The sequence below is a fragment of the Oryx dammah genome, unplaced genomic scaffold (assembly GCF_014754425.2).
Source record: "Oryx dammah isolate SB20612 unplaced genomic scaffold, SCBI_Odam_1.1 HiC_scaffold_19, whole genome shotgun sequence".
Lineage (NCBI taxonomy): Eukaryota > Metazoa > Chordata > Mammalia > Artiodactyla > Bovidae > Oryx > Oryx dammah.
In genome coordinates, this window is record NW_024070203.1 from 24,755,809 (window position 1) to 24,827,897 (window position 72,089).

Here is a 72,089-nt window from a genome sequence, read left to right on the forward strand (position 1 = left end):
GCTCCTCTGTCCATGTGATTCTCCAGGCAAGAGCACTGGAGTGGGTTGCCACTGCCTTCTCCAAGAAAAACCCTAATAAGAACCCAACAGACACTCAGACAAATCATTACATGATGAGGTACTGAGCATAGGCTTTTATTCACTCAGAACAGATGAAAAGTACCTCTTTATGACTTCCATGTACAAGCTGGAACTTCACCACCAGGAGCCACTCAGAACATAGATTCTTTGCAAGTACTTGAAAGCAGTTTTCTTTTCCTCCATGGTTTTCTTTACTCTTGGGAAAAGTCTTTCATTTCCTAAAGCTAGTCTTTATAATTTCTGGATCAATTCTACTCTTACCACACACCACCCACCATACTGGATGCTCACACTTGCACTTGCTCAAATTCATTGATGTCTCTTAGTCAGAGTTGCCAAGAGTACGCTTAGAAGCGATAAGAAAATGTGCAAGATGGTCATCTACTCACTGCATTTCCATTAATTTACGGCATAAATTTATTAATTTATGGCATCACTGTAAATGTTGGACTTTAGTTTTCTAATCACATCTTTGGTTTCTTCCAAAAAATATTTGTTTAGGGCATTTTAAATTGTAGAATCTTTATATTCCATATACCTCCCTTCTGTGTATCTCATAAATAACAGATAAAATTATTAAATACTGTTTAGTCCTCACTCTCCACTTGAGACAATGCTCTCCTGTTACATAGAGCCATTATTAATATTATTCAAGGATAGCCACTCAGATCATTCCACAATTCAACTGCCAATAAGGTCATCCTGGGCAAGACTTGTCAAAACGTCATCCATGGGGACATCAAAAAAGACTTTATTAGAATTGTCTCCAAAGCATGACCCAAATGAAAAGGTATTTGGATTGTATTTCTGGTTGAATTGTCATGTAACAGTCCTATGTTCTTAGAATATAATACTCATAAATCTTGGAGTCTTAGAAAATTATTTTTAGGGATTGGTACATGGAATCATCAAGAAAAATCCTATCCTCAGAGTTAAGGTAGACTAGGTCAAAAGTTCTTAACTCATGGGAATCCATGTGTGGACTTCAAAATTTATAATTCTCCTAGAATGATAGGCAAGGTATTAAATTACGTACATGTGCATTTTTCTTGGAATAAAGTCTCCAGCTCAGAAGAGACCTATACACAAAAATTATCATTGAACAAGATTAAGTTTAATTAAAGATGCCCCAAATTTAAGCCTGTCTCACTGCCCCTATATTTTCTATTCGTGCTCTGTAGTTGCACATGCATGCTATGTATGGTTGCTTCTTTGGTAAGCTCAGTTTGCAAGCATCATTCATCTGGATTTCTCTAAGGATGTCTCTACACTGTGTGTGATACTTTATATGTATACATACTTTTTCAAGAGCTACCCAGATGGCTCATTGGTAAAGAATCCACCTTCCAATGAATGAGATGCTGGTTTGATCCCTGGGTCGGGAAGACACCTTGGAGAATGGAATGGCTACCCACTCCAGTATTCTTGCCTGGAGAATCCCACAGACAGAGGAGTCTGGCGGGCTACAGTTTATGGGGTCTCCAAAGAGTTGGACATGACAGCAACTAAATGACAGCAACATACTTTTTCTAACATGATGGCCCCTAGTACCAACCAATGGCTTTGTCCAACACCCAGTTGAAGAAAATGATTCTGAGGCAACACTGGAGTGAAAACTGGGTGGGCAAGAGCCAATGAAAGCTAATATACTCATTTCTAAAATGGTCTAATCTCTTACTTATTAAGTGCTTTGCAGGGTGATTTTGATTGCATACACAAGTTCATTAGAAACAGTCTTTAGGTTCTGTAGTAGACAGGAAAATGTCCTTCCTCCCCCAACAATACCTAATCCCCAGAATCTTGAGATGGAGAGACTCTTCCAGATGACCTGGGTGTACTCAGTCAAGTCATGCACGTGTTCTTTGTCTGTGTATGATCAGTCATGTCTGACTCTTTGCAACCCCATGGACCAGAGCCCTCCAGGCTCCTCTGTCCATGGAATTCTCCAGGCCAGAATACTGGAGCGGGGACCCCTTCTCCAGGGGATCTTCCCAACCCAGGAATTGAACCCTTGATTCCCACACCTCCTGCACTGCAGGCAGATTCTTTACCGCTGAGCCACCAGGGAAGTCCTACGCCGTTGCAACCCAAGGCAGCAATTGCTATGAAATGATTGAGATGGTCTCTATACATGCTGATATATTAGAGGAAAAATCCACACCAGCTATAAAAAAGAATAAATATAACTTATGGCTACCATGGGAGGTGGGGAGAGGAGGGAAGGATAAATTGGGAGATTGGAATTGACATGTACACACTATTATATATAAAATACATAATAAGTAAGAACCTACTGTATAGCACAGAGAACCTTACTCAACACTCTGTAATGACCTGTATGGGAAAAGAACCTAAAAAAGAGTGGGTACATGTATATGTATAACTGATTCACTTTGCTGTACAGCAGAAGCTAACACAACACTGTAAATCACCTATAACGCAATAAAAATTTTAAAAAAAGAATAAATACAAACTCAGTGGCTTAAGATCCCCTGGAGGAGGAAATGGCAACCCACTCCAGTATTCTTACCTGGAAAGCCCCATGGACAGAGGAGCCTGGTGGGTTACAGTCTATGAGGTCGCAAAGAGTTGGACACTACTAAAGTGACTTAGCACAGCACAGTGGCTTAGCACATAGGCTTATTTCTTACAGTATGTGTCTATGGAGATCTCTGACTCTCCTGAGTAACTCTCTTTAAAAAATGATTCCATGATCCTAGCTCCTCATAACTTACGACTCTACTGTTTTCAATATGTGATTTCCACCATTATCATTACTATAGAATGGGGGTTAGTCAGGAAGTTTTATGGTTTGTTTCATATAGTGTACACCATTTCTGTTCCCATGCCATCGTTTTAAAAGTATGTATATGGCTATACATGCTCAGGAGTGGAATTGCTGGGTCTTATGGTAATTTTTAGTTTTTTGAGGAACCTTCATATTGTTTTCCATTATGGTTACCAGTGGACCATCTCACCAGCAGTGTACAAGCGTTTCTTTTTTTCCATATCCTTGTCAATATTTCCTATGTGGGGTCTTTTTGACAGATGAGACCCTTATTGAAAAGGCAAAGGGCCTCTAGCCCATCCACTATAGATTTGCATTTAAGCTGGAAAAACAAAAGCAAATTATAGTTTTAAACTACTATGACTACAGCAGTGTTTGTTACCACAGCAAATCCTAGCCCATCTTGACTACATGTCCACCCAAAAGAAAGCAACTTTCAGTTAATTAGTAATCCATGACATGTATGGTTTAGGAGGCACCACATGTATAAAATCTTTCATGTTCAAAGGCTATTCAATTTGTCTCACATAGTCCAGGGTCATTGGAAAAGACCCTGATGCTGGGAAAGATCGAAGGCAGGAGGAGAAGGGGACAACAGAGGATGAGATGGTTGGATGGCATCACCAACTCAATAGACATGGGTCTGAGTAAACTCCAGGAGTTGGTGATGGACAGAGAGGCCTGGTGTACTGCGGTCCATGGGGTCGCAAAGAGTTAGACACCAATGAGCAACTGAACTGAACTGAACTGTTTCAATTTAATAAAATGGAAAATAACTCCATTCTCTTTTTTCTAGTATGAGTCTCTTCTATGCAGGTGTCTCTCCACACCCAATGATACTATATCCTAACTGCAAGAAAAGTAGTTAGAGGAGATGTAAATACTATTTTGAGCATAGCTCCACAAACTCAAAGCTGTAAAGTGACCATCAACCATATAGGGGTAATAAAGTTGGTCCCTTCTTTCTATTCAGGGATTTTTGAGAATCAGTTCAGTTCAGTCACTCAGTCATGTTTGACTCTGCCACCCCATGAACTGCAGCACGCCAGCCCTCCCTGTCCATCACCAACTCCCAGAGTCCACCCAAACCCATGTCCATCGAGTCGGTGATGCCATCCAACCATCTCATCCTCTGTCGTCCCCTTCTCCTCCTGTCCTCAGTCTTTCCCAGCATCAGGATCTTTTCAAATGAGTCAGCTCTTAGCATCAGGTGGCCAAAGTACTGGAGTTTCAGCTTCAACATCAGTCCTTCCAATGAACACCCAGGACTAATCTTCTTTAGCATGGCCTGGTTGGATCTCCTTGCAATCCAAGGGACTCTTAAGAGTCTTTTCCAACACAACAGTTCAAAAACATCAATTCTTCAGTGCTCAGCTTTCTTTATAGTCCAACTCTCACATCCATACATGACCACTGGAAAAACCATAGCCTTGACTAGACGGACCTTTGTTGGCAAAGTAATGTCTCTGCTTTTGAATATGCTATCTAGGTTGGTCATAACTTTCCTCCCAAGGAGTAAGTGTCTTCTAATTTCATGGCTGCGATCATCATCTGCAGTGATTTTGGAGCCCAGAAAAATAAAGTCAGCCACTCTTTCCACAGTTTCCCCATCAATTTGCCATGAAGTGATGGGACTGGATGCCATGATCTTCATTTTCTGAAAGTTGAGCTTTAAGCCAACTTTTTCACTCTCCTTTTTCACTTTCATCAAGAGGCTCTTTAGTTCTTCTTCACTTTCTGCCATAAGGGTGGTGTCATCTGCATATCTGAGGTTATTGATATTTCTCCCAGCAATCTTGATTCCAGCTTGTGCTTCCTCCAGCCCAGCATTTCTCATCATGTACTCTGCATAGAAGTTAAATAAGCAGGGTGACAATATACACCCTTGACATACTCATTTTCCTATTTGGAACCAGTCTGTTGTTCCATGTCCAGTTCTAACTGTTGCTTCCTGACCTGCATCCAGATTTCTCAAGAGGCAGGTCAAGTGGTCTGGTATTCCCATCTCTCTCAGAATTTTCCACAGTTTATTGTGATCCACACAGTCAAAAGCTTTGGCATAGTCAATAAAGCAGAAATGGATGTTTTTCTGGAACTCCCTTGCTTTTTCCATGATCCAGCAGATGTTGGCAATTTGATCAGTGGTTCCTCTGCTTTTTCTAAAACCAGCTTGAACATCTGGAAGTTCACGGTTCACGTATTGCTGAAGCATGGCTTGGAGAATTTTGAGCATTACTTTACTAGTGTGTGAGATGCGTGCAATTGTGCAGTAGTTTGAGCATTCTTTGGCATTGCTTTTCTTTGCGATTGGAGTGAAAACTGACCTTTTCCAGTCCTGTGGCCACTGCTGAGTTTTCCAAATTTGCTGGCATATTGAGTGCAACACTTTCACAGCATCATCTTTTAGGATTTGAAATAGCTCAACTGGAATTTCATCAATTCCTTTAGCTTTGTTCGTAGTGATGCTTCCTAAGGCCCACTTGACTTCACATTCCAGGATGTCTGGCTCTAGGTGAGTGATCACACCATCGTCATTATCTCGGTCATGAAGATCTTTTTTGTACAGTTCTTCTATGTATTCTTGCCACCTCTTCTTAATATCTTCTGCTTCTGTTGGGTCCCTACCATCTCTGTCCTTTATCAAGCCCATCTTTGCATGAAATGTTCCCTTGGTATCTCTAATTTTCTTGAAGAGATCTCTAGTCTTTCCCATTCTATTGTTTTCCTCTATTTTTTTGCATTGATTCTTTGCATTTTCCTCTCTCTTCTTGCTATTCTTTGGAACTCTGAATTCAAATGGGTATATCTTTCCTTTTCTCCTTTGTTTTTTGATTCCCTTCTTTTCACAGCTATATGTAAGACCTCCTCAGAGAGCTATTTTGCTCTTTTATATTTCTTTTTCTTGGGGTTGGTCTTGATTCCTGTCTCCTGTACAGTGTCGCAAATCTCCATCCATAGTTCATCAGGCACTCTGTCTACCAGATCTAGTCCCTTAAATTTATTTCTTGCTTCCACTCTATAGTCATAAGGGATTTGATTTAGGTCATTCCTAAATGATCTAGTGGTTTTCTCCACTTTCTTCAATTTCGGTCTGAATTTGGCAATAAGGAGTTCATGATCTGAGCCACAGTCAGCTCCTGGTCTTGTTTTTGCTGATTGTATAGAGCTTCTCCATCTTTGGCTGCAAATAATATAATCAATCTGATTTCACTGTCAATCATCTGGTGATGTTCATGTGTAGAGTCTTCTGTTGTGTTGTTGAAAGAGGATGTTTGCTATGACCAGTGCGTTCTCTTGGCAGAACTCTATTAGCCTCTGCCCTGCTTCATTTTGTACTCCAAGGCCAAATTTGCCTGTTACTCCAGGTGTTTCTTGACTTCCTACTTTTGCATTCCAGTCCCCTATAATGAAAAGGACATCTTTTTTGCGTGTTAGTTCTAAAAGGTCTTGTAAGTCTTCTTAGAACCATTCAACTTCAGCTTCTTTAGTGTTACTGGTCGAGGCATAGACTTGGATTACCGTGATATTGAATGGTTTGCCTTGGAAACAAACAGATCATTCTGTCGTTTTTGAGATTGCATCCAAGTACTGCATTTCAGACTCTTTTGTTGATATGATGGCTACTCCATTTCTTCTAAGGGACTCCTACCCACAGTAGTAGATATAATGGTCACCTGAGTTAAATTCACCCATTATAGTCCATTTTAGCTCACTGATTCCTAGAATGTCGACGTTCACTCTTGCCATCTCCTGTTTAACCACTTCTAATTTGCCTTGATTCATGGACCTAACATTCCAGGTTCCTATGCAATGTTGCTCTTTACAGCACTGAACCTTGCTTCTATCACCAGTCCCATTCACAACTGGATATTGTTTTTGCTTTGGCTTCATCCCTTCATTCTTTCTGGAGCAATTTCTCCACTGATCTCTAGTAGTATATTGGGTACCTACCAGCCTGGGGAATTCATCTTTCAATGTCCTATCTTTTTGCCTTTTCATACTCTTCATGGGGTTCTCAAGGCAAGAATACTGAAGTGGTTTGCCATTCCCTTCTCCAGTGGACCACATTCTGTCAGACCTCTCCACCATGACCCGTCCGTCTTGGGTGGCCCCATACAGCATGACTTAGTTTCATTGAGTTAGACAAGGCTGTGGTTCATGTGATCAGATTGGCTTGTTGTCTGTGATTGTAGTTTCAGTCTGTCTGCCCTCTGATCCCTTCTCTCAGTGCCTACTGTCTTACTTGGGTTTCAGTTACCTTGGACGTGGGGTATCTCTTCACAGCTGCTCCAGCAAAGCACAGCCGCTGCTCCTTACCTCAGATGCAGGGTAGTTCCTCTTGGCTGCCACCCCTGACCTCGGGCGTGGGGTAGCTCCTCTTGGCTGCACTCATGCGCTATCGCAGCTGCCAAGGAATAAATATATGTAAAAACTTTGAACCCTTCAGAAAAAAAGTTGCTGTATAATCCAAGTGATTACTCACACCATTATCCAACACAAACTGAGCCTCCTTTCCTTAGAGACAGTTTCATTGCTAATTTCACTGACAACAGTTGATAAAGTTGACATTTGGTTTTAATGGCACTGGCTAATAAGCTGTCAGAAGGTTTCACAATCTTATCAAGTAATATACTACATTACAAATATTAAAAATTACTTTTGGAATTAATGTAATCTACTTTGAACACTACATTGACTTCATCTGATAGGATATGCCAAGTTTTGTTCTTTTCTTTTTTACCCTAGACTTACATAGTCACTGGATATGAGGAGAAATGTTTATAGAGTCTTATACATTTGCACATGTATATGTTTTCTACATATGTACTTCTGATGATGAATATTCAGTCTACATCAGAGTAACTGGCATTTTGACTTGATGTTTTGATCTTTTGAAAATACACGTGCACCCTCAGCACCTGGTTCTGCTCAGATCCCTGTATAGCTTTCAATTTTTGAGACTACTCCAATCGTTATTATGGAAAGAGTGTCGCATTTAGAAAAAACCTAAAGATGAAATCACAATGATTGCTTCTATTTATTGAGAGTCTCTTCTGGATTAGTGCTTTTCATAATTATTCATTTTATCCTTGCTACAACCCTTTAAAGATAAGTTTATCAATTTAAACTCGTGCATTCAAGCAATAGAAAACCTAGTTCAGACTGGCTCAAACAAGAAAGATTTATTAAGTTGTCTGCAAATTCAGGGTAGAATCCAGGAAACTCAGGCATGATTCAACCAGTGCCTCAAATGATATCCCTGGAATCATTTTCTCCATCTGCACCTTCTAGATAAACTTGTCTTCTCAAAGCTCTTGTGGTGACCATTAGCTCTCAGCTCAAACTCACAAGTATAGCACCCAATCCAGCAGAGAGAGAGAGAATCTATCTCTTCCATCAACTTGGAAAAGAAAAACCAGAATAAAATTTTCTTGATTCTGATTGGTCAGGCTTAGATCACGTGACTCACCCTAAGCCAATCATCAAAGCCTGAGGTATGAATGCTCTAGATTGCATTGGTTGACTTAACCTTAACCTATGTCACCTGTTTGTGCTCTGGAGAGAAATGATTGAAAAAAATTCATTCAAAGGGGAAGAACCAAGTGTGGGGTAGGATGGTACTATTAAAAAAAAAAAAAGTGAAATTGTTGCTGTAACAGTGGAATAGGGAGAAAAAATGGATACAAGGCAGCAGTATCAATAAATATCCATTACAATTTGACACTGTCTTCATTTTGCCCAGGAGAAAAAAGAAGTTCAGAGAAGTTATGTGAGTTATGTGATAACATACATCTAATGAATGACAGGGCCAGCTTTTGAAATAAAGCCTCTGAGTCTCAAAGCTATTGTTCATTGTTGTCTTCTGAGACACAGTAAAATGCTAGCCTATATGGAAAGCAGCGTACCTAATTGAGCCTGAGAAAGTCAGGTCCCAGGTGTCCAGTTTCTTTGGGATAGAGAGAGCTAGAAAGCAATGCCATATGTAGTGCAGTTCATCTATACTGTCAACCGTGAAGCTGGTTCAGGGGAAAATCAAAGAATTTGCGTTGATGGAAAGGACAGTGGGGTGCGAGGATACTGGTATCAGATGCTTTACACAAATTCTTCCTGCCCTTCTCGTCTTTAGTGAGAAGTTAGGAGAGTCATGTAACCTCTCTAAAATGTCAAACAAAGGATAATGGCACCTAACTCCCACACACTGGGGACTGCTCAAAGAAACTGATATATTCTAAAATGTCCTGTAAACAGCCATCTACTTACAAATATAAGTTATTGCTATGAACATGAAAAAGGATTTATATTCGCCCTTATAGCTCACAACATAGTGCTGGGTGGACAAAGTATCTCCAAGCTTGTGAATTTGACTTCAATGATGAATTCTTTTTGTGTTTTTAAAAGTCTCTCTGTTCTGCAATGCCAGGATCTTCACATATTTTATAAAAGTGACTCCTTGTTATTCTCTGCTGGCTCATCTTCTACTTGCCTTCAAAATGTTGGAATGCCTTGGGGTTTTGGCCAAGACTCTGCCTCTTCTTTCTTTGTAACCACTTTCTAAGTAATTTCATCAAGTCCCAGGGCTTTCCTATGGTGTCTAAATCAGTAAGCCCAAGAGTGTCTTCAGCCGTGACCTTCCAGATATCTGCATCTAACTACAAATGTCACCTCCACTTAGGCTTCTAACAAGTGCTTAAAAATTAACAGTGTTAAAACAAAATTCCAGATTTCCATCCCCATTCACTTGTCCCCATCTACTCTCTCCCTACTTTCTTATCTCAGTGAGTTTATTCTTAATACTGTTTCTTACATCTCTCACATCGGATACATCAGCAAGTCCCATTGACCATCTACTTTCACTCATCACCTTGATGCAACCCTCCAACATTTCTCTGTATCCCTGTAATAGTCATTTTACCAATTCCACTCCTTCCCTCTATAATCTCTTCTCTGGACACTAGTTAGAGTAATGTTTTTAATTGTGCATGAGATCACCTGACTGCCATGCTCTAAGCCTCCCAATGGCTTCCCACTGTCCTCAGAGAGGTTACTAAATCCTGTGTCCTCTAGCCCTGGTACACTTCACCAATTTCATCTCTCACAACTTTTCTCCTAACTTGCCATGCTTTAGCATTCTCAGTTGTCTTTCATTTCCTGGGATTCCTGCCTTCGACCCTCTCCACTAAACATTTCCTCTCTGGAAAATCCTCTTGATCATGCAGATTTCAGCTTAGATGCAAATCTCTCAAAAGAGCCTTTCTTAATCACACAAACTGACCTAGCCACCCATCACTATCACATCACCTACTTTAATTCTCTGCATATATGAATACATATCACTACTCACTTTTTCTTGTTTATTTAGCTGTTTGTTGGTTTGTCTGCTCCCATTATGATGTAAGTTTTATATGATCATAGACTTGAAATTATTTACAGCATTATTGCCCAGGCCTAGAACATTGACAAGAACTATTGAGTGAATAAAAACAATGGAAACAATAGATGAATGAACGTGTGAATGATAGATAAATGATGGCTTCTATTTTAAAGCTTGGGCCACTTGTGAACTGACCTTGCCACAGATGGTTACAATATGTATGAGACTGCTCACTCTGAGAGGGCGGGAACAAGCCCTGGACTTCTGGAACTCTGGACAGGCTTTGTTAGGACAAAGGGAATTGAATCAGTCTTTACATCTACCTCATCACGGGGAGATTGCACAAAATTTCCTGTAGCAATGACTGGTATTTCTGTTTGGAGTAAAGGGTGGCATGATTTTAATCAAAGGGATTTGGATATAAAGTCAGCCAGGAATGGGCTACTCTGCAGACTCTCATTCCTGCTCTACTATGTGCTGGTCACGTGCTCCTCATTAAGCCACTCAGCCTCTCTGACTTGCTCTTTCTCGCCTGTAAATGGCAGTGATAATAACTCATCTTACCAAGTTCTTAGGAAATTCAACAAAATGAAATAGGACACTCAACACATGGAACATATCTAGTAAATGCTACTTCTCTCTCTCTTGTAACCTCATTGGTCACTGACTATAGTAATTCTATATTTTGTTAGAATATTATATATGCCAAGCCGTGTAGGTATCATGGGGAATGATCACATAGATGAAATGCTTTTGGTCCCTGTGTGGCTGTCTTTCCTTGCCTTCTAGATTCATGCTCCCTAATGTGTCCTATCAGTTAAACCTATGTGAACCAAGTCAGTAGGTTTCCTTGCCTTCTAGATTATGGCTGGGCTTGATTTTGATTGGGAAGCATCAGTGGCCAATTGGAAAGAAGGAAAGGATGTGGTCAGATAATTTATTTCCTTGGCTCCATCTCTTAGGGGTGGATGAGGGTTAAGTGCCTCCTTCAACAAAGTCACAGCCCTCTCCTGACCTGTTTCCAGGAACTGCTCCTCCTCTTTCCCCTTTAGATCCAAGAGTGCTAAATTCTCCCTTGATGGTAATTATTCCTTAGGGCTTCCACACTCCCCACTGACACGTTTGTAAATGTACTTTCTTTTGCAGTACCCAATTTGAGTGCATCATCTCTTCCCTACTCAGATCCTGCCCGAAACACTTCCTTGCCTTGAAGGGTTCACACCCTAAGAATACATCATACCACATATCACTAACAGTAGATGGACCACAGCAAGAATTCTTCACTGCCATTGAACTGACCTTATGTGTATCAACTCAGCAGGGGAGACTAACTTTATTCATTGCCAACCTTTCACAAGAATTCATCAAAAATACCTGTGTGTTTATGAAACAGCAGTCAGAATTAATAAGTTCTGTACCTTAAATGTTATTTCTTTGGGATCACTGGTTCTCAAATGATCAAGTCTTCTGAAGAACTTTCAAAAATACATATGCCTACTTCTTATCTATAATATTTCAGTACTGACAGCAATTTCATCACCTGATTTGATTACAAGGGTGTAACTTAGAATATACTTAACTATAAAGCAAATGTTCATAATGATGGGAAGATAGGAATTAAAAAAACACTTACTCAAGCCCCTTCTGAAATAAAATGTCCCTTTTTGGAATAGTTTGTCCTAAGGTGTTTAAAAACATTACTTAAGGAAAATTCTGCTCCAAATAAAATTACAGTTTAAGAAAAAAGATGCACCTGCCTAGGCCAACCCTAAACCAAAAGAGCTGGAGTCTTAGGAGGTGGAGCCAGGCAACTATATACTTGTCAAAGCAACTCACATGTTTCTAATGTGAAGCCAGACTGACAGCAGCTTTCAATGTTCCTGAAGAGTCCAAGGGAGAGGCTCCCAGTACTAGATCAAATGCCGCCATGCTTGTCGGCATTCTCACACTTAAATTGCTCCCAGACTCTCAACCCACCTCCAGATTCCTCTCACTCTGGCCTCTGCTTCATGTGATTCTGGTTTAGCAATCATTGTTCTAGTAATTCCAATTGACTTGGCCAATAAAGCATGAAGTATTTCTCTTATAGCTTGTCTGGCATTTCCCTTGAATGCACTTAATAGTGGCCCTCTGGTTTCAGGATAAGGATGCTGCATGGCATCTGCCTAGAACCCTCAGCCCACAGTCTGCCAGGACAACAGTGTCCTATGACCTCCACCCTCCAGGAATGACTAGACAGGTGGAGTATACACTATACTGCTATAGAAAAAAAATTTCAGGAATCTGTTTCATTGGAACACATTTTTCACATCCCTTAGCATATTGAAAATGTTTAAGAAGGTCTCATAATCACTGTGATCAAAGTATATTGTAATTATCCATCCTTAAACAGGCCAAAGGACTTTGGTAATGAACTCATTCAAATCTCTTAATGCACATGGATTTGTACTACGACTGTCCTTACCCCCAGGAGATAATATATGTTGTAGTTCTTTGTAAAATGTGGAGTCTTCTACACATGAATGCCTTGGAGAAGGGCATGGCAACCCACTTCAGTCTCCTTGCCTGGAGAATCCCATGGACAAATGAGCCTGATGGGCTACAGTCCATGGGGTCACACAGAGTCAGACAGGACTGAAGCAAGTTAGCACACATGAATGTGTTATCATTTTTATTTCAAAAACCATACTTTAGACCCAAGAAAATGATGTTACAAACAAATATACTTAAGATAAAGGAAGCAAAAGCAAATTAAATACATTCAAATCATTTAATAGTACCAGTGTTGAGAATGGAATAATATTCAATAATTATGCAATGCTAATAAAGGCTTTACAGAACAGAATACTATGCATTTGTGTAGATTTAGGTCTGAACATTCAAAAAGGTGTGCTATGACCAAATATCTGAAGCATGTTTTCTAAGAAGTTCAGATGGACAGAAAAAATGTTCAGTGGGATGATTGGTGAAGAGAGGATGGTTCTTGGAAGCAAAAGTTACAGTGTTACAGATCTGAGTAATACCAAGATGATATGGCTGTTGCTGACTCTCTTGGTGGCAAATCCATCCCGACTAACACCCCATCGGACAAGCCAGTCTCTCTTCCATGGTGACTCCACTGTTCCATAGTGGATTTTCCAGTAGACTCCATTGCCAGCTAAAACAGAGAAGGCTGACCCTTCTCTCTGGAAGGACCTTAATGTCAGTTCGTTGTGAATAACACCTGTGAAGTCTAAAGAAATAATTTGATGCGATTAGAACACATAATTAGAAACTAATATATCAGGGACTTTCATATATCATTGTTCATAAATTTATTCAGTAAACATTCTTTGAGCACCTAGGAAGCACGGGCCCCATTTTGTGCCCTGGTGAGCTCCAGAGAGCCCCAAGGCATGGTGCTTGCTGCTCTAGCATGCCTAAGATTATATTAAAGAAGATGTGTTTTCTTAATTAATATCTGGTAAGAGTTACAAGAGACATATGAATAGAAAAAGATGGAGTCATGGAGATGGGAATGATTTGGCTGCACAGGAAATAAGCAGGTTTGGCCTGCCTTAACTTTCCTTCAGGTTGTGTAATAGTTTCCAGCCTCGACTGCTACTTTGACTAAACCTCTCACCCACTCTTATGTCAGTATACCCCACTGCTTCCAACCCAGTTTTGCTGAGATCTATAAATTCCTGACACTCAGCCATTTAATGACGCTTCTTACTTCCTCAGATATCATCAGGCAATGTGATCAACTGAGCCCAATAGTCTTGAGTTTAACTTTTGCTTGTGTCACTACTGGTAAACCCTGGAGCTAAAAGATTAAACACTCTGTTTGGTAGTTTTGCACCAAATGAGGCTTCCAGGAATGAGATGCTGAGACAGAGTTACAAGTGCAAGAGGCTTATAGGGTGGGTGGTGCGGGATGAGCCAGTGAATAACAAAAAGAGGAGGAAGCAGGACTGGGCAGGGAAAGCCTCAGTCTGCGTGGCAGATCTGACAAAGTCTCAACCAACAGAGAGCAAAGACTATTCATTAGAGCAAGGGCATTCCTTCATCAACCACAACTGGGCAAAAATGGGTACCTCCTTGTGCCCTGGAAGAGTATAGTCTTGCTCAAATGTTTTGGCCAGTCTAAGAATTCTATAGCTGGAGTATGTCATCTGACCTTACTCCCTATAAATGAATAGCAAGTTCTTGGTTAAATAGTTATCTGAGCCCTACATCCCAATGGTGAACACCAATCCTCAAAGACTTGTTATAGCACCGTCTTCTCTCCAGCGATCACTGAGTTAGCATATGGATGGTTATGCTTCACAGTTTTTGTAAATTGACTCCAAATCTACCAATAAGTCACAGACAGTTTAAGCAACCTCAACCACTCTACATTTTAAACAGCTGAAATTTAAGATGGTCCCCTCCCTGTCAACAAAAAGAACTATGACAACAAAATGTCATTTCTTTAAGTACACAGACACAAAGGGACCCTAGTTTTCACCACAAGCTATTATTTTGAGACCTGTGTGAACAAAGTATAAGAGTGGGGGAGGCCATACTTTAAAAGGAAAACAAAAGTCCTCCTGGGTACAGAAAGTAACTGGAAAAATTTAGAATGGATGAAACCACCAGCTTGCTGGTTCTCTAAGAAAAGAGCTAGGAACAGTCCACCCATGCCAGGACTGGGTGCAAATCTCAGGATTCTAAGCAGGAATCCAAAGACACAAGGCCCGGAAATGCTGATTGTGTCTATAGTTACTAGCTCCAAGATCCAGCATGATCCCTTGTGGATTTTTTGCTTCACCTCCAATTCTGTAAGTAGTTCCTTTATTAAACTCTACTTAAATCATCCTAATTTCCACATGCCATCTGTTTTCTACTGGGAACACTTCTTTTTCAGGTGTTAATATTATTATGTCAGAAGATCACACCTATCTAGGAAGATTATAAAAACCAGACACTTTTTTTTAGACCACAAGATAACAAAGAGGTTAGAATAATTTTGGAAAATTAAGGACCATGTTCTGACAAATATGCCAGAATTTTTAACTAAAAAAAAAACAAAACACACACACACATAAACAAAAAAAGTCACGTTAATTTCCAAATTCAAAGTTAAAAAATAATAATTAAAAAATAGTTTTCTCTTCCTGTTTCCTTCCCAAATGCATGAGTGCATGCTCAGTCCCTTCAGTCATGTCCAAGTCTTTGTGACCCCATGCACTGTAGCCTGCCAGGCTCCTCTGTCCATGGGATACTCCAGGCAAGAACACCAGAGTGGGTTGCCCTGCCCTCCTCCAGAGGATCTTCCTGACCCAGGGATCGAACCTGAGTCTCCTGAATCTCTTGCATTTCAGGAAGATTTTTGACCCGCTGAACCACCTGGGAAGCCCTTCCTTCCCAAATAATTCAATGCAGAAGTGATTCAAGGGGACATTGAGTAAGGCAGGTGTCTGTGGGTAGAAGAGGCAGATCATAGTCACACAGGCCCAGCTTTGAAGTCTCAGCAGAGTAAGGAGGGGACCTGCACAGCAGGGCTGCCCAGCCCAGACTGGAGCCCAATCAGATGTTGGGGAGTGCCCCAGGGGAGGGGCAGCCTGCCATGGATATCAGAGTCTGACTGGCCTCTGGAAGGCATTCATGTGGGAGTGTTAACCTGCAGGGTTACTGGAGCCTAAATGAAGTAAGAGGCACATACACATAGGGGGACGGCAGAATTGGCAATCGGATATGGGATGTCAGAGTTCAGAAAGACTTAGGAAACCTGATGTAGAGGACATCACAGCACAGCATCAGAGCCTGAGTGGTCAGGGAAGGATTTCCACATAGGGGAAGGGATTAGCCCAATGCAGGGCACCAGAGCCTGGGCAGGGCAAAGGAGGCATCCATGCAGCAGAATCACAGCAGCAGTAGCCCAGCCTGGGAGATTGAAGCTCAGGTGAGGAGCGGAAGGCATCTCTGCAGTGGGCAGAGAACCAGCAATGGTGGCAGAGAGGTATGTCACAGCCTGGGCTGGTGAGGAGTGTGCCCAGGAGGAATCAGGGCTAAACAGTGAAAGAGAGCATGAAAGCCCAAGCAGGGTGCACAGGTGATCTCTGCAAAAGCAAAGGGTGACCTTTGTGATGAGAAGCTGTTTACATGCAGAAAGAATGATCAAGTAAGTAAGTGGATTAAGGATAATGGCTTCAAGATTCTCGCAAAAGAGAGTTTTAAATATAAAAAGAGAGAAAACCAGAATGAACCTTGTAGTGTTGAATTGGAATTGGAGGTGCCAGTATAATCTCATGGTTTTTAATATACAGATAGGCACAACCAGGAGGGTCATGCAAAGGTGCATATATGTATATCTAAAGTATATGCATATATTCTCGTGCTCTGTCCACAGAAAGGGCCAAAGAGCTGAGTTGTTCTGATAGCAATGATCATATCTGGCAGTCACCTCTTGGTTTCTAAAAAGTATTGTTTTCCAGTAAAAGGAGTCAGAGTTTCTTGGAGAAATGACTGAATCTAGGGCTGTACAGGGACAATTTAAAAAATGAGCCTGGGGCACCTTTTTTCGGCCAGTGTTAAAAAGTGCTCAAAGATGAATGGGGACATATCAAAAGAACACATATGTCAACCTAGAAGAGCTCCCATTTGTCAAATTACAGACAATTATAGCCTCAAAAAAGAATAAGAGTAATGGGCTGTGACCTACTGAATAAAAGAAGAATCCAAGTGTCTACACTGATATAAATATATCAATGAATAAATTGAAAGGTTGATGAGTAATGGGATATTTACATAGTTCTATACATAATAGCCCCCTTCAAAACATTTTTAACCACAAAAGAAAAAGGAATAATTTTACAGTGGAGAAGCCCGGTAGAGTCCACTTAATCAAGTGGTCAATGTTAATATCACTGGTAGTGGGACAAGAGGAAATGATGTGTGACCTGACAGGAAACAAGGCCACAGCAGCACTTCAGTGGTGTGCTTACTAAGACGTGCATCGTGAGTCTACCAGTGAACAGGAAACCAGCCTAAACCGAGGGAGCCGGCCACAAAATGACTGGCCAGTGACTGGCCCAAAGTATCAAGATCACTAAAGTCCAAGGAAGCTTGAGAAATTGTTCCAAACGGAAATAAACCAAAGAAACGTGCTATCTAAAAACAGCTATTGTAGAATACCTGGAAAACCTTAATTGGGGCTGAAGATTAGATAGTAGTAACGTATCCATGCTACCTTCTGACTTGGATAGTTGTTTTGTGATCATAGAGAAGGATGTTCTTATTTACAGAAAATGAACGTTAAGTGATTTGAGGGTGATGCAACATCCTGTTGTAAATTACTCTCAAATGGTTCCGGGGGAGAAAAGGGAAAATCTTTATATTGTCTTGCAACTTTTATTTAAACATGATACTGTTTAGAAATCACTCTGAAAAAGTTATTGAAAGGTGTCATCACAATCTAGCATTAAGCCTCCTACCCCTCAGTTGTTTTGAATATGCAAACTTTGTACTTGATGAGTATTTTTGTCTTTTATTGCTCCTTCAGCAAAAAGAACTCAGACCTAGTCTTAGGAAGATAATCTGGGTCATATAATTTACAGGGTAACGGTTGGCAACATGACAGTCCCAGTGAGATTTCTTTCTCTTTTTTTTAGCTAGCTGCTTCTACTTAGAAATAAAACTTTAAATATTCTTCTCTGACCTTTTTTTGCCTGGGAGGAGAGTTTAATTACCTGCCCAGTTTACATAAATTATGTCTCCTGTTTGTCTAAAATTGAATCCTGGGCAGAGATCAATATGGCCTCAGAAAAGCCAGAGCAAATGACTTCTCTCAAATGCCATCAAAGGTCACCAGAACCTTTCCTGCTTGGATGGGGACATGTTCTGTTCGACAACCTGGAGCGTGTCACAGGCCTGCTGCCTGCTGCCTTGGGTACCAACCACAAGAGCATGATTGATCATCAGTTAGAGGACATTGGGTACAAACTCCCTCAGGAGTCAGCTGTATAGAATTAATTGAATACCATGACGAGTCTGATTCATCATTCTCTGAAAAGGAGAAAATGGCACAGAACACATCCAGAGCTTGATGCATGAGGTTTCATGGAGGTTAACTGCTATTTAGACTCAAGATCCTGATGGTCACAGACAGTGCATGTGCTATTTGGTTGCAGTTGTACAAAATTATCCAGGAAAAAAAGAACCTTTCAATCTCTCTTTCATTCTTCTTCTTCTCAGGAAAAAGTTATTTGATGAGGGCCAACTCTGTCTGTCTAGCTCTATTCAAAAATGTTTCATGGCAGTAAAATAAAATATTTCATGGTAGAGGTATAAGTAAAGTATAAAATGACTTTAGACTGCAATAGAATTTTCATCTGAGAGATTCAGAGAAAGCTTCATAGTGGGTATAATGTTTGATCAGTAACAGAAGAAGGAATATCATTATAGTAAATATTAAGAAAAGGAAGGCAAGAGGAAATAACAAGAGCAATGTCACATATATCATGTAACTTTGAAGCCCAGCAATTACTTTAGTATGACAAAGCCTCACAGAAATAGTGTTGGAAAGAGAAAACAGCTCATGGATGCTGAAGTCAGGGGCTAAGAAAAAATATGCATTTAGTGTAAATCCAGAAGGAGAAGAATCAACTAAGAAGAATCAGTACCAGTTCAATCACTCAGTCGTGTCCGACTCTTTGCGACTCCGTGAACTGCAGCACGCCAGGCCTCCCTGTCCATCACCAACTCCTGGAGTCCACCGAATCAGTGGTGCCATCCAACCATCTCATCCTCTGTTGTCCCCTTCTCCTCATGCCCTCAATCTTTCCCAGCGTCAGGGTCTTTTCCAATGAGTCAGCTCTTCGCATCAGGTGGCCAAAGTATTGGAGTTTCAGATTCAACATCAGTCCTTCCAATGAACACCCAGGACTGATCTCCTTTAGGATGGACTGGTTGGAGCTCCTTGAAGTCCAAGGGACCCTCAAGAGTCTTCTCCAACACCACAGTTCAAAAGCATCAATTCTTCAGTGCTCATCTTTCTTTATGGTCCAACTCTCACATCCATACATGACTACTGGAAAAACCATAGCCTTGACTAGACGGACCTATGTTGGCAAAGTAATGTCTCTGCTTTTTAATATGGCAGAAGCACATAGAAAAGCTGCAGTATTCCATGAGGTTAAAGACAAAAGAAGGAGAAGAAAAAATGATGGACAAGTTTAAAATGTAGGTAGAAGTCAAGAAAGCAGAACTAAGAAACCACTGATAAAATGATTGCTAGAGCAATTCCAGCCTCAAAACACATGGAACATATCAAATCTCAAGGGAAAGGAAGACATTGTATTGAAAGTCAATGCAAAAAGATGTGGAATGGCTTTTCTCATAGTTTGGTGTTGAATGGATACAGGATGGAAATAAAGATAACAGTAAAAAGAGAAAGAAATAAAAGGAGAGGTAAGGGGGTTGATGTGATAATGAAAAGCAAACCATTGTGATAGGAGGAAATATTGGTTGCAACCTAGAATGAGAGATTGATGCTCTAAGGAGAAGACCTGATAAACATTATATCAACTTTTCTTGGGGTGGTGAGAAGAGATGGAATTGAAAACATTGGTATAAGAATATCTCTTCAGGCAGAAGAAAGAAGGTAAAGGTAAGAAATTTCAAGATAGGTATGATGATGAACGTTTGAGGAAATGAAATGAAAAACTCCAAATTAGGTGGCTTTACTATTTTATAAATGTGCATGAAGAAAAGCAGGCGTAAGTAAGGAAAGGGGGTTTGTCAAACACACAATCAGTTCTGAATAGCAATTTTGGGAGGGAGCAGAGATTTCAAACAAAGCAGAAAGATTCTACATTAATAAAAGAAAGAACTATATTAGGGCAAGATAAGGTAAATTATTGTAAACAACTGTGACAAAAAGAACTCAAAGAATTCAGTGACTTTTCAGCAACTGTGAAGCTGTCAAGATCCCCTTCCCCTCCGAGAAGAATGTTGGATCTCTTTGTCCTCTCAACCTTTCGATTCTCTCCCATTTTATTTCAACCCAATAAAATAGCTTGATCGTCCCTCCTCCCTTAAAAAAAGAATTCAGTAGCTAACAGAACAAGATGCTTATTTCTTTCTCATGCTCAGAGTCAGGTATCCAAGTTAACAATTGCTCTTCCTCAGTTGGCCACTGAAAACCCAGGTTTGTAATGGCTGTGTCATATTCAACACATGACTTCTAAGTTTGTTCTATGTTATCATCTCAAAGGAAAAGAGCTTAGAAGAATTTGCATGGGAGGTTTTATGCCCAGATCTGAAGTTGGAGCACATCATTTCTGCCCATATTCCATTAGCTAGGATCTGGTTTCATGGCCAATTTGATGTGGGTGAAGAGCTAGTAGTCTCTGTGGAGAGATCTATTATTCTATTCTGAGGGATCAGGACTAATATTAATACACCAGCTCTCCTAAAGCTTAGGAAGTTCCTTCCCAAAGACAGACAATACTAAATTGTTCATGAAATAAGCTTCAAAGTCTGTAGAACTTCAAGGGCCACAGGCTTGCTGGAGCTGTCCTTGGTGCTGAACCCTGGGTAGCTGCCTGGATCTTTCAAATATAAGTAAGATTTCCACAGACAAGGGTAAAGAGCACCATAGTATATAGCCCTTGCAATGCTATATAAAAATAAATATTGCTGTTCATACAGGAAATTCCCTTGAACACTTTAAGGTTTGTCCACTTGATAAGAATGATTGAATCAAGGAGTGAAAGAGCCTAGGACTGAAAATTAAATAATCTAGGATATAGTAGAGATTTTGTCATTAAATCACTAAAGATCTAGCCAAGTCAATTCTTTCCTCTGTTCTCAACTTACCATCTTTTAAATGCTGATAATGGGCTCAGTGGATCTTATAAATTCTCTTAGTTCAAAAATAAATGTGTAGTAAGGCCAGAAATGGCATGGACCTAACAGAAGCAGAATATATTAAGAAGAGGTGGCAAGAATACACAGAAGAACTATACAAAAAAGATCTTCACAACCAAGATAACCATGATGGTGTGATCACTCACCTAGAGCCAGACATCCTGGAATGTGAAAAAGCATCACTATGAACAAAGCTAGTGGAGGTGATGGAATTCCAGTTGAGCTATTTCACATCCTGAGAGATGATCCTGTGAAAGTGCTGCACTCAATCTGCCAGCAAATTTGGAAAACTCAGCAGTGGCCACCGGACTGGAAAAGGTCAGTTTTCATTCCAATCCCAAAGAAAGGCAATGCCAAAGAATGCTCAAACTAATGCATGATTGGACTCATCTCACACACTAGTAAAGTAATGCTCAAAATTCTCCAAGCCAGGCTTCAGCAATACGTAAACTGTGAACTTCCAATTGTTCAAGCTGGTTTTAGAAAAGGCAGAGGAACCACTGATCAAATCGCTAACATCTGCTGGATCATGGAAAAAGCAAGAGAGTTCCAGAAAAACATCTATTTCTGCTTTATTGACTATGCCAAAGCCTTTGACTGTGTGGATCACAATAAACTGTGGAAAATTCTGAAAGAGATGGGAATACCAGACCACCTGACCTGCCTCTTGAGAAATCTGTATGAAGTTCAGGAAGCAACAGTTAGAACTGGATATGGAACAACAGACTGGTTTCAATTGGGAAAAGGAGTATGTCAAGGCTGTATATTATCACCCTGCTTATTTAAATTCTATGCAGAGTACATCATGAGAAATGCTGGGCTGGAAGAAACACAAGCTGGAATCAAGATTGCCAGGAGAAATATCAATAACCTCAGATATGCAGATGACACCACCCTTATGGCAGAAAGTGAAGAGGAACTAAAAAGCCTCTTGATGAAAGTGAAAGAGGAGAGTGAAAAAGTTGGCTTAAAGTTCAACATTCAGAAAACGAAGATCATGGCATCTGGTCCCATCACTTCATGGCAAATAGATGAGGAAACAGTGGAAACAGTATCAGACTTTATTTTTGGGGGCTCCAAACTGCAGCCATGAAATTAAAAGACGCTTACTTCTTGGAAGGAAAGTTATGACCAACCTAGATAGCATATTCAAAAGCAGAGACATTATTTTGCCAACAAAGGTCCGTCTAGTCAAGGCTATGGTTTTTCCAGTGGTCATGTATGGATGTGAGAGTTGGACTGTGAAGAAAGCTGAGCGCTGAAGAACTGATGCTTTTGAACCCAAGTGTTGGAGAAGACTCTTGAGAGTCCCTTGGACTGCAAGGAGATCCAACCAGTTCATTCTGAAGGAGATAAGCCCTGGGATTTCTTTGGAAGGAATGATGCTAAAGCTGAAACTCCAGTACTTTGGCCAGCTCATGCAAAGAGTTGACTCATTGGAAAAGACTCTGATGCTGGGAGGGATTGAGAGCACGAGGAGAAGGGGACGACAGAGGATGAGATGGCTGGATGGCATCACTGACTCGATGGATGTGAGTCTGAGTGAACTCCGGGAGTTGGTGATGGACAGGGAGGCCTGGTGTGCTGCGATTCATGGAGTTGCAAAGAGTTGGACATGACTGAGCGACTGAACTGAACTGAACTGAAGGCCTTTTAGAATTGACAATGTTTTATTGCCTCTGTATCTCATGAATGTGAGTAAGTGTTCAACAGTAAGGCATTCTCAAATACTGATGTTTGGGAGACAAATTATACCTCCTTTGTGGAAGGTATAGATTTCAAGAGCCTTAAATAAGCTCACATTGAAGGAACTACAAGAAACCTAGGTGTCTGCAGGGAATTAGATAAAACTATATATAATAGTGAAAAGTAAGAGCAATCAAAATGTACAAATTCAATAAGAATATTAAATACAGGAATATATACTGTCATTAAAAATAGGGGTTTTAAAGTTTAGTTAACATAATGAATATTGAGGAGTCATTAAAATGTTTGGTTAATTATTTAAGGTAATAGAAGTATGTTGTGGCTTTCATCTCTAAAATGTCAGCCCTCCAAACACTCTCTTGAATTCCCCCTTAGCCTCCATGACCTTCCTGAAACCTATACATCCCACTAATTATGTTTAATTTTGGTTTTTCAAGTTGGGATGTATGTTTCATGAGGGCCATAATATTTTTGTCTATTTTGTACTTTGTATTAGCCTCCAATTCTTAGAAAATTACTTGGCAGATAACATTCAATAACTATTTCCTAAATGAGTAAATTTAATGTCAAGTGCAAAAGCAGATAAACATAGTACTGCACATGATGACTGTAATTTTATAAAGTTAATATATATGTATATGTATATACATATATAATATATATGTATATGTATATAAAGTTAATATATATGTATACACATATATATGTATATATGTATATGTGAGTCTGAATATATCTTGACTATCATAAATTTATTTCTTCTTGAGATGCAAAAGTAAAAAAGAGGTTTAAAAACTCATTAAAAAAAAACTCAGGTGATTTTATTGAACTTTAGATTCAGTTTGATTATCTGTGATATTTGGGCTTCCCTGATGGCTCAGCAGTAAAGAATCCACCTACAATGCAAGGGATCCAGGAAACACAGGTTTGATCCCTGAGATGGGAAGATCCCCTGGAGTAGGAAGTGGCAACCTGCTCCGGTATTTTTGCCTGGAAAGACTGTAGCTCCTCTAAGGGCAGAGGAGCCTGGCAGGCTACAGTCCAAAGAGCCACAAAGAGCAGAGCACTGAACGGCTGGGCACTTGCACTTGGTCTGTGCTATATAGCTGCATCTGTGCACTTGTGTGTGTGGCGTGTATCTATAAGAGTGCTGTGCTGATGATTCTTGATCCCTTCTTTCTGCTGTGTGGCAGCTCTGAATCTTTCTTATTTTCTTTATCTCCACTGCCTCTTCTGTAGTCTAAGCTTCCACCATCATCTATTCCTTGAACTGCCACAAAGTCTTTTGACAGATCTCTGTGTCATCAGTTTTGATCGTATAGTCCACTCTTCTTACAGCTATACAGTTTAAAACTGTAAAATTGATCCTGTCATTCTCCTATGAAAAGCCCTCTACAGCTTATCTTTACACTCAGAGTAAAATCCAAACTCCTTATTAACCATGACCTGAAGACTCTGGCCAAATCTTCCAACTTCACCTCTTGCTAAGCCCTCCCACGCGTACCTCAAAACAAGAATTTTTAATTGTTCTTTTCCCCTTGTCCTCAAAACACAAGACCTTAGGCTTCTCTCAAACCTTTGCACTGAGCTTACCTCTGCCTGAAATACTTTTCCTTCAGATGATGTCAAGCTAGCTGCTTCTCATCCCCTAGGCTCCTAGTCAATGTCATTGCTTAGAGAGGCCTCCAGGACCACTCATTTGCTCCAGTTCCACATGGATCACTGCCTTTCCACTGCCTAGCTGTATTGAAGTTAAATATTTGTCTTTCTCTGAAATTGTGCACTTCTTGTGTGTATCTGTCTTTTCTAGAAAATAAGTTTTCTTGGACAAGAAAAATTATCTGCTTTCTCTATATTCCCAAAACCTAGCATGACCCTATGTACATGGAATTACTCAACAACTATCTATTCAGTGAATGAATGAATGATTTTAACTTTGGCTCATAACTGCTCCAAAGCGTGATATTCCACCTATTTCATCCTTAGTATCTTTCATTCTCATCCCTGCTAATTAACCTCATTTTGGATCTTTGACCGTACTTTCATAACATTTTTTCAGTTTCATTGAGATATAATTGAAAGATAAAATTATAATATATTTGAAGTATACATCGTGATGATTTCACGTATATACGCATGTGAAACGATTTCTCCCATCGTTAATTATCATATCCATCAGCTTATTTATCTTTTTATATTCTTGGTGAGAACACTTAGGTTTTACTCTGTTAGCAATTTCAGTTATACAATGTAGCATTATCAGCAATAGTCATTGTATTATACATTGGACCCTCAGTCCTTATCCATCTTGTAACTGAAAAGTTTGTACCGTTTTACCAAATTCTTCCTATTTCCCTGGTCCTCAAGGTCCATCCATATTGTTGCAAAGGGCAAGGTTTCTTTCTTTCTATTGGTTTAATAGTTCAGTTCAGTAGCTCAGTCATGTCTGACTCTTTGCGACCCCATGGACTGCAGCATGCCAGCTGTCCCTGTCCATCACCAACACCCAGAACTTACTCAAACTCATGTCCATTGAATTGGTGGTGCCATCCAACCATATCATCCTCGGTCATCCCCATCTCCTCCTGCCTTCAATCTTTCTCAGCTTCAGGGTCTTTTCCAATGAGTCCATTCTTTGTATCAAGTGGCCAAAGTATTGAAGCTTCAGCTTCAGCATCAGTCCTTCCAATGAATATTCAGAACTGATTTCCTTTAGGATTGACTGGTTTGATCTCCTGGTTAAATAGTATTCACACACACGTGTGTGTGTGTGTGTGTGTGTGTGTGTGTGTGTGTGTGTGTATAAAGCATCTTCATTCATTCATTCATGGGCACTTAGATGGTTTCCATATCTTGGCTATCATGGATAATGATACAATTAATATGCTAGTGCAGATAACACTTCAATATCCAGTTTTCAATACTTTTGGATATATACCTAGTAGTGGAACTGCTGGATCACATGGAGGTTCTATTTTTAAATTTTTGTGGAACTTCTGTACTTTTTTTTTTATCATAATTGCACCAATTTACATTCCCACCAAGAGTGTACAGTCGTTCCTTTTTCTCTGTGTCCTTGCCAACACTTATTATCTTTTGTCTTTTTGATGACAGTCATTTTAACACCTGTGAGGTGATATCTCATTGTGGTTTTGATTTGTATTTTCATGATGATTCATGATAATCAGTACCTTTTGTGTATCTATCAGCCATTTGTATGTCTTTGGGAAAATGTCTATTCAGTTTGTCTGCCCATATTTTAATCAGATGGATTGACTGGGGCAAATGGGTTACTATCAAGTTGTATGAATTCTTTGTATATATTGAATGTTAACCCTTTATCAAATATATGACTTGCAAATATTTTCCATATACTCTAGTTTCTTTTCAGATCATACAAATCTTCCACCTTTTTCTTTCATAAGATTTTAAAGCAAGGCTTGGACTTCAAAAGATTAAGATAAAAATATGAGCAGAGGACATTCCAGGAAGAGGACATGTATGAGAAAAAGGACAGAGAAAGATAAAGAACTTAATAACGTTCATTAAGTTCAGTTCAGTTCATTTCAGTCACTCAGTCGTGTCCGACTCTTTGTGACCCCATGAAATGCAGCACGCCAGGCCTCCCTGTTCATCACCATCTCCCGGAGTTCGCTCAGACTCATGTCCATCGAGTCCGTGATGCCATCCAGCCATCTCATCCACAGTCGTCCTTTCTCCTCCTGCCCCCAATGCCTCCCGGCATCAGAGTCTTTTCCAATGAGTCAACTCTTCACATGAGGTGGCCAAAGTACTGGAGTTTCAGCTTTAGCATCATTCCTTCCAAAGAAATCCCAGAGTTGATCTCCTTTAGAATGGACTGGTTGGATCTCCTTGTAGTCCAAGGGACTCTCAAGAGTCTTCTCCAACACCACAGTTCAAAAGCATCAATTCTTCGGCGCTCTCATTAAAGGCTATTGTAAAGTCTATAGTCATATTAAGCAGAACTCTTTAGTTAATAAGGGCCAAACAGTCAAACCAAGGTGTTTTAAGCCAGAAAGGAAATTTATTACTTCATCTTCCAAGAAAATTCTGGCACTGGCTTCAGGCATTGGTGCATCCAAGTGATCAAAAAATGTTATCAGAAATATTTTTCTTTAAGCTTTCATACCTGTTTCTTTGTGTTGGTATTTTTAAGTCGTCTTTCTATTGGTGGTAGAAATGACCATGAATAATTTCATCTTAAATCCTAATAGCGTAGCAATATTAAAAATTGATAGAAAAATTGCTTAGCAATATAAAAAAAATCAAGTTATTTTTCTAATAGCTATAGAAAAAATTTCAAAAGATTTCTGCTAGTCAGTTAGACTAGTTATCTATTGCTTTGTAACCAATCACCCTAAAACTCATCATTTAGAACAATGATAATCTGTTGTCACTCATGAGTCTACAGTTGAAATTAGTTGTTCTGATCATCTCAGTCAGGCTCATTGGTGCATCTGAAGTCAGCAAGGGGACAGCTGGCTGCTGATCTTGTCTGGGCTCTCGACTTGTTTGGGCAATGGCAGACTGGCTGCTCTAGAGTGATGTTAGTTAGAACAACCAGGCTCCCCTCCATATGTCTCTCATCTTCCAAAACTTTTTCTAATGGCAGTTGCACAGGTGTAAGAGAGAGGATGGAAATTCACAAGTCAGCTTGAGATCGAGACTTAGAATTCATATAACTTACTTCTGCCACAATCTTTTGGTCATACAAAGTCACAAAGCCAGTTCATATTGAAAGAATTGGAAGAAACTCACTGGAAAGAGTTTTGGGGGTTTTTTTTTGGTTGGTTGGTTGGTTAGTTTCCAGCTGTGCTTGGTCTTCGTCACTGCAGCACATGGGCCTTCTCTAATTGCAGCATGTGTGGGCTTCTCTCTAGTTGTGGTGCATGGCTTAGTTGCCCTGAGACATGTGGAATCTTAGTTCCCTGACCAGGGATTGAACCTGTGTGCCCCACAATGGAAAGTGGATTCTTTACCACTGGACCACCTGGGAAGTCCCCAGAAAGAAATTTAAAGTCACATTGCAAAGGGCATGGATACAGGGAAGGTGAGAAATTGAGATCATTTTTGCAATCAATTTCATATTGGTCTTGTGTGAAAGTCTCATGTTTAAATAAGATTCTATGAACAAGTGATGGTTTCTAAGGGGAAAGTGAAGTGCTGTTCCCATAAGAAGTGATGATTAGAAAGCAAACTCAGCCATTTTCCGCTACGAGGATGTGCAAGCAGGAAGTCAGTTTGTCATGCTGTTTCAGAACATAAGGTTTTCATTCATGCTGTTGATGTTGGAATCATAACCCTGTCACTTCCTCTGTGTGTTTAAAACATTACTTAACCTCCCAAATTCCAGTTTTCTCCTCTGTAGGATATAAATAATCACAATTTTCCCCTTTAATTTTGAGGATTAAATCAGACAATACAAGTTAAGTGCTTACAAGGGAATCTGGCACTTAGTAATTTAAGTAGATTTTGTTTGTTTGGTAGGTTGGTTGGTTTTGTGCTTAGCTCCCCAACCAAGTGTCGAACTCATAACCCCTGTGGTGGAGCATGGAATCTTAACCACTGGCCCACCAAAGAAGTCCCATGTTTTGTATTATTATTTGACAAAAATAAAGTTTTGAAAGATTATGGCAAAAAAGGGATGTAGGAATATCATTTAAAGGAAAGAAACTTGACTTTCTTTACAGTGATGGCGTGAGATGCCTCCCTTTCAACTCCACTGTACTTGTCTTATGGAATTCAGTTTCTAGTATCATATTAGATCCCCAGGGGAAAAATGCCCTTCCTCAAAGAAATTTAAGCAAATTTCAGGCTTAAGAAAACAAAAGCTATAAATATAAGCCATGGCAAGGACACAAAACTGTGTCAGCATGGTTCCAGGCTAGTACCGGAGTTCATCATCAATTATTAAACAAGGTCAATATTTGTGGCACAAAGAAGCATTTTAGCATATATTATTTATGCAGATGGTTGTAGTAGGTTCTCCATCCTTGAATAGGGAGTTCTGAGAGTGGAATACTATTAACAAGAAAACTACTTGGCACAGGAAATAGGACATCTTCTTTTCCAGGAAATTGTTTCTCTCTCTCTTCACCATCTTATTTCTATACCAGGAAAGAATCTCTAATAAATCTGTAATTACTGTGCTTCTCCATGCCTTATATTATGGATAAGGTGCTGTAGGGAAGGTGGAAGAAAGGAAAAAAAGAATATTGTCTTTGGCCCTCAGGAAGCCTACAATCTGGCTGACTAAATATAATTTCAAGTATGAGGCAGGAAAATGGTGTATATTAACAAATGCTTAGCATGGGAAAGAGATATTTAGTGGTTCAGTTCCAACAGGAAGTGATCAGCACGAGCTAAAAATTTATGATGGGCATGCCAGGGTATGGCATTTCTCCTAAAGTGTGATTGGAGGTGATGGATCCCACCCATTAAACAAGCAGAAAATAGCACAGGACAGCGTGAACTCATGTTCCTTTGGTCCACAGGAAGAGCATACATTGAGATAGTCCACTGGAAACCATAGAGGTTAGAAAACATACAGGGCTTTTAACAGTTATCTGTTAAATGACCAGATGGGGGATTTGTTCTGGATGTCAAAAGAACAGTACTGTTAAAAATAAGTGAAAAAGAGAGGCAAAGGACAGAATTCAGAATTCACAGAAATTGAAACCATGTCATGTATATTGGACTCCTTGTCTCAATCCCTGCCCTTCCCCGCTTTCTGTTTAACCTCATCAATCCTCAGTTTTCCCATCTGTAAAATGGAAATTGCAATAGTTGCAACTGCATGAAATCTAAGTAAAGTGGTTAACAGTGCCTGCCACAAAGTAATGATTCAATAAATGTTAGCATTATTCTCTTATTATAATTTGGAAAAGTCAAAGGATCAGAATGTTAGAGCTAGAAGAAATATGACATTCCATCAAACCTAACAATATAATCTACAGATAGGAAGTTCTCTTCTAATGGTCTTATTTCTGAAGATACAGTGGAAATTCAACGAAGTTGAGTAGGAGATTTTTATTTGCATTTATCTATCGGAGAAGGCAATGGCACCCCCACTCCAGTACACTTGCCTGGAAAATCCCAGGGATGGAGAAGCCTGGTAGGCTCCAGTCCATGGGGTCGCTGAGGGTCGGACACAACTGATCAACTTCACTTTCGCTTTTCACTCTCATTCATTGAAGAAGGAAATGGCAACCCACTCCAGTATTGTTGCCTGGAGAGAATCCCAGGGGCAGGGGAGCCTGGTGGGCTGCCATCTATGGGGTCGCACAGAGTCAGACACGACTGAAGTGACTTAGCAGCAGTAGCAGCATTGAGATATGTCTATTGATTTCCTCCATAGAGGGCTTTTATGAGACCAACTTAATAAAGCATGTTTCCCCAATTTTCATCAAGGATTATAACCAAGGTCAATCTGTATAGAGATGAGCTTTCAGCAGAAACAGCGATTTCATCTTGCTCAATGAGTTTCATCAAAAAACTCTTCCAGATAATGATGAGAGTAAAAATATGCCCAGGTTCCTCCTTTGTCTCTTTATTAATGAATTTGAGTACACAGAAACTCAGTAAAAGTGACAGAGAAGGCTCAGGAGTATCATTGAAATCATCCTTACCAGGAGCCACCTGCATCTCACAAAGCCAATTTTCCATTAATAAAAGGCCGTTTCCAGAGTGAGAGACTGCTGTGTTTGTACCATGTGTAGTAGAAGGGGCTCATCTGGGTGGTGGTTGAGCCCCAAGCATGAGATTTGTGCCCTGTTGCTATGGGATTCCATTGGCTTCACTTTCATCTTGCCCCAGTCTCTTCCTGGGACGAAGGGAAGGGACCCTATCGCCACTTTCGACCAAATTCAAACCCTCATTTTCTCTTGCATAGACTATTGAGGGAGCCTCTTCCTATCAATCCATTCTCTACAGGACTGATTGAAATATCTTCCTCAAGCACAGACCTGCAAATTCCCTACTTTTTAAAGACATCCATTGGTTCTCCACTTTACCTCTAGATTTTGCTGCTGCTGCTGCTACTACTATTGTTGCCACTATTGCCATTATTCCCTGGTGGCTCAGACAGTAAAGAGTCTGCCTGCAATGCGGGAGACCTGGGTTCAGTCCTTGGGTTGGGAAGATCCCCTGGAGGAGGGCTTGGCAACCCACTCCAGGATTCTTGCCTGGGGAATCTCCAAAGACAGAGGAGCCTGGAAAGCCACAGCCCATGGGGTCACAAAGGGTCAGACATGGCTGAGCGACTAAGCACAGCACACAGCACATTGTCATTATAATCACCACCATCACCACCACCATCATCATCATGATTATCATTTCTAGATAAAATCCAAACTCCTTTGAATATAATTCAAGATGTTCAAAATCAGTCACTATTTTCAACTTTATAATAATTAGGATAACTACCATTTATCAAAAGTTAATACATCATAGGTCCTGTTCACAATGGTTTCCTTGCATTACCTCATTTCATTCTTACAACAACACTGATAAGTAACCTTATCATACCCATTTATCAGATGAGGACATTGAGGCTAGGAAAAGTAATGTATCTTGCTTAAGGCCACACAGTCAATAAGCAACAGTTAGAATTCAAACCCTGACTTGTTTCACTCCCAAACCCATGCTGTTAACCATTCTCTCAGCCTCATCTCTGATCACTTCTCCCATCTTCCCATCTCACACACACCTGACTGCTGGCCCTGTTAAGAAAGACTGATCCTACAAATCTTTTGGACCCTTGCATGTACTTCTGCTTCTCCATGGGATGCTGGAGCATCCTCCAAGCCATCTCAGCAAAGGAGTGCCCTCAAATGTCACCCTACCAGACTCTGTGAGCTCTCTGCCCAGTGCCCATGTACCGCGCTGGCTGCAGGCACTGGCTGCTGAAGTTAACTGCTCATGGCTTCCTCCTCCAGAAAGATTGTCTTTGGCTTTCCTAGAGATGTCCAGGATATGACACACAGACACCCACCCACCCAGAGCAAATGACTGAGCGATGAAGGGAAATAAAACCTCAGGTCCCTTGCATTAGGTAGGACCACCTCTGTGGTGCAATATAAAAGGACATCTTTGCATAGGTCCTTCCTCTGTCCTATCCTGTGTCCCTTACTACCTGATTTCCCTAAGAGTACACCCTAATAAATCTCCATCTCAGGCTCTGCCTCTGGTGGACTGACCTAAGCCAGGCTCTTTTTCTGATATGTCATTCCTCATCTTCCCAGAAAGACTTCACATCATCATGAGTGCTTGCATAACATATTTCCATCATGGCATTTTGCCACATTGTTCTGATAATATTGTACTGAAAGTCCTTCTCTTTCAATAGGTCACTGGTTCTTCTAGGTCTAGGACTGTACCTTTGAAAGCTCTGTACCCTCACACAGTGACAGAAATTCAGGAAGCACTCCATTCTTTCCAGCTCATGGGAAACCCTCCATCCCGCCTCAGACTGGAAGCCTCCTGATGCAAAGAAACTTGGCTGTCACTGTCTGTCCCATCTCCCAGCCCTCCTTCCCCATGACCCAGGCTCTCATTATCACTTTGTGTTTAGTTCATCTATTTTAGGGCCAGCTTTACCTCTGCTTTCTCATCCACAGACCCCAACCTGTCTGTCTCCTTGCCCCATCTGTAGTTAATCTTCCCCCCTCCCTTACTTCTCAGACTTTGCACACGTCCAGAATTCAGGATTACAAACCATCTCTTCAGAACCAGCCCCTTGGCTGGATGCAAATGTATAACTTCTTTAATTTATGAATGTCATGCTTTTCAGAGGGAGGGAGAAATGTCCCATTATACGATATCCATCTCCCCAACCCCATTAATAAGTAAAAAAGTTAAACAGAAGTTCATGGAGAAAGACTGGCTTCTGTAATAGTAGTCTGGCTAAATAAAATATTAATAAAAAACACAACACAATCTGTGTCAGATTCTTCAGGGAGGAGAACTAAGATTTTAATTGACCATGTAAGTTTCTACTGATTTGTCTGAGGTGAGGTTGCAGTCTTTTATTTTCTTTTTTTCTATTAATTTGCTTATTTTAATTGGAAGATAATTACAATACCATGATGGCTTTTGCCATACATCAGCATGAATCAGCCACAGGTATGCATGTGTCTTCCCATCCTGAACCCTCCCTCCCACCTGCCTCTCCACCTTTCCCTCTGGGTTGTCCCAGAGCATCAGCTTTGAGTGCCTTGCTTCATGCATCAAATTTCACTGGTCATCTATTTAACATATGGTAATGTACATGTCATGCGAAGAGTTGACTCATTGGAAAAGACCCTGATGCTGGGAGGGATTGGGGGCAGGAGGAGAAGGGAATGACAAAGGCTGAGATGGACATAAGTTTGAATGAACTCCGGGAGTTGATGATGGACAGGGAGGCCTGGTGTGCTGTGATTCATGGGGTCGCAGAGTCAGACACGACTGAGCGACTGAACTGAACTGAACTGAACTGAATGTACATGTTTCATGAAGTGTCTTTTCTATTTGAGTTGTTTTTTTTTTTTTCATGATCAAATAGGCTTTAGAATACAGGCTGCTACTGCTAAGACACTTCAGTAGTGTCCGACTCTGTGAGACCCCATAGACAGCAGCCCACCAGGCTCCCCTGTCCCTGGGATTCTCCAGGTAAGAACACTGGAGTGGGTTGCCATTTCCTTCTCCAATGCAGGAAAGTGAAAAGTGAAAGTGAAGTCGCTCAGTGTGTCCGACTCTTAGTGAACACAGGCTGGATAGATAAAAAAGAATCATTCAGTGAGAATTAGGTTCTTTAAATACGACTCAGTCAGTAGTCACAAACTAAACTCTCGGGGCTAGCCAGGGCACTGAAGCTCAGAGAGGGGTATTTACTTTCCTATGGTCACACAAGTGGCAAATATCAGAGCTGGATCTGAACCCTAGTTGATCTGGCCCCAAAGTCTACTCTCTTTACACTGCACCATTTTCATGAGAAGAAATGAAGTGAAGACGCTCAGTCGTGTCCAACTCTTTGCGATCCCATTGACCGTAGCCTACCAGTCTCCTCCGTCCATGGGGTGGTCTACACAAGAATACTGGAGTGGGTTGCCATTTCCTTCTCCAGGGGACCTTCCTGACCCAGGGCTCAAACACAGATCTCCCTCATTGTAGGCAGACACTTTTACCGTCTCAGCCACAATGAGAGTATGCTATAAATCAGGGAAAGAGCTGAACAAAGAAGTAATGATTGAAAGGTAATAGAGAAGGCCAGAAAGTTCCCTTTACTTTAAACAAATTTATGAGTTGGAGAAGCAGCAGAGGTGAGATGCACTTCCAGCAAAGAGATGAAATCTTTCAAAATAATAGGGTTCTATTTATAGCATTTGGTAATATAGAAGGTGGGAAACTAGGTAAATAGTCAGCATTAATTAGTATTAGAGAAAATTGACCAAGAATGTTGCACAGCCAAAGCAGAGGAAGAATGTAGCAGAGGATGTGGTGCTTTGCTGGATGGATAAACTTAGTCCAGTGATCAAGAGTGAGGTAATAAAATTCATCACTATGATTGCAGCCATTGACTGGGGAAAGGAGAGTTCCCGGAAGAAGTAAGAGTCACCATTTGTGAAAACAAGCCATTACAATACAGGGACTCCTGAATATGGAGAAAAGTATGAATACAATTATTTGGACTTCTTGGTTTATTTTTATTGTTGAGTCGCTAAGTTGTGTCCAACTCTTTGTGACCCCATGGACTGCAGCACGCCAGGCTTCCTTGTCCTTCATTATCTCCTGGAGTTTGCTCAAACTCATGTCCATTGAGTCAATGATGCCATCCAACCATCTCATCCTCTGTCACCCCCTTCTCCTCCTGCCTTCAGTCTTTCCCAGTGTCAGGATCTTTTCCAATGAGTCGGCTGTTTGCATCAGGCAGCCAAAGTATTGCAGCTTTAGCTTCAGCATGAGTCCTTCCAATAAATATTCAGGGTTGATTTCCTTTAGGATTCTTGGTTTATAGAGAAGGAAAAAAACAAACAAAAAAAACATTAAGTGATAGCCAGACTAAAAGGTTTAAGTAGCATGTATACTGCAGAAAGCTTAGGTTTGCAAGATACTCCCCTCTCCCATAGCATCTGAGCCACGTCAGCTTCCTTCCTGCCATGGCACCTTTGTACACACTGCTCTCCCTGCCTTGGACAGAGATGCTGTACTTTTCTCATCAGCATTGGTCCACACACTATTCTTTAAGCAGCGCTGCTCTAACACTCTGTTTCCTCTAGCTCACCTGGCTATAATGGTTAATAGGTTTTAGGTTTACATGACCTCTCTGGAAGAAACATATTGTGTTTTCCCGAGATGCAAGTTGGAAAACTGCCAGCAGATGAGATGTGGTGTTTTCAGTCAAACTTATTTGGCTCAAAGGTGAGCCCAAGCAGGAAAAAGTGACTGAGATGAGTCACAAACAAACTCTCTGACTGCACTCCTACAAAATATATCTTTGTATTAAAGGAGTGATATAAATTATTTGTTCATTACTGGAATATATAGATGATACATCACAACTTAGAACAAGATTTATAGAAACGTGAACACTTAGGTACAGGCTGGTAGTTTTTCCATATACTAAACTTCAATTATCATCAATCATAGCTTAATCTAGGTTTGATTCTTGCATTATCTCATCCATTCTTCACAGGATCCAGGCTTTGTGTGGTAAACAACTTCTACTTTCCTATGCAGAGGGCAGACCAATCTCTCTATGCTAACCTAGTCTAGTCCCTTGAGCGATGTTTTAGATCACAGAAGTTCCTTTCTTCCATAGATTCAGTGTTTGACCTTGCACAGCCTATCCAAGACAAAAAAAAAAAAAAATCTTTCTAGCAATCCAGTTGAGCCTCCTTTATGTGTGTGTGTTTGTGTGTGCATGTGTATAAAATCAATTCATTTATTACTGATTGGGCTAGAATATGCTTCAGTAGCAAAGAAGGCCCAAATCGCAGCGGCTTAACAAAACGAAGGTTTAGCTCTCACCCATGCTATCCGAGATGATCTGCAGGATCTCCAGCTGAAGTTCCATTTGAACAGATGGTTTCATGACTACATGGAAAAGGTAATATGTTAAATCGCATCCTGGCTCTTTCTCTGAAATTAACTTTTATAGGAGTATAGCTGATTTACAATGTTATGTTTGTTTCAGGTTGAACCCCTTTTCTTTTGTGAAGTAAAACATCTGTTTCTCCTGCTTGCAGTGTTTCATAATGAATATAATTTCACGTAAAAACATTGAGTCACAGAACATTCTGCAGGGTTCAGTTCCCTCTTTCTTGTTTTCAGAATCTCCAAGTGTGGAAAAGAGACAAAAACAGACCAGAAGCAAAAGATAAAAAGGACCAAGAAAGAAAAGATGGAAAGAGGTGTCAGACGGGAGAAACATGCAAGGAGGGCAGGTCAAATTTTGGGGAGAAGAGATAGAGGACAATCAGAAGCCAAGTGGCTCATTAGAGCAGAGTGGAGTCCTAAAGGGCTTCATGGATCCAAACACAATCAACTGACAGTGACTGAACTGTCACACTGCTTTTTCTATTGGGATTTCTCAACCACATGAGAAACCGCTAAGCTTCTTTCTCTAAGTGTGATAGTTGCTACTGTGGTCTGGCAGAGAGGGCTGCTGGCTTCATATGGTAGGTATCCCTCCCCTTCCTTGATAACAGTAATACTGTCAGCCCCGAAATGACATCTCCTAGGCTCTCTTGCAGAGGAATGACCAATGATTGGTAAGGCAAAGCCTTTAGATGGATATTCAGGCAGAGTTACTGAAACATGAGCTGAATCAAGCAGGACTTAAGGCTTATTCCTCCTGCTTATCCCATCCCATTCTTTCTGAACAGCTCAATGGTTAGAGATCTAGCTGACATGGTGGGCCATGAGGCAGCCTTGAGATGCAAATAGGTGCTAAGGAAGTCTAGGTAAAACAGAGGAGTCTGGACCTCTGATAGATAGCTTTGCAGTCACTCTGTCTACCTTGAACTTGATTTATGTGCATCAAAATAAAAGCCTTATTTGCTGGGTCACTATTTTGGGCATTTTCATGTATGTAGTCATACTTGATTCCCACTGGTGCATGAAGCAAATAAAATTTGGCTCACATCCCATTCTCAATGCAAAATCACTTTCAAAGTTATGAAAAAGGACAGGCAGTGGTATCAAACAGACTTACTTGTTGTTTGACCTTCGGCAGGGATCTTAACTCCCCAAGCCTCTGTTTCTTCCTCTGTCAATTATAGTTAATAATTCCCTTGCAGAGCTTTTAAAAGGATTAGATCAAAGTGTAGAATGTGCTTTGCAGAAATGAATAGCTCAATAGTTATCATAATTAAACAAAATTTCATTCTCTGGAAATAAGTCAATGTTCATTTATTTATTCAATCAATATTCTAAACAGTTATTTCAATGCTGAGCAGACAGAATTACAGTCAGGATTATTAAGGCAAATAAGGCTGATTGGCTGAGGCCAGATATTTCGAGAGATGCTACTGGCAGTTGGTAAACTGAGAAGAAAGAAGCAAATAGACAAAACAAAGGGTTTGTATCTTTAAATAATTTCACATTTGCTAATTTAGTCATGAAACTGAAAATGTTTCCCTATTTCTCGGCATCTCTACCTGCTGTTGCTTCTGTCCAGGTTCCTAATTCCATCAATTACTACTTCCCTCGATGTGCACTTGAACTTGAGTTTCAAACCCTTGGTGTAATTGATGTTTTAGAGCTGATAATTCCTTATTGTGGGGGCTGCCCCATGAGTGCATTACAGGATGTCCAGCAGCATCCCTTGCCTTTTCCCCCTAGATGCCAGGAGCACTTCCTCTACAAATCCTAACAATAAATATGTCTGCAGACATTGCCAAATATCCTGTGGGGGCAGAAATGCCTCCACTGAGAATCAACACCGTGTGAGTTAAACTTCCACAGCACAGGGAGGTTTTGCACTGGGGTTGTGTGATTTGCACTGAGGTTAAACTTCACTGAGTACTAGCTCTGATTCACAGGTAGCATAGCTGCAGAAGCCCAGTTCTTCCCTCACAGCCTCTACAGGACCAACTTCCTTGGACCTATTTTTCTTGCCAAAAAGGGCGTCTTAGACCATTGTCTTTGAACATGAGCTACAAACCCTCTCACAAACCAACCACCTTCATTTTGCTCCCTCACCACCTTGCCTTCAACCATCTTACAGTCACAATGGCCTGCCTTCAGCTCCTGGACAGTGTCAAACTCGTCTTCTTCCCCGGGACTTCACATGCTTTGTCCTGGTCCCACCTCCCTCTTGGCAGAGCTAACTTGCAATCGCACACACACCCCTAGACAACTATAGGACTCCATGTTGCAAGATTTCCTAGAGACTTTCATTTTATAGCACATTTTATCATTGGAATGAATGCACTGAAAAAGATTAGTAAAAGTCCAGTTTCCCTGCTCAATTTTCAGCCTTGATGTGGGCAGAGCCTACGTCTGACCTGGCTGGTCCACTATCTGCAGTATTTTGCCCATGACCTGGCATGAGGCGGATGCTCAGTGAATGATAAGTGGTTGAAAGGACTAATTTAATGAGCAAAAAAAATTTCAGTAAAATCAAATGTCTTTGTAAGAGACAAAGAAATTACTATAGTTATCATGGTATGTCTTTTTAAAGAGGCCCTGTATGTCCAAGAGATATCTGAGTATCTCTGGAGCTGGCAATTGCCAATCTTCCTTCTATCAGCTCCTCTTTTTTGTTCTATGAATTGAATTGATGGGAAAAATCAGATGGAAACACATCTGTCAGTCCCAGGAATATCACAACACGGTGCAAGTTTTGGAAGCTTCTGGAAGCAAGCTGATCCTGAAATTCAAAATACATTAATTTTAAAATGACCATCATTCATATTCTCTCTAAATCTGAATGTGTAAAGAGAACTCATTGTACAGGAATGTTTAACACTGATGTTTCCCCAAAGTTCTGTGATGTTAATAAGGAAAGATCTTCTAGGAAAGTCTCTGCAAAATTTTTGTTTCAAAACAGAGGTTACAAACTGGGATACTCAAGGTTACATCCAGCCAACAAGATGTTTTAGCCAGATATAAAAGGTAAAATCAGTCTCCAACATGTAAAAAAACACAAGGTACCACATGAAGACCTAGATGTCCAGGTTTTCATAGAAAATCAGTCAGTCCAACAGCACTGGGATTACCGTCTCTCATGCCAACATTTGACTAGCGGCTGCTGCTGATAAGTCACTTCAGTCATGTCCGACTCTGTGCGACCCCATAGACAGCAGCCCACCAGGCTCCCCCGTCCCTGGGATTCTCCAGGCAAGAACAATGGACTGGGTTGCCATTTCCTTCTCCAATGCAGGAAAGTGAAAATTGAACGTGAAGTTGCTCAGTCATGTCCGACTTTTCACAACCCCATGGACTGCAGCCCACCAGGCTCCTCCGTCCATGGGATTTTCCAGGCAAGAATACTGGAGTGGGGTGCCATTACCTTCTCCGACATTTGACAAGACTGGAGTGTAAATGCTGCTATTCAGAAGAGTCAGCATTCCACTTCTACCATTTACCACTTGGCCCTTGAAGGCAACCTCCATTTTCTGCCTTGTCTTGTTCTTATCTTTATGAGGAGTACATACTCCTAACATTCATCTCTGATATTAAAAGCCATGCAAACATGAACTCATATAAGTCTTATCTACCTCCACAGAAGTGACATTTTTTCACTTTTGATGAGTAATTGGTCCTACTTTCCAATGTATAGAACTATGCTTTTCAGTGTGCTTGCTGCCAGCCACATGTGGCTATTTAAATTTAAATTAATGTAAATCAACTGACATTTAGTGATAAAGCATTTCCAGAAGGAATCAGATGCCATCATCACCAAAGAAGTGAGACCAGTGTGTGGATCCAAACCAGGGTCTATGAACAGGAGAAGTCAGATGGACCACAAGGCCTCGCCTTATATCCCCAAAGCCACAAATGTACATGTTTTGATGTCATCTTCAGATGAGGTCAAACAGAGTCACAGAGTTTCAGAGGGAAGATAACTTCACCTGGGAGCATTAGACATGTAGACCATAACCAAACCGATTGTATCAGTTCAGTTCAGTTCAGTCACTCAGTTGTGTCCTACTCTGCGATCCCATGAATCGCAGCACACCATTGTATAGTGTGAATCAATTCTCCAGAATAAATCAGTTACAGTATGCTTTTGTATTAGAAGTATTCCTTTGTAAAATCTGGACTATAAAATACAACCATTTTTGCTTAAAAATGAATTTAAACCAAACAAAGTTTAAAATTCAACTCCTCGGTCACAGTAACCACATTCCAAGTGCTCAATGGCCATGTTGGTGAGAGGCAGTGATGTTGAAAAGCTCAGATAGGGAACATTTTCCTCATCACAGAAAGTTTTATTGGACATTATTGCTCTAGACTATTCCTGGAAAAGGGAGGAAGTAGAAAAAGAAAGAAGAACATGGAGTTTGAGAGACCTGATTCTTTGTATGGATTGCATGGTGTCTACTCAAAAATTCATGGGTTGAATTCCTAATCCTTAGTATCTCAGAACCTTATTTGGTTATAAGGTCTTTATAAAGATAATCAAGTTAAAATTTGGCCATTAGAATGGGCCCTAGTCCAGTGTGATTGGTGTCCATATAAAAAAGGGAAATTTGGACACAGAAACATGCATAGAAGGATGATGATATGAAGAGACACAAAGAGAAGATGGCCATCTACAAGGAGAGAGGACTGGAACAGAGACTCAGAAAGAACCAACACTATCGACACTGTGACTTTGAACTTCAAGCCTTCAAAACTGTGAGACGATAAATTCTCTTGTTGAAGCCACTCAGTTTGTGACAACAGACTTAACCCACTAAGATATTCATTGTTCATTCATTTGTTGATCGAACCAGTGAAAATCCACACACTTATTCAGTACTAAAAATAGCAGTAGGCAATTGAAGGAATATCAAGATAGTTGGATCTTCCTCTAAGAATCTCCTAGCCTAGTAGGGGTGATAAAAACATTAGCTAAGTTAATATAACAAAAGTAAAAAGAGATAAAGGCTCTGTGAAAGTTCTTGGGGCTCCCTGAAAGTAGATGGAGGATTTAAAAAATAGTTCTCTAGACCCTGCTATAAGGGCTGATTATGATGAGGCTCAATAAGCTCTTAGAAGTAAAAGTACAATTTGCTGCTTGTTTTAATGGACAAATTATGAATTAGTAGTGCTACCACTTCCTCTTGCCTCAGCCTCCCAGTTCTTTTCTGTGAGACCCTCATTGCCTCCATCTTCTACATGGTGGACGCAGCTGGTGACAGATGTTAGCAATCCTGCTCAGTGCACAACCTGCTGCTGGGATTCAGTTCAGTTCATTTCAGAGGCTCAGTCGTGTCCGACTCTTTGCAACCCCATGGGCTGCAGGAAGCCAAGCTTCCCTGTCCATCACCAACTCCTGGAGCTTGCTCAAACTCACGTCCATTGAGTTGGTGATGCCATCCAACCATCTCATCCTCTGTCATCCCCTTCTCCTCCTGCCTTCAATCTTTCCCAGCATCAGGGTCTTTTCTAGTGAGTCAGTTCTTCTCATCAGGTGGTCAGAGTATTGGAGCTTCAGCTTCAGTATCAGTCCTTCCAATGAATACTCAAGACTGATTTCCTTTAGGATTGACTGGTTGGATCTCCTTGCAGTCAAAGGGACTCTCAAGAGTTTTCTCCAACACCACAGTTCAAAAGCATCAATTCTTTGGGTCTCAGCTGCTGGTGGGTCCCCACCAATAGCACTTATCCTTAGCAAGACACCAAAAGTCAGTTGAAGTCTTCATACATCATCCAGTGTGTAGGATGAGCACTGCAAGAAGCCCAGTTATAACCAAGGCTAAGCTTTGTCAGATTCCCTCCATCCCAGAGCCTCCTTTAAGCCTACTTTGTTGTCCATCTCCTCCAAGGTTGTTTCATCAAAATCAAGATCTTCTTCTCCATAATTTCACTTACTTCTAGGACCAGCTTCTTAGAATTAGCACCTAATCATCATTGGCTCAACTATTGGTTTCATTTAGGAAGATAATTCACTTTCTTATCAGACTGTGAAAGTTTACAGTCTGACACTCATTTGCATTTTCCCCTCAAATTCCCAGACACAATCACAAATAATAATGTTCCTTGCTTAATTAAAGTCTTGCATCCAGTTCAGCCTCATTGTGGGCAGAGACCATGTCTTCCATGGTCTCTGTATATCCCTAGCAGGAAGCCCATACAATAGGTTGCTGTTGCATGTTGAATGGTTGAAATATTTTTATGAACCAAGTGATTTTAATGTGAAATTTTTCTCATTGTTAATAAATTAGTTTTATAGACTACAAAAGGACTATTCTATTTAAGAGGATGGAAAAGTAACTTCCTACCAAAATGATCATGAAAAGCTTTGTGGAGGAGGCAGCATGTGAGTAGAATCTTTACGGATAAGGGGACTGCATATACATGCAATTGGGAGGAACAAATGATACAGAACAATAAAAGCAAGGCCTGGAAGGCAAGATTGCATGAAAGAGAATTATAATAAATAAAGTTGGAATGGTCAGTTGTTGGCCAAACTGGAAAAGATTTTTTTTTCCTATGAGTAGTAAGGAATTATTGAAAGATTTTAAGAAAAGGATTGGTAAGTTCAAAACCTTTGTCAGGAAAATTAATTTGACAGTAATGCTTGAGATTGATTGAGTGGAGAAAAATTGGAAGAAAAGAAAACAAGTATGAGAGAAGGATGTTTCTATGCCTCTATGTTTATATAGTTTTTTGTACAGATGCGGTGACTATTGTGCAGTACTGACATATTCGTCTGTCAGACTAGAGAAAGCTGACTATCATAGCATCAGAAACAGGTTTTTGTACTTCATGTATTTTATATTTATTTCCCTTCTGTTTAGTCTTTTTTAAAGCCTTTGAAAATTTCCATCCTGCATTAATGTGTAACTTTCACCCACCCTGAGAGTGGTGCTGATGGGCGTGTCAATCAAAGAACAGAGAGTTGAGTTCTCTTGGTCTAGTTTGGTGGTTCTCAACCTTACCTTCACATTAGAATCTCAGCTACAGAGTTTTTGAAAGTCCTCAGATTAATTAAGCTAGAGTCTCTGGAGGGCAGAAGCTAGGACTCAGCATTTTCTAAAGCTCTCCAGTAATTCCAGTACAGCCAAAGTTGGGAAACTTTAGTCCAGAATCTCCCTTCTCCCCTGGTAAGTGTCCATCAAGAGGTAAACCTTGGGAACTTCCTGGCGGTCCAGTGGTTAAGAATTTGCCTTGCATTGGCAGGGGACTCAGGTTCCATCCCTGACCAGGGAACTAAGATCTCACATCCTGCAGAGCAATTAAGCCCACTTGCCACAATTAAAGGGTTCGTGCACCACAACGAAAGACCCACATGATGCGAGGAGGATTCTGGGAGCTGCAGCTAAGACCAAAAGCAGTCCAATAAATCAATAAATAAACAAATGAATAATTTTTTTGAAAAAAAAAGAGGTAAACCTTGGAGGTCTGCTCTTGCTTTATAAACATCCATGATGTTTTCTTTATGACTGAAGGTCTGTTGCCTCCATGAGAGAAGAAATGTGGGCCTGAATTAGGGTAGCAATAAGAATGACAGAAGATGGCGTGAGTGGTGTCACAGAGGGAGAACTAACCCAAAAAAATTGGATTCAGTGTGGGGAAAGGAAAGAGGTGAATCAAAGTTTGTGGTGAACCTGAGTCTGTATCACTAGGTCTAAAATAAGAAGTGGGATGATGAACAGAATCTGTAGGGAAAAGATGAGCTCAGCATTGAAGAAATTCAGTTAGAGGTGTCAGCAGGACATTAGGTGGCGATGTCACAAGAATTAGATATCTAGGATGAAGCTTTCGAAAGAAGCTGTATCTGCAGAAATAGATTTGGGAATTAGACACATAGAAGTTAGGAGAAGATACAGCCCTGCATGAACTACTAAGGGGGAGGCCCTAGAAAGAGAAGAGAGAGAAGCCAAGGAAAAGTCCTAGTCATATTTCATCACCCAAACCCACAAACATCATCACTTCTGTATATATGGTTTTCAGTCCTTTGTACTATGTCAGAGAATTTCTCACATCTCATTGATCTAATAACTGTCTCCCAGCACCATGTTCAACTTTGTCAAGGGCAAGGCCATGAGCAATTAATCTTTACATTCACCATGTTGAACCAATGCCCAACACATAGCTGGTCAATGAACGAATGCAAAAGTGAATTAATAGAAACTATGCAGCCTCTGGCGGGAGCCACAGAAAAATAATATGGTAGTATCCCTGCACTGACCTGGCCTGTCACCACCATGCACACATTCTCTTACTAGCTTTTGCTCCAGTCACTCAGGGTTCATTGTAACAAATACCATTAAGCCAGGGATCTATCCAGTACTTATGAGGCACATGTTACTGTGCTGGGCAAAATGAATAAAGCATCATTTTTAAAAAAAGACTTGGCTTCTGACTTCAAGGAGCTTATGATCAAATGCAGGAACAAAGTCACCCCCTCTGTAATGCCCTCCCTGATATTGCCAGGCAGACTGATGCACCCTCTCCTTTACTCCCTTAAGACTTGGCACATGTTAGTACAATAACTTAACACACTTTCTTCTGATACATTTTTCTCCTTTACTGCAGATGAAACACTACTTAAGAGAAATATTTTTCTGATTTATCCAACTTCAACGTCTAATACACCTACACTGGGCTACCTTCTATTTCTCAATATGCTGTTGTTTCTTCTGCTCCAGGGTATTTGCACATGCTATTTCCTCTGCTTCAAATGTTAATTCTTGATTTCATCTAGTGTTAATCTATTTTATTTTAAAATAGTCAGCCTAGGTGTCACTTCCTCTAAGAAGCTGTCCCAGATTCCAGGTTAACTGTGGGCTAACTGATTCTCCAAATGATCCATGACTCAGCGTTCTTGTCTCTGCCAGCTGTATTGTATTGTTTTAATATTTATACAGCCTTGCCACTCATCCACATTGTATCATAAGCTGCTTTAAGGTGAAGATTATGTCTTAGTTTGCATTGTGTCCCCAGAAGCTAATTTAATGTCTGTAATATATTAAACTCCCCCAAAGAAGTTGAATGAATGAATGAATGAATGAACCCACACAGTAGGCATTTAATAGGTTGCTGAATAAAGTACAGATATGAAACAATTAAAAAGTTTAACTTGAGAAGAACATGTGCCAGTGTGAACGTGAGAGATGGATATACTGTAGAATACAGATCAGGAGCCCAGAAATAAGGCTGATCAATGAAAATCAATAGCAACCAGTTGCATATAGCATTCTGAATGACTTCAATAGCAGATAATAATAATTTAGTCCACCTTTTATACTTTTGATATATTTTATTGTCATCACAATGAACAGTGTTATTCTTTTCAAGGCAACATTTAATGAATCTAATGATCAAACTCTTAAGCAATCAATAAAAGGTTAATCATAAGTAAGCAAAATTTTGGACATTTTAAGCAGATTTTTAAACATATACTGAACTGTGAAATGAAGTGAAGTTGCTCACTCTTTGTGACCCCATGGACTGTAGCCAACCGGGCTCCTCCGTCCATGGGATTTTCCAGGCAAGAATACTGGAGTGGGTTGCCATTTCCTTCTCCAGGGGAACTTCCCAACCCAGTGATCGAACCTGGGTCTCCCACACTGTAGGCAGATGCTTTGTCGTCTGAGCCACAAAGGAAGCCCCACTGAACTTAGAAGGTGTTTAGAAGGTGCACACAGTTTGTATAAATGCTTTTGTGTGTTCTATTAATTCATAAAATTCCACTAATTTTGTGAGTTCAGAATATATTATGTGTTTAATATTAATATGTGTTACAGAAATTCTGTTTAATTTTAAAATGTTAAGTAAATAAATCCTCCAAAATAAGTGTAATTTTTCCTGTCATTATCTATTTGTACTTACCATTGTCAAACTTTACAGATCAATGATTATTATAGTATTAATGTGTCAAGTAATGATTTCTTTATTCATTGTTCCAAAATCATCATCTGGAAAGCACAACAGATTGACTCTGACCAACCATACATAACTCTGAGTTAGATATATCGATAAGTGAATGAATAGATAGATAATGGATAAGAGACAGACAAACAAAGGTATAATTCATTAACTGCTTCCTATGCATGAGATACTATGTAATATGCTCTGCTCATACAAGCTAATTTACTCTCCATTGCCATGCCAAAATGCAATATTGTTATTCACTCATCATTAATTAGAATACTGGGCTCAGAGAGATTAATTAAGTTACCAAAGATTGTTAAAGAAGTAGCTGAACCAGGCTTGAACCCGCATTTCCTGAATCCAGAACTTTGGAACATTCCGTGCTGCGGTGCTACACTGTCTTTTAAGACCAAAAATCGATTATGGTTGAGATCTGCTCACATTCCCTTACCCTGAACTCTGCTGTTCTTATCAAACAAGTGATAGGGCTGCAGACTCTCCAGGTCCTGAAACTTGCAATCCAGCCTCTACATTAATCTTTAACTAGCTGAACCCAGCAGCCTCAGATAGGCTGTTGACCCTGCTATCTCAAGCAACTACGTAAGGGATGCCGTATCCAAATAAGAATTGTCCTTGGGGAGCGACTACTACTGATCCATCCCAGTCACCAAGAAGGTGAATGGATGGGACAGTTGAATCACTTCAATTCAGATTCCTCCTCTCATTCTTATCTTAGAGGACTCTCTAACTTAGGATGTAAAAAGCGTAACAAAGGGTTCATTGAGAGCTATTATCACCCCCTCTCTTCCTCCACACATAATTATATAATTTTTATACATATATATACATTATATATACATATCTACATTTACATATATGCATAAAATTATACAAGGTTATATGGAAACTGAAACCCAAGTGCTTATACGTACTCAACTATACACCTGGATTTTGCATGCAGCAAGGACATGGATTTTTTGTTTTGTTTGCTAGTTTGGAAATCTGTGAATCTGACATAAATTTAGAACTAAAGGAACCATCTTTAAATAAGAGTCACTCAGTTGTGTCCAACTCTTTGCGACTCCATGGACAGTAGCCCACCGAGCTCCTCTGTCCATGGAATTCTTCAAGCAAGCATACTAGAGTGGGTTGACATCCCCTTCTCCAGGGGATCTTCCTGACCCAAGGATTGAACCTGAGTCTCCTGTATTGTAGGCAGATTCTTTACTATCTCAGCCACCAGTGAAAGTGAAAGTTGCTCAGTCGTGTCTGACTCTTTGCGATCCCCTGGACTATACAGTCAATGGAATTTTCCAGGCCAGAATACTGGAATGAGTAGCCCTTCCCTTCTCCAGGGGATCTTCCTCAGCCACCAGGGAATCCCATAAATTTATAACTAAAGGAACCATTTTTAAATGAGTAAGTGAAGCCCAACTCTTACCAGGTGTTGCTAATGGTAAAGAACCCACCTGCAAATGCAGGAGATATAAAAGACACAGTTTCAATCCCTGGGTTGGGAAGATCCCCTGGAGGAGGGCATGGCAACCCACTAGAGTTCTTGCCTGGAGAATCCTATGGGCAGAGGAGCCTGGAGGGCTACAGTCCAGAGGGTTACAAAGAGTTGGACACAACTGAAGCAACTTAGCATGGACGCACTCACTACAAAAGCTTTTGTAAATCTCCATTGCTTTGGACAGAAAAAGAACAACTTCCATACTTAATGTTACTAGGATATTTTCCTCTTCTTCTGAGAAGACCATCTCTCCATGGTCCCTACAGTTGTGCTACAATCAATCACCTTAGCCACAGCTGTTGGAATTTAAAACACTCCACTTGTCCCCTTGGAAAGACTTCTTTTTGACTATTACTTGCTTCCATGTGGCTTAAAGCCATACTGCAGATGATTCCCATTTTGCATACAGTGAGAAATGTCTTTAGCTTGTAACAGCAACAAAAAGATGTTTTCTATAACATTGAAATAGAGAAAGTTGTCCTTCTGAATTTTTAGCATAGGGAGGTTTTTGGGTATAAGTGATCCAATGGGCTTGCTCTGTGTGGTCACAATCAGAAAATATCCCAAAGGGACCAGAGCAAACAAGAGTCCATCACAGACGAGCAAGGTGGTGAGCAGTCACGGAGCCTCTGTGCTTCATGAATAATGGATCATTCGGTCACAGCTGGCTAAGGGTGTCAGTTCCACTCTTGTGGCAAAATCGCTGATTGTAACCTTTTTTTTTTTTTTTTTTTAACAACTAAGTTAACAGAGCAAAGAGAAATGTCAGTGGGTGTGTGACTACCATTAAGTGAAATCTTTTTCTGCTGAGAAAGAACCTTGTTATTTTAGTAAAAAGAATTATTTCCAGAAGGTCATTTTAGATATGCAGTAGTACTCTTTTGACATGAAATACCATACACAGAGGAAGCCCACTGGGAAGAAAGGAGCACAGGGTTTTGAGATAGAGAAGCTGAGTTCAAATCCTGGATTCACCACTTACTTGCTGTATAACCTGGTACAGTCATTTAGCCTTGCTCAGCCTTATTTGCTTCATAAATAAAATGGAGATGGTAACCACTTTTTAGAAGGGCTGATGTAAGGCTTAAAGCTCAACATTCAGAAAACTAAGATCATGGCATCTGGTCCCATCACTTCATGGGAAATAGATGGGGAAACAGTGGAAACAGTGTCAGACTTTATCAAAATCACTGCAGATGGTGACTGCAGCCATGAAATTAAAAGATGCTTACTCCTTGGAAGAAAAGTTATGACCAACCTAGATAGCATATTCAAAAGCAGAGACATTACTTTGCCTACTAAGGTCCATCTAGTCAAGGCTATGGTTTTTCCAGTAGTCATGTATGGATGTGAGAGTGGGACTGTGAAGAAAGCTGAGCACCGAAGAATTGATGCTTTTGAACTGTGGTGTTGGATAAGACTCTTGAGAGTCCCTTGGACTGCAAGGAGATCCAACCAGTCCATTCTAAAGGAGATTAGCCCTGGGATTTTCTTTGGAAGGAATGATGCTAAAGCTGAAACTCCATTACTTTGGCCACCTCATGTGAAGAGTTGACTCATTGGAAAGGACTCTGATGCTGGGAGGGATTGGGGGCAGGAGGAAAAGGGGACGACAGAGTATGAGATGGCTGGATGGCATCATCAACTCGATGGACGTGAGTCTGAGTGAACTCCAGGAGTTGGTGATGGACAGGGAGGCCTGGCGTGCTGCGATTCATGGCAAGGAGTTGGACATGACTGAACGACTGAACTGAACTGAACTGAAGTATTAAATGGGAAAAACAGTATTTCTTCTGTAGAACATATTTGTTATTTTGGAAAACACTAGCACTTCCCTCTAACTCCATATGTGATCCAATACAGTAAAAATCAGAAGACAAAAGACAGATCAGCCACATTCTAGCGACTGTCCTCATGACCCAAAGTCTGTATATCAAGCAATCATTAAACACAGAACTTCTCTAACGCTTAGAGCCTTGGCTTGTAAACCAAGGGTAACAATAATAATGTCTGCTGTTCCTACTTCACAGAGTTATGTTATAGCTCAGATCAGATAATGATGGTGAACACTCTGGAAAGAAGTAAACAACTTCATGCACTCTTATTTTTTCTCTTCCGTTGGTAGTCCCTGGTAGGTATGGAGAAAGACCACACAAGTCCAAACACCATGGCTCATATTCATCTTTCTTGTTTATATTCCTCAGTATCTTGGGGTTTCTCTACCCTAAGACAAGTGAACATAAGAGATTTTCAGCCCTAAGAAGACCTCTTTGGAAGGGTATAAATTCAAGCATACTGGGCAGTCTGACCGCTTATGGTTGTTTGGTTCTAAAAAAGACCATTTCAATGCAGACTGATGAGTAGAAAATGAAGGAATCAGCCAGAGAACATCCAAATAATATTACAGAGCATTTTAATATCCATCTCCTCCACATGCCTTTGGAAAAGTTTTATTTATTATTAGCATTTTACAGATGAAAGAAGCAAGGTTCGGAAAGTTTTACAGCTGTCCCCATGTCATGGAGTTCTTAAATCATAGTACTAAGAAAGTTCATTACAAATCCTAGGTTTTATCCCCAAAGCTCACTTTTTTAATTCCACAAGGAGAATAGACATGATAGGAGCACCTGTAAGGAACTTTGTGGTACCATGAAGATGAGGACTACATGCAGGGTAGGGAGTTGGGACAGAATTTATAGCATAGACAGGCCCCGGAGATGGAGTTGAATTGGGCTCAGCCTGGCCTAGTGCTCCCCTGTGGATGGATGCAGGAGTCAGGATGAGTAATCAACCAGAGGCAAAGTCTTCCTTTCACCTAGCTCTGTTTTGATTGTATGGGTGCTCACTTACTACTACTGCTGCTGCTGCTGCTGCTGTAAGTCGCTTCAGTCATATCCGACTGTGTGTGAACACATAGACGGCAGCCCACCAGGCTCCCCCGTCCCTGGGACTCTCCAGGCAAGAACACTGGAATGGGTTGCCATTTCCTTCTCCAATGCATGCAAGTGAAAAGTGAAAGTGAAGTCGCCCAACACCCAGTCTTCACAGCCCCATGGACTGCAGCCTAGCAGGCTCCTCTGTCCACTAAGCTGTGTCCAATTCTTTGTGACCCCATTGACTGTAGCCCACCAGGCACCTTTGTCCATAGGATTTTCCAGGCAGGTATACTGGAGAGGATTGCCACTACCTTCTCCAGGGGATCTTCCCAATCCAGGGATCGAACCTGCATCTCCTGCACTGGCAGGTGAGGTGGGTTCTTTACCAATGAGCCACCTGGCATACATTCTGTCTTTCCCCCTACAGCAGTCATGCCTTGTTCTGTGACTGCTTCATGAGATATTCCCCAGTTTCACAGACCAATTAATACTCTTGGAGCCGTGGAGCCATAGTCTGCCCAATTTCACAGACCAACTATTATCCTTAGAGAAACAAAATATACCAGACATGCAGCAGGAATTATACAGGGAGTGGAAAGATCATGAGCTCTCTGAAAGGAAGCTTTTTCAAATCACTCCTTTGGACAGATTTGGATGAGAAAAATAAATATTTTTCAAGGTTAAGAAATTCACAATTCAGGATTAGTGTTTTATTATGTCTTTGTCAACCAAATGTCTCCATGCTTCATTAACCCATGGACTCAAATTTAGACCCAAATTGTGCTAGCTTAGTGACTTCCCCTTTTCTAAGTTCATGACCTTATTTTACTCTTGGGGGTCTCTCTCCTTGGTCTTTCGGCTCCCTCTGAGTCCCTGAGGTTAACTTCCATGCTGCTCTGGGCCTCATATTTTAGGGGAGGCCGTATTTGGTGTTCCTCTTGGACCGTACAACCCCTGCTCCAGAGTCACTTTGCTTCTCACTCTTTCATTCCTCTTCTCAAAGTGGATTCCACAGCAGCACTGCTCAGGTTCTAAGGGTGAGTTGCAATCACTGTATTTTCTCTCCAGATGCAAGTGTCTTTCCCCGCAGTTGCTTAGACATTACAGTCGTGATACTAAAGATCTAGTCTAGTCCCCTCATCAGGATCCAGTCCCCTCCAAACTAGACCTTGATACTGAGAAATGGACTATTTCCTGTCAAATGGGTAAGCAAAGTATGTCACAGTCACTGCAGCCCCTCACTGGTGGTGAGCTGGTGGGCCCTGAGGACACTCAGGGAAGAAAGAACGCCTGCCACATAGCAGTCCCAGACTGCAGCCTCTCCCCTAAGGAGACTCAGGATGTGAAAACACGGGTACTGGCCCCACACAGCTGAGGTGCCTATCAAAGGAATGATTTCAGTGAGCGTCTTCCCATACATAAAAAAGCACTAAATTCCTCAACTTGTCATATCTGGTTGCTTTAATTAACAGTAATCTTTTGATGTTCCCACCTACCCGCCTTTTGTTGCAAAACTCCTGTATATCCTAACTCCTCCCCTCGCCTACTCGGAGCAGTTTCTCAGAGCTATCTAAAACATTTTCTCCTGGGCTGCAGTCTTCATTTTACCCCAAATAAAGCTTAACTAGCAGCTTTCAAGTTGTGTAAGTTGTTTTTTGGTAATACACATAAGAGACTTTCCCCAGGAGACCCATCGTTCATCTTTAAAATTTAGTTTCTATTGTGTTTCCTAACTACTCCTTCTTCATTTTTCTCTATGAGTAAAGTCCAATATGTATATTAAAGGAGTTCTTTCTCAGAAGACTTCTAGCCCAACTCAAATGGGCTTTTAGAATAATCACCTGAGCCCTCTCCCCAGAAAACTATTTCCATACACATCCTAAACCAATGGAAAATCCAAATGTTGCCTATTTATACTTCAGGAAGAAGTGCAGAATTATAATAATTTATGATTTTCTTCAAGATTTATGACTCTCAGAAATTAACCTCTATAACACAAGCTTTTACTAATCTTTTTTCTCCTAACCCCTAAAAGTATTAAAATTCAACAAATATTAACAAAGGCTTGTTTTGTGCCAATTACTGCATTAGGCACTTTCATGTATTTTTTTCTTATTAAATATTCAGAATAACTCCATGTGGTAGGTATTATTATTATCAACATATACAGTTAAAAACCTTTATGCCCTAAGAGCTTAAGAAACTGGCCCCAAATCATTCAGGTAGTAAGACTTTTGATCTTTGTGATTTAAATGCAGTAATCTTCAAGGTTACTGCAGTGGCTTCCTCTAATGACCATACTTACAAATATTTTGTCTTGCACTTTTCTCTTTTTTGTTGATGGGATCTTTTCTTATCAAGATATTATCAATCGAGCAGATCTAATCCTTCTTTGTGATCATGTATCAGTGCAAAACAAATTACCCCAGGACATAGCTAAAGACAATAAATTTTTTCATATTACGCAGTTTTGTGAAGCAGAAATCCAGGCAGGACCCAACTGGGCAATTCTCAGTGTGATGACTATGTCACTTTGCCAGTGATATTTCCCTAGTGGACGGGCTTCTCTGGAGTGTTCAAGAGAATTTGCTCACATGGCAGATCCTTGGCAGGAGTGGCTGGAAGGCTAGACTTCACTGACCACCAGGTCACCTGCCTTGAGTGTTCCAGCATGATATTCTCAAGAAGCCAGCCTTCCCACATGGTATTTTAGGATTCTCAAAGAGGATGTTCTAAGAGGCAGGAAGCAGAAGCTACTAGTTCCATAAACTGGCAGATGTCATTTATACCATATTTTGTTGTTCAAAGCAATCGAAGAGCCTTCTTAGGTTCAAAGTAAGGTGACAGAGACCCCACTTCTTAAAGGAAGAAGCACCAAAGAAATTATAGCCATTTTTAATTTGCCATAGCTTCTTACAGATTTTCTAAATATATGTTCAGTAAATATAAGTGGAAAGAGATAATGATTATATTTTAATAGTTAGCATTTTTACTGCCTCCAGATGGCCAAGCTTACTCTAAGGCAGATTTTCTCTACCTCAGCACTGTTGGCATTTTGGACTGGACAATTCTTTGTTTTTGGTGGGGAAGGGAGGTGCTGTGTCATGAATTACAGAATGTTTAGCAGCATCCTCAGTCTCTTCTGAGTAGATGGCAATAGCACACTGCCCAGTTGTAATAATCAAAAATGTCTCGACACATTGCCATATGTTCCCAGGCGGACAAAATTGCCCCTAGTTAAGAAACACTTAAGCACTAAACACTGGGATGCCATAGAGTGTATGTGCTAAATCGTTTCAGTCAGGTCCGACTCTTTGCCACCCCTATGGACTGTAGCCCACCAGGCTCCGCTGTCCATGGAATTCTCCAGGCAAGAATACTGGAGAGGGTTGCTGTGCCCTGCTCCAGGAGATCTTTCCAGACCCAGGGATCAAACCTGCATCTTTCACGTTTCCTGCATTGATAGGTGGGTTTTTTTTTTTACCACATGCACCTCCTGGGAAGCCTCCTAGGGATACAGTATAGTATCACATCTAATCCTCAGCAGGGCATAAAGCAGATACTAGAACTATTTCCATTTTATTGAAGAATAAAGTGAGAGTTAAATGATTATCCATGGTCACGTGGGAGGATTATCTAGATCTATCTGACTGTAAGGCCTAGGTCCTTTCTACTAGGCTGTTAATTTCCACTTTCTATTTCAAAATGCCCCAAACCAGCTTGATATTATAGGCCAATTAACCAGTTCTCCAAAGTCAGGGGCAAAACCCCAATTGCACGCCTCCAGCATCACTGAGGACCACCTGAGGCAGTCCGGGATCCTGGCGTGATTCTTGACCCGTTTTAGGACGTCTCCAGCAGAGAAGGCATTGACCCACTCAAAATTAGCCGGCGCCTCTGTTCCCTGCCCTGCTGTTTGCTGATGGGGGAATTCAAGCCTAATCTGGATCAGTGCCTGACTCTGGGCCGCGTGCCAGGCCTTGCACTGGAGCACAGGTGCACACACACTCACCTGGTGTGCAATCTATTTCAGAACCCTCAGCTGCGGCTGCTGCAGGTGCCTGATGGATCCAGCACACCCTGCATCCATCCTGGGCTAGAGACGCACCGTTTCTGGTGCAGGCTTGTCCTTCCAGCAGTCTTCTTTTCGGTCCTCTCACTCATGATTTCTGCCTCCCCTCCCCTCCCACTGTCTCATCCTCACCCACCTCATTGTCCCTTCCCCCAAACTTACTATCTTTTAGGGGAAGATGAGTATGCAACCGACAATTAACAAATGAAGGTAGAACAGAGCTGGGGACACAAAGAGGGGCCCCACGATCCTACTTGGAGGCCTGAGTGACTGCTCAGGGATGGCTTCAAGTGGAGGTAAACAGGCAGAAGTTTTCCAAGAAGAACAAGTGTGGGATTTTCCTGGTGGTCTAGTGGTTAAGGCTCTGAGCTTCCAGTGCAGCAGCCATGGGTTTGATCCCTGGTCAGGGTACTAAGATTACACCTGCTGTATGACCAAAAAAAAAAAAAAGAATAAGTATGAAGAAGACTTCCAAACAAGAGAGGACATTTCAGGCAGAGGGAATCTTTATTTACTATTTATTTATTTATGTGGCTACACTGATTCTTCATTGCAACACATGGGATCTTTAGTTGAGGTATGCAAACTCTTATTTGCAGCATGTGGGATCTAGTTCCCTGACCAAGGATCAAACCCAGGCCCCCTGCATTGGTAGTCTTAGCCACTGGACCACCAGGGAAGTCCCAGGCAGAAGGAATTTCATGTGAAAAGATGGAGATGCTCTAAATAGTGCCATGTCTTGGAGCCACCCCAAAACTCTGGGATGATGAGAGTTTGAATTACAAAGAGGAAAGACCAGGGGTTGAAAATCGGGAGCTGGAATATTTCTTGTCTGTAAAGGAGCAGGACTTTAAGGAAGGGCATGAAAAGTAGGCTTTGTACTTTACAAAGATTACCCCATCACCTCTGAGCTGCATGGTTTGGGAAGGGGATATAAACAAATACAAGGGACTGATGGAAACCGATTAGGAATGTGTTCAAAAAATTTTCAGTGTAATCATTCAACAACTATTAATTTAGTACCTACCCTTGCTGCCAGACACTTGGCTAGACAGACAAAATGGAGTGGTGAACAAGGCTGACGTGATCCACACACCTACCTGTGTCCTGTTCTGGTAAGGGTGACAAATATTAAACAATAGGCACAATTAATCACATTATTAGAATGAAACATTCTAGGAAGTTTCCTGGCCTCTGAAAGTGGACCACATTGGGTCCCGGCACAGTCTGAGGGTGGCAGTCAGAGACAGGGGCAGTTGCTCTTTCATATTAGGTAGGTTAGTCCCCGGACAGCCTTGCAAGGTATTAGTCATGATGCTACAGAAACAAAGGCTTAGGGCAGGGAGTCAAAACTCTTCCCTGAGGCACGATTCCCAGATTCTGAGTATCGACAGCAAGGGTGGAGAGCAGGGGGCAGGGGTGATTCCAAACGAGACGTCTTCATTCTGCCTGGTCATGCCAGGTATTTGAACTGGAGGACTCAGGTTTCATCCTAGAGTCTAAAGAATCTCTTCCTCCCTCTCTCCCTCCCTTACCACCAGTTCCAACTCTCTCTCTCCCTCCCTCTCTCCTTTCCTCTCTCCCTCCCTCCCCCTCTCTCTGTCATTCTCATTCCCTCTGTCCAGGCTAAATTGTTTTATTGAACTGTGTGGATAGAGCCAGCCAGCAGGGTGACATTGACTCAGAGATGGAAGCTTGCTGTCCCTTGCATCAGAAAAGCAGAGAGTGCCCATCTGGCAATTGGCAGCAGACGTGAAAGTAGCTTACGCAGAAGATGACTCAGCTCTGGCCCTCTCAGCAAGGCTCAACCATCAGCTATTTTAAAAGATAAAAGGCAGCTTCAAGAAGACCTCAAACTGATTCCACAATAAGCTACTACCCATTAGGAAGCCGGTGGGCAGACAGTGCTGGCTCTTTTATGAGGACGATGGCGGGGTGCTTCTAGGGACGTGAGCGTAAGTGCTGCCAATCCAGACAGGTCTTTATGTCCAGGTCGAGCATGGCATTTGTCTCCATCACCTGCAAGTTGGCCTTGAGAGCAGGCTTGTGACTGGCTGACTCATTCTGCCTGGCCCTGAAACAGCTAGGTGAAGACGGCATAGAGAGTGACGGAGGGGTTCATATAAATGCAAAAGCATCTTCCAAGCACCTCCGATGGAAGCTCTAGGGCCTAGTGGGAACGGCAAAGGCCAGGAACCACCTGGATGAACTGGGACGCTTAGCCCAACCCTCTGCAGCTGTGTGGCTGGAATGTCTCTGCATTTTAGTGCCCCGTGACATGAAGGAAGGGAGAGGAAGATGGGCTGCAATGTCATCAGCCTCTACGAACCAGGCTCTTCACTCATCTCACCTGGTTTGATTCTTTTGTTTCCCCATAGGAGACCACTTAACAGATGATGACAACATGTCCTTCCCTAGGTGTCTGAGAATCAGTGAAATAATGTAGATTAAGGGCTTAGCATCACAAATCTACAAAGTATGTATTGTCGTCAGTATTATTACTACAAATATTGTTGTTGTTTAGTCACTAAGTTGGGTCCAACTCTTTTGCAACACCATGGACTCTAGCCCCATTTTGTAGAGGAAAAGCCTGAGTCCAGGAGGCCATATAGCAGGTAGTCTAATCCAGTTCTGCCTGACTTCAAAACCCCTCTTCTTAACCCTATCAAAAGAGTGCCACCCTGCCTCTTGCCTCATGGAGTTTGGCTAAAACCCATGGGAAAAAGAGTCCAAGAGAGAAAAAAAAAAAGAATTTAGTCAAATGTTTCTTGAACAAATAATTTAATGAGAATTAAAATCATTAGAAACTATTAATAAATCAAATTAATATATTAATAATTAAAAAACATTCCATAAATATTTATCAAGGGCTATTTATGTGCTAGTCATTGTGCTGCTATGGGAGATAAAAAGGAATTAGATATGAATTCTGCCTACTTACCATGTATAGCCTAGTAAACATGCAGAAATTGCTCTAGTGACAGTAGAAGTAAATAAAAATAATAAGAAGATAATGCACTAGCCTAGGCTGGTGTGCAGTACATTCCAGACACAATAATTGGCATCTTGCCAACATCATCTCTTTAGCATTTTAAGCAATCTTCTGTGACAGGAATTATTATTTCCATTTTACAGGAGAGAGAACAGAGCTCAGAGAGGTTATACAACATGACCAAGATCATATCATCTGGAAGTGGAACAGAACCAAGAGGCAAACCCAGGTCTGTCTGACCCAAATTCACCCTCCTAACCTTCATGCTGAACTTCCTCATTCTCTCTAACTCACCACTGTGAAAACAAACTGATTTGACTAAATGACTTTAATAAAAAAGCAGAATTATACCAATTAGCACTAATAGAGAACAACACCAAATAAAGATGTGTGAACTCTTTTGACCTTCCAGTTTCCCATTTTGATACACACCCGTGACTTTCTACCACCTCCCGTCCTCCTGAACGGAGGAAAGCAAGTGAAGAAAGCAAGTGAAGAAAAAGCAAATCCTACAGCAGCGACCCCACTCACACTGCTCTTAACAGAAGCCTTTGTATTTGCAATGCATTCAAGACTGTTCAGGGACAGCAGGTGAGCGCCTTCCTAAAGGCACAGGCCTCCACTCTGTCACTTTAAACAGCCCTTCTTTAAACAGCAATGATAGCTTGATCCTTCTCCAAAAGGTATATTTGAATGACATTAATGAAAAAGAAAATAATCCTGTCATATCTGTCTCATTGTCTTCTTCTAAGTGGCTCCAAGATTTCCAAATCAGACACAGCTAGGCTTGAAGTCTTGTGAAACATATAATTGGGGGCCATAATAAGGGCAAGAAATTAAGTGTAGTTAATGGATTCTTCCCCTTCAAAAGCACACCAAGGAGACAGTTCTCAACAGAAGCATAGCTGTCTTGCAAACTGTCGGCAGAGGGATGAATGTAATTTTTCACTGGATTCAAGGTGTTTGTGGTGACTGACACGCTCTCCGCACTCCGTCATCCCAAAGTCTCCCAGATCTGGCCACAGCTGCCTGCCAATTTCTCTCTCCCTTCTTCAGCTTGTACACTCTGTGCTTCAACTACCCAGAGATCCCTGCATCACTCAACACACTGAAGACTCTATCCCATAAGCCCTATCCACAAATCGCATCAAGGTCAAGTTCAAGGCCCAGCTCAGAATTCACCTTACTGATGAAGCTCCCCTTGACCATCTAGCCTGAGAAGATTAAGGATTAGTCTCCTTGCCCCCTGCTTCCCTCTGATATGGTCATTATAGCTGCATACCTGGGGTATGCCTTGGAACATCTTTCTTCCCCACTCAATTGACAGTCCTAGAGACTGGGCTTTAGTGAGATCATTTTTATGGCTCTGTTTTCTGGTGAAAAAGAAAAACAGCTCTCATTCAAGTAGGGGAGACAGTCAATGAATGAGAAAGCAAACGCATAAACAAGCAAAATATTATAGATTGTGATAAGTTCTTGACAAGAACATATATGGGTGATACACAAGAGAATAGAGGGAAAAGGCGACCTCTAAGCTTGGGCGATCAGAAAAGAGCTCTTAGAGGAAGTCAAATTTATGCTGTGGTCTAAAGGAAAAGAAAGATTCAGGTCCACTATGAGCTGGGCGAAGGACAAGCCCGTAGGAGCGCCAGTGAATGTTGCGGCAAGAGCTCAGTACGTGTAGGGAGCTAGGAGGCCAGTGTGACAATGGGAAGTGGTAAGAAACAGGGAGCCAGAAGTAAGACTAAGTACAGAGTAGACACAAAGCCAGACCAGATCAGGCTCTGCCTTGCAGGCCACAGAAAAGAGTTTGGGGTATTCTAAATGCAGTGGGAAGGTATTAAAATGTATTTACTGAAGGAGTGGGGCTTCCCTGGTGGTTCAGCAGCAGAGAATCCACCTGCCAATACAGGAGACACAGGTTTGATCCCTGGGTTGGGAAGATCCCCTGCTGAAGGGAATGGCAATCCAGCCCAATATTCTTGCTTGGGAAATCCAGTGGATAGTGGAGCCAGGCAGGCTACAGTCCGTGGGGTTGCAAAAGAGTTGGACACAACTTAGTGACTAAACAACAACGAGAGAGTGACATTATTTGACTTGTGTTTATTATTGATCTACTTATCTTTTCATTTTATTATTGCAGTATAATTGCTTTACAATGTTGTGTTAGTTTCCGCTGTACAACAACATGAATCAGCTCTATGTATATATCTACCCCTCCCTCTTGAGCCTGCCTGCCACCACTCTCCTCCCCCCAGCCCCTTGAGGTCATCACAGATCACCAAGCTGAGTTCTGTTCTATACAGCAGCTCCCCACTGGCTATCTATTGCACACCAGATCGTGTGTCTGTGTCTACGCTACTCTCCCAATTCATCCCACCCTCCCACCCCCCCATCCAGGTCCACGTGTCCTTTCTCTACTTGACTTATGCTTTTTAAAAGCCCATTCTGACTTCTCTATGGGAAGTAAATAGATTGAAGACTTAGGGGAACAAGAGTAAAAGTAGACAGTCCAGTTACAGGGGTTATTGTTCCATGACCAAACTCAGTGTCTCCTGTGGGTGTGTATGAGCACAGTCACTCAGTCGTGACCGACTCTTTGCAATCCCATGGACTACAGCCCACGAGGCTCCTCTGCCCATGGAATTTTCCAGACAAGAATACTAGAATGGGTTGCCATTTCTTACTCCAGGGTATCTTCCTGACCCAGGGATCAAACCCATATCTCTTGTGTCTCTTACACTGGCAGGTGGAATGTTTTACCACTGCAACACCTGAGATGCCCCCAACCCAGTTCTGGGCAGAGGCGCTCAATATAAAAGAATGAATGAACGCATGGGTTAGATTACCCTGGGGCTTACAGAAAACTTATGGCCAGCCAGTGCTTTACCAGCAGGTTGTGATTAATATCTCTTCCTTCCCTGTAACACCTACAGCACTCGACTTATTCTGAAAAACGTTCATCAACCACATTCTGGAAATTCCTCATTCATCTCAGGCCAAGCTTTCCCATGTCAGAGGCTTGCAAAAATCACCATCTTGTCTTAGTAACATGGTGTCACGTTTGACATCATTTACTTGCCACTGTTCATTCCTGTGAATAGGAAACAGCCTCCTGTTTCTGGCAAAGAAAAAGAAAGGGAAAGCAGGTTCTGCTCCAACCAGACAGAGAGGAAAAGGTGAAGAGAAGGCGGAGGGAATTCTGATAGGGACTTTCACCCCCCCGCCCCCGAGGAAGCTTGCTGAGGGCCAGAGTTGTAGTCTTGACTTTAAACCTGTAAAACCTCAGCATCCTCCCCGCCCCGCGAGCAACCAGCGGGGCGGAGTCTGGACACGCAGAGGAGGAGGAGTTTCGGAGCAGCGCAAGGAGCCGCTTTTCCTCCGCAATCTCCTGGTTTACGAGCTGGCCGGCTCTGAAGCCTGGACGGGTGGGTGCATTTCATGTCGTGTTTAGGGTGAAAGCGATTTGGCAGTTTCCAAACTCAGGGTGCTCCGGAAAAGAGAACAGGGCTGTTGAACACAAGCCACTCTGGACTCGTTCCTAAACCAACAGGAATCAGCTGCTCTCTGACAGAGGGGTCTGCTAACAGATGAGAAGTTGTTTAAGAGGACCAGAAATAAAGGGAATGAGAAGGAGCTGAGTATTCCATACGGATTTGACTCTAGCAGAACTGTTCTCCAGTATCCTCTAGTCCTGGTAAGGACCATTACAAGGGGTGCAGCAGTAGTTCTCCAACTGACATTCTTATAAAAAATGTAAAAGCCAGAAAGCTAAATGAATTTTTGAGCTAGAGAATTTTTTCTGCTAACAACGTGAATCAGCTCTATGTATCCCTATATCCCCTCCCTCTTGAGCCTTCCTGCCACCCTTTTCCCCCTGCACCCCTCTAGGTTACCACAGACCACCAAGCCGGGCTCCCTACGCTAGACAGCAGCTTCCCACTAGCTCTCTGTTTTACACATTGACACGTTTATATGTCAATGATGTTCTCCCAATTCATCCCACCGTCCCCTCCCCGACCTGTGTCCACGCCTGTGTCTCTACTTGGCATGTTTTTTAAAAGTCCATTCTGACTTCTATATCGAAGCAAATCGATTGAAGACTTAGGGGGACAAGAGTAGAAGTAGAGAGTCCAGTTGCGGGGCAGTTATGATCAAATAGTACCGCTTCTTATGAGGAAGTTGGCATGCCAAGGCAGGGGGTGTCTTCCCAAAGCTGCTGAGCTATTAAGGGCACAGCAACAAGGTGCCCCAGGAAACCAAGCTCCACTCAGTCCAGCCTCTTTCTGACACCGTCTCCTGTTTGTTGTTCAGGAGACACTGTAAAATGGTCATAAAGCCATCAGCTCTTCATGCAGACCTAGGATGGAATCTCTTTGTGACATCCGCCAAATCTGCGACCTTTTACAGGTCTCTTCCCAGGAAACAAATGGGAACAATATGGCCTGCCTCCTCGATATTATAAATGAGACAATGGCTATACCATCTGTGCCCATGTGCTCACCAGATTATTTTTTTTTCTTTTTGGATATTGAGGTAAATGGTTTTTCCAGACTTTTGCAGCTGGATGGGGCCTTGTGATGAGTTCTGGCCGTGATGAAAGTATACAGAAGTGATGTCTGTTCCTGGAAGTCCACAGGCACCCCTTTACTCCTCTCATCCCTCCACGCCAACTGTATTAAAGATAGCAGCATCCCAAAGTAGTAGGAGCTGGATGCTTGAATCACCATGTGGAGGGAAGTTACCTGACCAAGAATATCCATGTTGAATTTTGTGAGTGAGAACAAAACGTTTTGGGGTTAAATCATATTTTAGAGGATTATTTGTTACAGCGGTTACTGTTATTTACTCTGACTAGTAAAGTCTCATTACATGATGGCATATTTTGCTTTCTTTAGAATCTTCACAAGCTTATTTCAACAATACTATGAAGACCAACTCTGCTGAGAGACACCGTCAGGTTCTAAAGCCTTTGACTTGTGAATCATTGAGGAATTCAACCGTGCTCCATATAATCTCTCTATAGATAGCATTTGAATTTGTCAAGTCAGCAATTGAGGGGAGTTCTCATTCTTTAAAAGCATTCTTTAAATGATTAGTAAGTTCCAGAGAGTGTTCTAGATACTATCACACATGGTGTCCTAGGCTGGCTTTGCCAGAGCCCTGTAAGACTGTGAAAAACTATTATCGCAGCCACATCCACTCCCACCTCAGGTGGCTTACACATTCCATTCTTTCCGCCAAGAATGCCCTGGCTCCAGATATCTGCATGGCTCACACCCTAGCTTTGCTCAAGTCTCTGGCTACTCAGTCTGAAACAGTGTCCCTCTGTCTCCCACATCGTCAGTCTCCATTCCTCTCTGTCTCAAGTATGCATGTCCTGCTGCTCATTCTCAGTGCTGTTTGCCCCTGGTGCACCAGAGCCCCAGCCCCTGATGGAAAGGGTGCTTCTTAAGCAAGGTCACTCTGGGTTCTGATGTTCTTATTCTAAGAACAGGAAAGAAAGATGCTAAAGCTTATATAAAAGATATAGTATGTTGAAAATTACATAACCAATTGTGTGAATCACTATTTTATAACAAAGTTGAAAAAAAGATATGCCTTTAGGAAAGCATGAATGGTCTCAGATTTTGTTATGTATATTTTTTTAGACCAGTCTTTAAAGATCTGGCCCTTTCTTTCAGTATCTACCTGTTAAAAGGTTATGATGACCCTTGCTAACATCAGGAACTATTGCCAGTTGTGTTATTGATGGCTCTTGGCATTGATACTGAAAACCAGTGTCCCTCCTGAATAAAGGACACAAAGACCTGGTGATAATTCTTTTAGAGAAGTGACCAGTATTTGCAGCTTATTAGAAACAGTTAATAAGGATTTTTTGAATGTGCCCATAAAGAAAAGCGGGCACTTGGTCCCCACAGAAGTCTTCCTTGTGGAGTAGGCCAGGTGACTGATGAAGTGGGTTTTGTGTAAAATGTAAATTCACATTTTCTGGAAACTGGAAGTTCATCCATCTAAATCATTTCTGTTATATTCTATGACGGCTTCTGAAAATTGCCAGGGTAGGTCTTTTATTTGATCTTTCAACATTATTGGAGGTCATATAAACAGGATTATATGAAGTCTTTCACTGTCAATTAGTGTAATTCTAAATCAACATTCTGTCAACGATGTGCAGATTTTACAGCATAAGGAGGAAGAGAGAAGAGCTCACTTTTTTCTTCAAGTGGATTTCCCTGCCTTTGGTTAATGCTTAAATAAAATGAGAAAAAGGTGGGAGTCCCCTGGTGGTCCACTGGTTAGGGCTCAGTGCTTTCACTGCTTTCACCCGGGTTCAACCCCTGGTCGGGGAACTGAGATCCCACAAGTCATGTGGTGCAGCCAAAAATAGAATAAAAAAGAGGGAAGAAGGAAGAAAGGAGAGACAGGAGAAGGGAGGGAAGGAGAGAAGGTGGGGAAAAAATCTACTAAATTTATTTTAAGATGTTTGGGGCAATTAATCCAGTCCTTATTTTCATCATAAGAAAAAACTTATAGTTACTGAAAGGTTAAAAAAAATCCATTTTCTAAGAAAACTGGATATATAAGTGGTATTCCAATTTTAGAATCTAAAATATGACTCTTTCTGAACCTAACATGTAGGAGACTTATTTTTAGCTAATAGATCTAACACAGGGCACTAATTTTTTTTTTCATGGAAATTAAAAACAGACCAAATTACATTTATTCATGGAATATCTGCCCTACCATTAAGTGTAATTTACTTGACTTACATTTGCCTTCAAGGATTTCAGAGTGTTTCTGGGACAATACTTTCCATTAGTCTAACCACTTTCATTTGAAAATCTGTATAAATTCTGGATTAAATTTTCTCCTTCTCCTTTATAACTACATAATAAATTTCCTCAGGATGGATGAGAAAGAATTTCAGTTCAGTTCAATCGCTCAGTCGTGTTCGACTCTTTGCGACCCCATGAATCGCAGCACGCCAGGCCTCCCTGTCCATCACCAACTCCTGGAGTTCACCCAAACTCATGTGCATCAAGTCGGTGATGCCATCCAGCCATCTCATCTTCTATCATCCCCTTCTCCTCCTGCCCCCAATCCCTCCCAGCATCAGGGTCTTTTCCAATGAGTCAACTCTTCACATGAGGTTGCATGGAGTTTCAGCTTCAACATCAGTCCTTCCAGTGAATACCCAGGACTGATCTCCTTTAGGATGGACTGGTTAGATCTTCTTGCAGTCCAAGGGACTCTCAAGAGTCTTCTCCAACACCACAGTTCAAAAGCATCAATTCTTCAGTGTTCAGCTTTCTTCACAGTCCAACTCTCACATCCATACATGACTACTGGAAAAACCATAGCCTTGACTAGATGGACCTTTGTTGGCAAAGTAATGTCTCTGCTTTTTAATCTGCTGTCTAGGTTGGTCATAACTTTCCTTCCAAGGAGTAAGCATCTTTTAATTTCATGGCTGCAATCACCATCTGCAGTGATTTTGGAGCCCCCCAAAATAAAGTCTGACACTGTTTTCACTGTTTCCCCATCTATTTCCCATGAAGTGATGGGACCAGATGCCATGATCTTCATTTTCTGAATGTTGAGCTTTAAGCCAACTTTTTCACTCTCCTTTTTCACTTTCATCAAGAGGCTTTTTAGTTCCTCTTCACTTTCTATCATAAGGGTGGTGTCATCTGCATATCTGAGGTTATTGCTATTTCTCCCGGCAATCTTGATCCCAGCTTGTGCTTCTTCCAGCCCTGCGTTTCTCATGATATACTCTGCATATAAGTTAAATAAGCAGGGTGACAATGTACAGCCTTGACATACTCCTTTTCCTATTTGGAACCAGTCTGTTGTTCCATGTCCAGTTCTAACTATTGCTTCCTGACCTGCATACAGGTTTCTCAAGAGACAGGTCAGATGGTCTGGTATTCCTGTCTCTTTAAGAATTTAGCATCAGGTAAATTATCTCACTTACCTCTACAATATCTGTGTTAAAAGTAAATGAATGCTCAAGCTAATAAAGTTGGGAAGAGTCAACAGATGAACTGGAACCATCCAGTGAACAGGTGCTTTCCTGACCTAGTGATCTGTGATCTACAAGGTCTGGCTTATTTCAGGCACTCCATGTTTTGTGCTCCAGAATACATTCCACCTCCAGAGTTAGACCCCCATGTTGGAATCCTAGTCTGCCTCTTACTCTCTGTGTGACTGCCAAGTCCTCATCCATAAAACAGGGGACATGATATTCTCTACCTCTGGGTTGCAACGAGAACTGAGTCACCTAATGTATGACAATGACCAACTCCATGTCTGCCATGCTACCCTCATTACACAGTCATCCCCATCCACCTCCATAGCTTCAAAGTTAGCCCTATCTCCAATCTTGCCTCCTTTAAATCCACTCTCAAAATTGCAGCCAGAGTCAGTTTTCTGAAATATAAACTTGGTCATATTTTTCCATGCATTAAGTAATCTAATAGATCTTTGTTTTTCGTAGAATAGTGTCCAGGACCCCTAATGTGGCAGATTACACCTTTCCAGATCCAACTCTGGCTGCTGCTTCTGTTATCTTCCCCTGCCTTTCTTTTCTTCCCCTTATTTCCTGTCCTTGCTCTGAACCTCCAGCCACACAGAGCCATTGGATAATCATGAAGACATCTTTCCATTTACTTGTACTCCTCTGTCTGTACTTCCCCTTGCCTAGACCTTTCTTTCCAATCTTATCTTCAAAAGATTGGGTCCAAAAATAATTTTTTTCTTGCTTAAATCAGAAAACTTCAGGGACTTCCCTGGTGGTCCAGGGGTTAAAAATCCACCTGCCAATGCAGGGGACATGGGTTTGATCCCTGGTCCAGAAAGATACCACCTGCTGCAATGGCAGCTAAGCCCATAGTTACTGAGCCCGTGCTCTAGAGCCTGTGCTATGCAACAAGGGAAGCTGCTGCAATGAGAAGCCTGTGCATTGTGACTAGAGAGTAGCTCTCGCTTGCTTGCTGTAACTAGAGAAAGCCTGTACCGCAACGAAGACCTAGTGCAGCCATAAATTAATTAATTAAATTTTGAAAAAAAAAAAACGGAAGAAAACCCCAGTCTCTCCGATGCACAGAGAAGGGAAAGGTAATCTGCTCTAACGATGTTCAAAGAGGAGCAGATGCCAGTTTACTTACCAAAGAGAGGATCCATTATGGACTCATCAGGCCTGCAGCTTTGCAGGTTCCCGCTGTGGCCTATTTGCTTGCACTGCTAATGTAGTCATAATCTAAGCATTCCCAAAGTCACCCTGGCCAGCTTACAATACATCTTAAAAAGCATCTGCAGCACAGATTGAACCAATACTTTAGAAATATTGGGAGATGATAAACATATGATTTTGCTTAATTAAATACGTGGCTGCCTTTAAACTTGAAGAGAATTTCATCTCGTGCCCTGCTAAGCGATGCTTGTACACACAGGCAGTAAGATAACCACTTCTCAATTGGACAGATAGCTGAAGTGTACTGACAATTTCTGTTTGGAATTATGGTGAGTTTGGGGACACATATAGAGAGTATTTATAGGTCCCATGAAAACCCACACCCTGCCAAGGCTTTTGCAGAAAGCAATGGCAACCTACTCCAGTAATCTTGCCTGGAAAATCCCATGGACGGAGGAGCCTGGTAGGCTGCAGTCCATGGTGTCACTAAGAGTCAGGCATGACTGAGCAACTTCAGTTTTACTTTTTACTTTCCTGCATTGGAGAGAAATGGCAACCCACTCCAGTATTCTTGCCTGGAGAATCCCAGGGACAGAGGAGCCTAGTGGGCTGCCATCTATGGGGTTGCACAGAGTTGGACACGACTGACGCGACTTAGCAGCAGCAGCAGCCAAGGCTTTATCAGCCCTTCTTGTGGAAGTCTTTTTTTAAATTTTTATTTATTTTTAATTGAAGGATAAATGCTTTACAGTATTGCATTGGTTTCTACCAAACATCAACATAAATCATCCATAGGTTTACCCATGTCCCCTCCCACTTGAACATCCTTCCCACCTCCCTCCCCATTCCACCCTTCTAGGTTGTTACCAAGCCCCCATTTGAGTTTCCTGAGTCATACAGCAAATTCCCATTGGCTATCTGTTTTACATATGATAAGGTATGTTTCCATGTTACCTTCTTATGAAGTCTTGAGAGAAATAGATGCACAAGAGAAAATAGAAAATAAAAAATCAAGGGCCAGTTTATTTATTTATATATTATATAATTATATATTTATTATAACCACATGAGCTTTCAGCTGACTCCAATTATATGTTCTTCGGTCAGTTGGGCTAGAGACATGGCTTGGTTCACACAGTGCACAAAAGTCTAAGGAGTTTCACCTACCCTCCAAGTCCAGACACATCCATGGTCCTCTGGGGGGCCCCTTGGGAAGAAAGATTTGAGAGATTAACAACTGCAGCACATGTTTAAGAATAGTAGAGCAAGAGTAACATGTGGGGCTTCTGCTATATAGAATTGTTAGATTCCTATTTTAGTTTTTGACAAGAATAAGACAAAGAAAGTGTGAATGGCTATTACCGCAACCTTTTAAAAATTGTATGTATATACAACAGTTATCCTGCCCACTGGTCTGCATAATCTGAATAGTGTTCCAGAATGTTACTTTTCCTATACCCTCCAACTTACTTTTACATTAAACTTTTTGGATCAACAGTCTTGGGCCTTGAAGCCCTGGGGTAAGTCAGTTTGAGACTCTAAACTTACTTTCTACATCTTTCAAGTGATGTATGGTGGTTCTTTCCAGCTCTGGTGTTACGTTATGTGACCAAAGATAAACTTGACCCTCTCTAAAGCAAGAGTATTAGTGAACTCCAGTACTTCTCCCAATAGCATAATGCATTCCTTTCAGATGTAAATTTTCTTTTAGTAGCCCACACACTTCTATCCCTAGGCAACTTTTTTATAGGAGTCTGAATGAGAGGTAATGGTTGACTCAGCAGACTTGTATCTACACTGCTAGAACGGAAGTCCCAAACACTTCAATTCAGAAAGCTCAGAGCATTAAAAAAAAAAAACTAGGAAATCTACTTAATCTGCTTTCTAGAGAATTCTAATGAGAATCAACATAGTCAAAAACAAGGATAAGAATTTCCCGAATGAACATGATGGGATAGTCAGCATTTTTTCACTTCTCTTTCAAGAAATCATGTTTTTTAAAATACAAGTAATATTTTTAATGCTACACACTATACAGCATTTTATTTATTATAATTTCTGGAGGACATGAATTATTACATGTGAATTTTTTAAGCAGAAAAAAAAACAAGATAGAAACATAATAAATAGGAAGGAAAAGTAATAGGGTTGCTTCAACAATTATGGATTCAGATGTGTTCAGCAAACTCGTACTGAATTCCACTCTGTGTCAGTCACCAGTCTAGTACTGAGTATGAGACAATAAGGAAAGCACATAGAAATCTCTGTCTTTGAGAACTTTCATTCTAAAGAGGAGAGATGGACAACAGACCAAAAGAACTTATTATATGTCAAAAGATAAAAGATGGAGAAAAGTAAAACACAGTAAGGGAGATAGAGTAGGCCAAGGGAAAGAGAAGTTGCTGCCTTAGATAGGGTAGTCCCCTTCATAGCTAAGGGGACACTCGGGCAGAGACCTATAGGTGAGAGAGTGCTTGCAATTGTGCATACGTGCATGTGTGCTAATTCGCTTCAGTCGTGTCTGACTCTAGAGGGAGAATAACAGACAAAGATCCTGGGCAGAATCAAGGGGAAGCATTAAACACCCCAAGGCAGAAATGTCTTAGCTTTTTAAAAACTGCATGGCACACAGCTTGGCTAGATTGCCTGAGGACAGAGGTGAGCAGGAGGAAGTACAAATGAAGATTTTAGCTGGGGCCAGCATGTACATAGATTTGAGTGGTGGCTCAGATGTAAAGTGTCTGTCTACAATGCGGGAGACCCAGGTTCTGTCCCTGGGTTGGGAAGATCTCCTGGAGAAGGAAATGGCAATCCACTCCAGGACTATTGCCTGGAAAATCCCATGGACTGTAGGCTACAGTCCATGGGGTCGCCAAGAGTCAGACACGACTGAGTGACTTCACTTCACTTCACTCAAGGATTATATCGTTTTTTCTGAGTGACAGGAAAAAATGTTGAAGAGTTTTAAGCAGAGACGTGAAAAGATATGATTTCTATTTACTTTAATTAATTTATTTTTTAAAGATTTTTTTTTAATATGGACCATTTTTAAAGTCTTTACTGAATTAGTTACAATACTGCTTCTGTTTTATGTTTTGGATTTCTGGCTATAAGGCTTGTGGGATCTTAGCTTCCCGACCAATGATCAAACCAAACCTGCACCCTCTGCATTGGGAGGCAAAGTCTTAATCACTGGACTGCCAGGAGGTCCCCTCTATTTAATTTCAAATGATCACTCTGGGTGCTAAGTTAGCTACTTGTGTGCTCATTTGCTCAGTCATGTCTGACTCTGTGATCCCACAGACTGTAGCCCACCAAGCACCTCTAGCCATGGGATTTTTCCAGGCAGGAATACTGGAGTGGGTTGCCATTTCCTCCTCCAAGGGATCTTTCCAACCCAGAAATTGAACCAGCACCTCTTTTGTCTCTTGCATTGCAGGTGGATTCTTTACTGCTCTGCTACCAGGGAAGCCTGATTTGTTGCTTGCATAATTGTAAATCTCTAGAATTGCCTCTGTAGTACCAGAAAAGAAGAGTAGAGGATTGGGAAGAGATGGTACAATGGGGATCTGCCTGAAGGACAGATGGACAAGACCAGTTCAGTTCAGTCACTCAGTCATGTCTGACTGTTTGTGACCCCATGGACCACAGCACTCCAGGCCTCCCTGTCCATCACCAACTCCTGGAGTCTACTCAAACTCATCTCCATTGAGTCAGTGATGCCATCAAACTATCTCATCCTCTGTCATCCTCTTCTCCTCCTGCCTTCAATCTTTCCCAGCACTGGGGTTTTTTCTAATGAGTCAGTTCTTTGCATCAGGTGGCCAAAGTATTGGAGTTTCAGCTTCAACATCAGTCCTTCCAGTGAACACACAGGACTGATCACCTTTAAGATGGACTGGCTGGATCTCCTTGCATTCCAAGGGACTCTCAAGAGTCTTCTCCAACACCACAGTTCAAAAGCATCAATTCTTCAGTGCTCAGCTTTCTTTATAGTCCAACTTTCATATCCATACATGACTACTGGAAAAATCATAGCCTTGATTGACAAAGTAATGTCTCTGCTTTTTAATATGCTGTCTAGGTTGGTCAAATCCTGAAAGATGATGTGAAAGTGCTGCACTCAATATGCCAGTAAATTTAAAAAACTCAGCAGTGGCCACAGGACTGGAAAAGGTTAGTTTTCATTCCAATCCCAAAGAAAGGCAATGCCAAAGAATGCTCAAACTACCGAACAATTACACTCATCTCACACACTAGTAAAGTAATGCTCAAAATTCTCCAAGCCACGCTTCAACAATATGTGAACCATGAACTTCCTGATGTTCAAGCTGGTTTTAGAAAAGGCAGAGGAACCAGAGATCAAATTGCCAGCATCCGCTGGATCATCGAAAAAGCAAGAGAGTTCCAGAAAAACATCTATTTCTGCTTTATTGACTATGTCAAAGCCTTCGACTGTGTGGATCACAATAAACTGCGGAAAATTCTGAAAGAGATGGGAATACCAGACCACCTGAACTGCCTCCTGAGAAATCTGTATGCAGGTCAGGAAGCAACAGTTAGAACTGGACATGGAACAACAGACTGGTTCCAAATAGGAAAAGGAGTACATCAAGGTTGTATATTGTCACCCTGCTTATTTAACTTATATGCAGAGTACATCATGAGAAATGCTGGACTGGAAGAAACACAAGCTGGAATCAAGATTGCCGGGAGAAATATCAAGAACCTCAGATATGATGCAGATGACACCACCCTTATGGCAGAAAGTGAAGAGGAACTCAAAATTCTCTTGATGAAAGTGAAATTGGAGAGTGAAAAAGTTGGCTTAAAGCTCAACATTCAGAAAACAAAGATCATGGCATCCGGTCCCATCACTTCATGGGAAATAGATGGGGAAACAGTAGAAACAGTATCAGACTTTATTTTGGGGGGCTCCAAAATCACTGCAGATGGTGACTGCAGCCATGAAATTAAAAGACGTTTACTCCTTGGAAGGAAAGTTATGACCAACCTAGACAGCACATTCAAAAGCAGAGACATTACTTTGCCGACTAAGGTCCATCTAGTCAAGGCTATGGTTTTTCCAGTGGTCATGTATGGATGTGAGAGTTGGACTGTGAAGAAGCCTGAGCACCAAAGAACTGATGCTTTTGAACTGTGGTGTTGGAGAAGACTCTTGAGAGTCTCTTGGACTGCAAAGAGATCCAACCAGTCCATTCTGAAGGAGACCAGCCCTGGGATTACTTTGGAAGGAATGATGCTAAAGCTGAAACTCCTGTACTTTGGACACCTCATGTGAAGAGTTGACTCCTTGGAAAAGACTCTGATGCTGGGAGGGATTGAGGGCAGGAGGAGAAGGGGACGACAGAGGATGAGATGGCTGGATGGCATCACTGACTCGATGGACGTGAGTCTGAGTGAACTCTGGGAGTTGGTGATGGACAGGGAGGCCTGGCGTGCTGCAATTCATGGGGTCACAAAGAATTGGACACGACTGAGTGACTGAACTGAACTGAACTGAACTAGGTTGGTCATAACTTTCCTTCCAATGAGTAAGTG